Source organism: Pinus tabuliformis, chromosome 5_2, assembly GCF_031772625.1.
Source record: "Pinus tabuliformis cultivar Carrire ecotype Pingquan chromosome 5_2, CPIR1, whole genome shotgun sequence".
Classification (NCBI taxonomy): Eukaryota; Viridiplantae; Streptophyta; class Pinopsida; order Pinales; family Pinaceae; genus Pinus; species Pinus tabuliformis.
This window is the reverse complement of record NC_142306.1, coordinates 233112026-233184114: the sequence shown is the minus strand read 5'-3', so window position 1 is coordinate 233184114 and position 72089 is coordinate 233112026. Positions and strand designations below refer to the sequence as shown.

The window sequence follows — 72089 nt, the reverse complement described above, 5'->3', positions numbered from 1 at the left end:
CGTTGCATTTTTGTCGCTTTTTTTGTTTTACTTTGTGTAATCATTTTCTTCTTGATTTCAATGAGTGCTTCTGTTGTTTAAATGTATGTTAGCTTGTAGAAGCATCTTTTCATTTTTCATTTGCATCTCACTATTGTCGCATGCATGAAATTGTTTTGCACCGACAGTCGCTGTTGCGGCAACCCGCTTCACACACATGCATGTTTTCCAATTCTATGAATCCTACACTTACTATTTTCATGCATGATCATTCACTCTTGTTTACACTCAGTATCACCATGCATTCATATTTATCATGTTTCCGGCCACCCATCGGCGGGTCTAGGCTGCCTTAGCCCGGACCTTGCCTTATCCAGCTAGCATTGCGCATTTCTGGAAGTGAAGGGTCTGCCTTCCCTCCAAAAATTATGCAATTCTAGCCTAGCACTGACCTCCAGGCTTGTATTGTGTAATTCTAGGAGGCATTGCCTTGCTGGCCCCAGAAACTGTGCAATACAGTTTTTTAGTTTGCATGTCACTGCTGACTGAAATTGCGCATTGCGTAGTTTCAATCCTTAGAAGACCACACTGGACTGTGAATTACACAGTTCTAGTATTCATTCAACCTCCTGGCAGCCCAAGCTGTGCCTTACGTAGTTCTGGCAGTCAGTCTCCTAGCCTCCTGTGAAAACTGTGCAATCTTCACAGACAGTCACACAGGTATGTTGCATGTCATTCCTCCAATTTGTTTTGGTTTTCAACTGACAGATTGCTTGCCATGAGTGTGGCTATGTCTCCAAGTATCACAGGTGTTCGTCTACCTCTCAGCAACAAAGGTATAATGGCTTCCAGGAGAGCAGAGTCAAAGACACCATTTAGAGCGCAACTGGGGATGGAGTTGATCAAGTGTCTATGAACTTGCCTGTCTATGAAGACATCAAGTTGTTCATGGACAAGGATATCAAGATGAAATGGCAGTGGCATCACAACGAGCAGCGCCATCAGTAGCAGTAGAAGGTAGCACACCTACGTGTGATAAATGCAAGAGGAAGTTTGTCGACAATGCAGAGGCAGAACAAGGTTGCAAGTTCAAGCAGATCCACTCGTGATGAAAGCAGTTTTGGAGAGTGAGGCTATGAGGTGACAGCGCGACAAGAGGATCGCATGGAGGTAGAGAGAGAAACAGAGAAGAAGTTGGAGGTGATAAAGCAGCAACTCAAGGAAGAACAGGAGTTGCATAGATGAGAGAAAGAGTTGCAGCAGGGAAAGGTACAGCAAGAGGTGCAACATGCACAGACTGATGAAACTGCGCCCATACAGATTATAGACCTAGCCCAGTAGCTGACATGGAGAAGATAGGGTGAGTAATGTTTTCAATCGCATGCAAGGGTGTTCATGAGCTTGGATGTCATTATGCACATGCATGCGATCCCACCCATTGTCACACTCACCGAGGCGAAGACGGGAAGCAAATCCGACTAGAGCTGAACATATATTTCAACAAGTTGATGCACATGGTCACCAGCACAAACTTGGAGATTAGCACAAACACTATTCATCAATATGTTGTTGGTCCAGCTACACTGCAGAGAATGATGTGCATGTTAATCAGACGAGTTGGACAAAGGATCCATATCAATGTACCTAGATGCAACGGAGGCAAGAGTTTGCTTTCAGCAGGATGTCACCATTGAGCACGCGGACACCATCACAAATGACCAAGCTTGGCATCAGTTCGCCACCGTCGATCATCGCAAGGATGTCGAAGAGTTGGTCTTCCCACAACTGTCTGAGTCTTAGTGATGTCTTGCATGGCTTGCTCAAGCCTATTTTGTCTCACATGGGTACATGTGTAGATTGTATGTAACATCTTGTAAAGTGAAAGTCCAAGTGTCGATAGTTGAATGTAACATTCATGTAGTAGTTAAAGAGTCATGAGGGTAGGTAAAGAGTCACAAAGGGGAATGTCAAGGGTCACCCCACCCTTTACTATTTAGAACCTCATAACTAATTGTAAGGACTTTTGGGTAGCCAAGCTTCGAATAGGAGTATCTTAGAGAAATATTGGAGTGTATTGTAATGAGCCTTGACTTCTCCACAGTGCAGAGCTAGTACATCTCTTTGGAGGAGCGGGCAAAAGTGACTGTAACGTTCTGTTATCAGGACTAGTGGTTGGTCATGGTTGTACTGTATGATTGGAACTTTCACTTCTCAATATAACAGAGCCAGTGCGTTTCATGCATATGTTGTTATTGTATTTCAGTTATCTTGGTTACTCTAATGATATATGTATTTGTTTGCTTATGCATGTATGTATAGATTCTTTATGTATATGTATGTGTGAAACTTACTGAGATGTGATGTTGGTTTAACCATCACTTTGGATTGTTGGTTCACCTACCTTCCAGTTTGTGATGCATCTTTTCTTGTGTGTTCCCTTCCAAGCCACATGTTCCCATAGGTTTCCAAGGGGCGCACTCACCCCACTTTTCGTATGTTAGAACCATTCATGCACTTTCCTTGGCTTGCTATGCATGTCACACCCTTAATACCAACAAGGACATCTTAATTACCTATGCGTGCAACCGTGGTCAAGGTGATATTGTACGACCAACAACTGGGACTCCTACACCAATAAGTCTGAGGTCTAGTTGGGACTTCTTACCCAAGATATCCCCTGACATGTTGGCAAGTTCAGAATTGTCAACAGTTTGTTTTTCAGCTGGAGCAGCGTGTATTTATTTTTGAACTGACATTTGTTGCATATTTAGAAATTTGTTTCCAAGATTACGAATAGTTTCAATTTTAGTGTCTCCACAAGATATGAAATTTTCTCGAATTTGTTTCAATGCAGTTGTCATGGAGCAATCCATTTTTTTCATATAAGAGCTGCAATATGCTACTACAGCATAGCCATCTAAAATAAAGTGAGCACATGTGTTTGTTTTCCACAATGAAGGGATTTTTTTTGCAAATGAATTTATCCACACACTGCAAGGATTTATTTTGAGCAGTACAATTAGATGAGTAATACAAAATCATAAGAGCATGAATTCCAAGATGCGCTAAAAACTGGGAAAATATTATGTTCTTTGAATAGGATTTGTCTTGTAAAAGAAATGAAAGTTTCTTTTGCATTATTTTCATATCATTGTTTTCATTGCACAAAGGATGCAAGATACAAGTTTCATCAATTGGTGGGATAGGGAAACCAAATATACAACTAGACTTTTTATATTTTTTGCAAGTTTTTGTGTGGTGATGAGTTTGAAATTGAATCATTTGATTCGAAAAAATTATTGAATCACAAGTCAAATACTGATCAATGAAAACCTATGAAATCTACATCAAGGGATTGTCGATATATTACCATATTTTGAATCCAAAGTAATATATGGTCATGCTTTGTTCATCTACTATGGAATTTTGTAATAAAAAACTAATCTTGCACTTAACCATATGGAAGATTATATCCCTATAATATCGACTACATATGCCTAGTTGACATTTGATCAATGTGTCAATGCATTCATCATCGAAGTTCTTTGCCTGATTTGTTATGGAGTCAGTACTTTGTATTTTTAATGCATTTATCAATGGTTCCCAAAGATGCTCAACACTAGTGAATGTCACAAAGAAAGTCAGTGGACCAAGTTGTCGTATCATTGCAAATATATCTTTTTGTAAATGTTCAAAATAGTCAGGTGATGTGTGAATGCTTCTTAAACATTGATATGCAATTGGTGACTTTAATAATTTCTAAAGATTTCTTTTATTTTTAATGTCTTTAGCAACTAGTTTTTGTCCTTTTAGCTCTCCTTTGCAAATAGAAATCCAAGCTGAGTTAGAAACCTGGTTTATCAAAATACAAATTTCTTTAAAAAATATGTTTGTAATATGTGTTGAAAAGTCACCAGACATGTGCAACAGTTCCCATTGTGCAATTTTTTTATATGAAAAGCGATTGATAACATCAATAGGGCAACTTGATCCAAAAGAACAATGTCAAGAAGTTCACTTCTTTAGAGAATCTGTCTTGAAAAATTCCTAGTGGAAGAAACCCTTCAAAAAGTGTAATATGTATTATTCTTGTATCAAGATCATGGATAAGGTGGGCCTATGAATAACCATGTACAAGTGTTTCAGTTTCTCTCTCTAGATCATTATCTGCATTTGGTGAGTCTAGTTCCTTCATTTTTGGACTATCGTTCTGATGATCTTGTCTACTTTGATCAAAATGTTTTTTCCATTCATAGTTGATTACTATTTGTTCACTCTTGTATATAGATGTGTTGCACAAGTCATGTAATGCACACATCACTTTCTTGGGTCGAATATTTCCAGACAAATAGGCATTCTTGTATTCCAATTTTCTTTTTAACATTATTCCATTATCATATTGTCATCAATATCTCTAGGCAATGCTCTCTGAATTCTATCTAGACTAGAAGGAACATTTATGATTATTCCTATTAATCCAATTTGTGATCTTTTGTATCCAAGTTGTCTTATTTGTGCAAAATCCATCCTTGGTGCCACCAACCTCTCTTCCAAATATGTAAATTGTGCAACGGAGATCAATTTTTCATTTCGTTGAATATAAAGAAGCAATGAAAATGTAGGGAATTTTTCATTGAGTATTGCATTATTACAACATTTTCATATTTGTCCATTGAGTTTAATGGCTTTGAAGTCTGAAGCGACATCGGAGAGCAAATAGTACATAATATGTCTTTGTTAATCAATTGCATGTCCTTTCCAAAGGACAATCTATCACAAATGAAACATGCATATGTAGGTGTGTCTTAGATTGATTGCAAATATGTCTCAATTGCTTTATTTGACTTTAAATGTTGCTATTATGTTTCTTTTATTATATAACCTTGTGCTCATATTGCAGATTTCAATTGATGTAAGTGAGTGTACTGCTTACTATAAGCATTGGAAAAAGAAGTAGATTTCTTTTTTATTTTGTATCTCCATTGAAAAAGGATTATTGTCATCATTTGATGATGTGGAATCCTTTGATACTATGATGCAAGTGCATTAGGCCGAGCACATAAAAATGATAAGTTATTAAAGTCAGACCAAGAGCCTAGCAATGTGATAGATTAATCACATGACAAGGCTAGAACATTTTAAATTTTATTTGTGAAAAGTTTTTGATATTCGGTTAAGATTAGTTGGTAATATCTAGTTAAAAGAAATGATTTTATAACTAGTAGGTAATTAGGGCTAAGGGAAATTGGTTCACATTCGTGAACTCATTTCTTGGACAGTTGCTTTTAGTTTTTTAAGGAGGGGGAACATTTGCTGGAATTTTTTTGGTGTGGAAGAGAGGTACGTTGTTCTGTTCTCTGTGTGAGGTTGAAGTTAATGGAGATAGAAATTAATACATCCATGAGAAAAATCTGTGGGAATTGATCCTCAATCTGTGTGAATCTATGTGAACTGGATGTAGCATGTGGAGTTATTTGTTAACTGAACAACATTTCTTAGACCAATGGTTTTTTTATCAGCAACTCAAATTTGTAAGTGTGTGTGAGATAGTTATTTTCATATGCATTTGTGAGGTTTGTGAACTGAAATATTAATATCTGAAGATTGTAATTGATTTGGTCTTTAAATTACTGTGTTGAATGAGGAGTTCATGCATTCCATTCTCTCTATTATTTACATTGGGATGAGACAAAAATATAGACATAAAGAACCATATTATAGTCAATATTTTACTCGAAGTTTTCGTCAAATCTTGTGTATTGGAAGGAATCATTTACGTTACAAGTTAGAGAATACAGAGCACTATGTGTCAAGCCAACAAAAGAAGGGAAATTCGTAAGGGAAAGTCATCATCAAACTTGAGATTCAATTTCTAATCAAAGGAAGACGAATTTTGAAATTTTGCCATCTGGGTTTTGTGCAGAGCAGGGTCTATTTGGTAACTTGTGATTGATTTGCCAAAAATATCATTGGTTGGGGAATTTCATAGTGATCTTTAAACTGTGTTTTCACAGAATGAGTGACTCAGAAAAATGACTTGTTGTTCCCTTGCACCAACACCTGTGTTTGCAGAAATTGAAGCTGAAAAAGACAACTTGTTGTTCCCTTGCATGAACGCATGTGGTTTGCAGAGATAGCAGCCATCAATTTGTGGTATCAAAGCCGTAACACAATATAGAGAGATAAGGAGACTACAAGTTCAGTTAGAAGCCATGGAAGTAGGGAGACAACAAAATCCTGAAGGTGGAGATGTTAGTGAGGCCGAAGAAGAACTTGAAGAGGAAATAATAGCACATGTTGAAGAATTTGCTGAGATTAAGTTGTTGAGAGCATTATTGGGCTCAAGTTTAAGGCCAAATCCTAAAATCTCTATTTACGATGGCAGTTTGAAAGATGAGAATCTAATAGATTGGATCAGTGAAATGGACAAGTGTTTTGAGTACGAGGAAATTGACGAGGATAAGAGAGTCAAGTTTGTTGTGACAAGGTTGAAAGGTCATGATGCACTATGGTGGGACAATGTATAGGTTGAAAGAAGGAAGAAGGACAAACCATTGATCAAGAGCTGGGATGGAATGGTGGAAAAAATAAAGAGTGATTTCTTGCCAAAGGATTACCATCTAACTCTTTACAAACAGATGCAAAATCTTAAACAAATGATGATGACAATGAGGGACTACACAGAACAGTTTTACAAGGTGAATTTGAGAGAACGCTATGTAGAATATACCCCAAAGAAGACAGCAAGGTATATCAACGGTTTGAGGTTATATATCCAAGATGAAATCAACATACTTTCTCCAAGGACAATAGAGGAAGCATACCAGTGCGCCTTGAAGGCAGAAGAAAAGATAGCTAGGAAGCAAAGCTCTGGCAGAGGACATGGTTTTTCCAAAGGGAAAGGACAGAAAAATGGAAGAGGAAAGTTTCCTGCACAAAAGACTAATGAAGGCATCTCAAATCAACAAGGGCCGTTAGATAAAGAAGGTGGCAGCAGAGGAGGAAGACCTTACCAGAGAGGTAGAGGTAGAGGAAGAGGTAAAGAGACTGTCTACCAGTGTTACAGATGTAACAAATTGGGTCACCAATCTTTTGAATGTCCTAAGAATGACAATACAGGACAACGAGGTGCATACATAGCTCAAACCAAAGTAGTACAGGCACAAGTGCCTGAGGTATAGAATGTGCCAGAGACTGGAGAGGTGTTGATGATGCACAAACTCCTGTTAAAACTAGAAAAAAAGAGACTGTTGAATGAGTCCAAAGGAAATCCTTATTCAAGACAATGTGTAAGGCAAAAGGCAAATGCTGCAAATTGGTGATTAACAGCGGAAGTACGGACAATCTAGTCTCCCAAGAAATGGTGGAAAAATTAGGATTGAAAAAGGTTAAGCACCCCACACCTTATAAGGTATCGTGGTTGAAAAAAGGACACCAATTGTTGGTGCATGAACAAAGCCAAGTTGAGTTTCAGATAGGCAGGTATAAAGACAAGGTGCTCAGTGACATAATGCTAATGGATGCTTGTCACATTCTTTTGGGTCACCCATGGTAGTTTGATATGAAGGTGACATATGATGGAGAGAGAAATTGTTATAAGTTCAAAAAGGATGGCATCAAGCACACTCTTGTACCATTGAAAGAGGAAGGTACAATTGAAATAAGTAGCCCAAAAGCATTGTTGCTTGGTGGAAAGGAATTTTTACAACAGATGTAAGAAGAAGAGGTAAGCTATGCAGTGGTTTGCAAGCCAAACGTAGTACTTCTACACACTAAAATTCCATATTTACCTACTGAAGTTCAGGAGTTGTTGCATGAGTTTCATGATATTGTAGTTGATGAATTGCCAAGTGGGTTTCCACCCAAAAGCAGCATCATTCATCACATAGACTTGATATCGGGAGCAAGTCTTCCTAACAAAGTTGCATATCGAATGACACCCAAAGAGAATGAGGAAGTGAGGAAGAAAGTTCAAGAATTGTTGGACAAAGCACTAATAAGAGAAAGTTTGAGTCTGTGTACTGTACCTATAGTACTAAGTCCAAAGAAGGGTGGAGAATGGAGAATGTGCATTGACTCTAGATAAGTTAACAAGATCACCATTCGTTACAGGTTTCCATTGCCACGAATGGATGATATGATGGATTGTTTGGTTGGGGCAACTTACTTCTCAAAGATTGACCTAAAAAGTGGTTATCATCAAATTCGACTCAGAGAAGGATATGAGTGGAAGACAACTTTCAAGACCAATGAAGGCTTGTACAAGTGGATGGTCATGCCATTTGGCTTGTCAAATGCACCCAGTACCTTTATGCAAATGATGAATGAAGTCTTGAAGGAGTTCATTGGTAACTTTGTCATTGTTTACATGGATGACATTTTAATTTTCATTCAAACTAAAGAAGAGCACTTGAGACATTTGAAGTATGTTTTAGAGAGATTGCAGCAAGAAAAGATATTCATTAACATGAAGAAGTGTTATTTTATTAAAAATTAGCTTGTATACTTGGGCTTTTTCATTTCTAAGGATGGCTTGAAAATGGATCCAAAGAAGATAGAAGCATCTGTAAATTGGCCCTCACCTAAGAACATTTTTTAGGTGAGAAGTTTTCATGGCTTAACCAAATTCTACAGAAATTTTATCAGGAATTTTAGTGGCATTTTTGCACCTACCATTGACACCATCAAGAAGAATAGGCAGCCATTTTATTGGGAAGCAGCGGCTAAAAAAAAACTATTGAATAAGAAGATCACTGAGAAGCCGATGTTGAAGTTCCCAGACTTCAATCAGCCCTTTCAAGCGAGATGTGATGCTAGTGGGACAACTATTGGAGTTTTACTGAGCCAAGAAGATAAGCCCATTGCATATTTCAGCAAGAAGTTAAATGAGTCAAAACAGAAATACTCTTCCTACGACAAAGAATTTTATGTCGTGGTTCAAGCTTTGAAGCATTGGAGGCATTACTTGATGCCTAAGGAATTTGTTCTATATGCGGATCATTATGCCTTACAATACATTATGCGGCAACATAAGTTAAATCATAAACATGCAAAGTTGGTGGAGTTCCTTCAAAATTTCACTTTTGTTTTGAAGCACATTAGTGGGAAGGAAAATAAGGTTGTCGATGCCTTGAGTAGGAGATGCTTAATCATGCAAGAAAGTCAAATACAAATTTTAGGCTTTGGTTATTTGAAGGACTTGTATGACATTGATGTTGATTTTAAAGAGGCTTTTGCAACGTGTAAAAATCTAGTCAATAGGGATAGTAGTCCATGGAAAGAGTTTATGTTGTAGGATGGGCTATTGTTCAAGAACAATCAGCTATGTATTCCCAATTTCTCAATGAGGGAAAACTTGGTCCAAGAAAAGAATAATGGTGGGTTGGCTGGACACTTTGGTGTTAAGAAAACACTTGGGCAGCTGAGTCACTTCTATTTCTGGCCTAAGTTGAAGGCAAATGTAGAAAGGTACATGAGTAAGTGCAGGGTATGTCAACATGCGAATGGGAGAAGTCAAAATGTTGGACTATACATGCCATTATACATCCCAACAGACCTTGGGATTCTATGAGTATGGACTTTGTTCTGGGTTTACCAAGAACTCAACAAGGTAATGATTCAATCCTTGTAGTTGTGGATAGATTTAATAAGATGTTTCATTTCAATCTGTGTTTCAAACTAGCGATGCTACCCATGTGGCTAAATTTTTTTTTGATGATATTGTTTGGTTGCATGGTTTGCCAAAACTTATAATCTCTGACAGGGACACAAGATTCACAAGACATTTCTGGAGGATCTTGTGGAAGAAACTTGGCACTAAGCTAAACTTTAGCTCATCCTATCATCCACAGTCTGATGGGCAAACATAGGTTGTAAACAGGAGTTTGGGTAATTTGTTAAGGATTTTAGTAGGTGACCAACCAAAGAAATGGGATCATGTGCTAGTCCGAACTGATTTTGCCTATAATGACTCACCAAATAGGAGCACAGGAAAGAGTCCATTTCAGATCTTGTACAGCATGCATTCGAGGGGAATTTGTGAGCTAAGAGACTTGGGAAATATTGAACATAGAAGTGCTGAGGGAGAGGATTTTGCAACAGCCATGAGTGAGTTGCACGAGCAAGTAAAACAAAGATTACAAGATGCAAGCAACAACTACAAGAAACAAGAAAATTTACATAGGAAAGAGGTAAACTTTGAAGTGGGATATGTGGTCCTATCTCACCTAAGAAAAGAGAGGTTTCCAAGGGGATAATATAAAAAATTTAAATGAAGAAGACAGGACCTTGTAAGATCCTCCGCAAGTTTTCAGCGAATGCTTATGAGTTGGAGTTGCCTCTATGAATTGGCATTTCACCCATTTTTAAGGTAGCATATTTGTATCCCTACACAGTTGGTAATGTGTATCAAGCTTCTGGGAACCTTGAGCAGGATGAAGGAAAGGAACAGCAATGGTTGAAACAAATGCATGTGGAAAAGAGTTTAAGGCTGAACAGATTTTGGATACATGTGTTGCTAAGAAGAATATAAGGAAAGAATACTTGGAATATCTTGTGAAGTGGAACGACTGTCCGATGGAGGATTCTACTTGGATGGATGAAGCAGTGCTACAGAAATCAGGTCATTCTATAGAAGATCTTATGAGCAAGAGCTCATAAAAATTTTCTTTCTTGGGGAGTTTGATGCAAATGCATTAGGCCAAGCACATAAAAATGATAAGTTATTAAAGCCAGACCAAGAGCTTAGCAATGTGATAGATTGATCACATGCCAAGGCTAAAACATTTTAAATTTTATTTGTGATTTTTTTTATATTCAACTAAGATTAGTTAGGAATATCTAGTTAAAAGAAATGATTTTATAACTAGTAGGTAGTTAGGGCTAAGGGAAATTAGTTCACATCCGTGAACTCATTTCTTGGATAGTTGCTTCTAGTTTTTGAAGGAGGAGGAACATTCGCTATAAGTTTTTTGGTGTGGGAGAGAGGTACATTGTTATGTTCTCTGTGTGAGAATGAAGTTAATGGAGATAGAAATTAATACATCCATGAGATCAATCTGTGGGAATTGATCCTCAATCTGTGTGAATCTGTGTGAAATCGATGTAGCATGTGGAGTTAGTTCTTAACTAAACAACATTTCTTAGACCAGTGGTTTTTTTATCAGCAAATTTGTAGTATACCTAGGGGGGATAGTATGGGGTACAAAGGGAGGTACCCAAGGGAAATCTCCTCGCTTCGCCCAAGAAAGTGCTTTGATACCACTTGTAATAGATCTGACCTGAAAATATATAAAAATGGAAATATGCCCAAAAATAACAAGATCAATTATATAAATGCTTCTCTTTATTAATCAAAACCCTTTAGGTAGGGTAACACCATGCAATCACTCCTTAAGGAAGGAGAACACTCCACAAGCCATATACTTGCCAATACAATAATCCTTTACACTTCATAATGGGGAGTCTCTAGCCTCTATATATGATTCATACATATAATACCATGGTTCTCTCAATACCATATATATAATGCAATGGGCTTATCACATTATTGCTAACTACTTGTGATCTCTTACATGATGCGAGTTAACCACTTTATTTATTAACTATTACCCATCCCATTATTACATTATTCCCTTGGATACCTCCCTATGTACCCCATACTATCCCCCCTAGGTATACTACACTCCACCCCCCTTAAACATGTTTCATCCCCGAAACATAAGAAGAACACAAATAATAAGATCTACTCAAAAGAGTAGTCCGTTGGTACTATGCACATGCATCTAGCCATCCAAGAGAAAGGTGAACCCTCGATCTAGCTCATGTCTCGCTCGCTTGAGATGGAAGTTGATATTGGTTGTTCTTCTATTTTGATGTGCTATGGGTGGATTGTCGCACCACTTTTTCTATCATGTAGGGGTTGTTTCCCTTGTTGTTGATTCGTTTTCATCTTATTGGTTGTTTTCTTACTAGGTGATGTGGATGGTGATATGCCAACGGTGTATCTTTCTTTAATTCACCACCTAATGGAGCCCGATTGGTATCTAGTACATGTTGTGGCACCAGTAGTTGTTGCTTATCCTCCAATATTACTTCAACCATGGATTCATCATCTGATGTATCAGTACCTATAACATTTTATGCTTTAGCCTCCTTAGACTCTACCTGTTTATTGATGGAAATATCCTGTAATGTAATTTTCTTCTTTTTATACCAGAGCTTCAGGAATTTCTTCTGCACATTAATATTGATAGTACCAACAGATTTCATCCAAGGGTATACCAAAACAACATCCACATTATCCATATCTTAAGCATAAAAATCAGAATGCAATACATACTTATCCATAGAAATCTTCAAATCTTTATAAACTTGCACCTACTCATTATTAATTTGTGTGTGCTCCATTTGTTTGGTTGGTACTTGTAATGTATTTGCCAAATCAACATTAATAAAATCTTGCTTGCAACTAGGATTTATAGACACAGTGATCTTCTCCTTCTGAATACATCCATGAACATGTATTAATCAGATAACAGTAGAAAATAACCCCACATGTTTCTCATTATCTTGTTTTCTAACATGAGACCATTTGTCTAAAAAAAAAATTTCAAATTCTTCATCGGGCAAGTTTAACCACTTCTTTCTATTAAGTGATTCCCACAATGTGGTCGCCTCATCTTTAAAATAGCCACAACAAAAAATTTCCAGTGTTTCGGCCATAATGACTTTTGTCTTTCCAGGGATTCTTCAGTAGTAGGACCCTTATCGTTTCCTGTAAAAAAAATTCTTACTAGAAGCCATGAAGAGGGTTTTGGAAGAAAAAAAAATCACTTACTTGGCGAAAATTTAAAATGGACACAATTCGGTCAATATTGCTCAAAAGCCCTATTATGACCTATTTTTGGAAATGGAATGACCATTTTGCATCTTCCCATGTAATAGAAATTTTGATCTAGGCACTAGAATTTCAGATATTTGCTACAACTATCTTGTCGTCACAAACATTTCTAAAAAAAAAAGAGCTGATTTTAGATCAGCAATATTTCTCTCATCCGAACTCCGATTCAACTGATTGTTTTTTTGAAATTGCGTAATTTTTCAAGAGAATCTCATATCTGCAAATATTTTCTCAAAATTCCCCACAAAAATGACAAAAATTAACTAGAGATCCGTCATCCACAAATTTTCGTCAAAAAAAATCTACAACACAGCTGATTTTTAAATCAGCGATATCTCCCTCATTCGGACTCCAATTCGGCCAATTGTTTTTTTGAAATTGGGTATTTTTTCACAAAGAATCCTGATCTACAATTTTTTTCTCAAAATTTTCACTAGAAGTCTCATATCTAATCTGAAAACTTTACGACCCAAAAAATTCCTACCAAAAAAAAAAATCTCCTTGCTTTGCCCAAGAAAGTGCTCTGATACCACTTGTAATAGATCTGACCTGAAAATATATGAAAATAAAAATATACCCAATAACTACAATTAAACCCAAGAGCCAATACAATAGAGAAATATGCCCATAAATAACAAGATAGAATCAGATGGACTTTAAATCTTTATTAATATCAAAACCCTTCAGGTAGGGAAACACCATACAACTACTCCTTAAGGAAGGAGAACACTCCACAAGCCATATGCTTTCCAATATAATAATCCTTGACATCTCTCAATACGGTGTCTCTAGCCTCTATATAGGATTCATACATATAATACCATGGGTCGTTACCATGGTTCTCTCAATACCATATATCTAATACCATGGGTTTATCACATTATTGCTAACTACTTGTGGTCCCCTACATGGTATAGGTTAACCACTTTATTTATTATTATGGCATATCTCATTATTACATTATTCCCTTGGGTACCTCCCTCTGTACCCCATACTATCCCCCCTAAGTATACTACAAAATCGAATTTGTAAGTGTGTGTGAGATAGTTATTTGCATATGCATTTGTGAGGTTTGTGAGCCGTAATATTAATATCTGAAGATTGTAATTGATTTGGTCTTTAAATTACTGTGTTGAATGAGGAATTCATGCATTGCATTCTCTCTATTCTTTACATTTGGATGAGACAAAAATATAGACCTAGAGAACCATATTACAATTAATATTTTAATCACAATTTGCATCAAATATTGTGTATTGGAAGGAGTCATTTACGTTACAAGTTCGAGATTACAAAGCACTTTGTGTCAAGACAACAGAAGAATGGAAATTCATAAGGGAAAATCATCATCAAACTTGCGAGTCAATTTTTTATCAAAGGAAGATGAGTTTCGCAATTCCTCCATCTGGGTTTTGTGCAGAGCATGGTCTATTTGGTAACATGTGAACGATTTTCCAAAAATATCATTGGTTTGGGAGTTCTGAAGTGATCTTTAAACGGTGTTTTTACAGACTACGTGACTGGGAAAAATGACTCGTTGTTCCCTTGCACCAACGCCTGTGTTTGGAGAAATTGAAGCTGAAAAAGACGACTTGTTGTTCCCTTACACCAACGCCCGTGGTTTGCAGAGATAGTAGTCATCATGCTACAACATTTTTTATTTTTTTTATATTGTGTTGTCAATTGGCAAATGCTTTAATTGAGTAGAACATCTAGTAAACCTAGATTCTTTGCTAACAAGACATCAACAAGGTACACTTGAGATAAGCTTGCACTTATCTCTTTCTGAGATTCCTTGGATCATTTGTGGTGAATTGTCATTGTCATTAATATTCTCAACATTCTGAATTTATAGAATTTCATGGAAATGTGCATGTGATGTAAATATTAGTACATGCATAAGGTACAAGACTTTGGAGCAATTTTTTGATGAATATCTCAAGGAAATATCTTTTGTTTCTATATTCCAAATATATATGTTAACATCAAGGAGTTCACAAATCCATTGTATTGCAAAAACTTTTCTCTCTATATGTCCATGTGCATATGGCATTGATAAATTTATAATATAAGCTTTCCAATCATTGATACATTGCTCTTGTTCAATGTTTTTAGCACTCAAGTGTTGTTGTAAGCAATTGATAGCTCTATCATCATTGCAAATGAAACAATTGTAAAAAGTTTGTGCAATTTTTTTTCTTCTGATATTAGACATATCAAACCATAGTGCAAGTGTGCAAATAGACTCAAACAAAGAGTCATGACAACCATTGAAATTTTGTTGATAGATCATGAAGCCTTGTTCAAATAAGATTTGCTCAATTAACAATATGTCAAATTGTCCATGTGAGAATTGGTATGGGAAAATGTGTGGGCCAATCGTTCTATTTATTGAAGCTACATTATCTATTGTGCTATGTAACAACAGTGGTTCAAAATGTCCACATGCAATATTTTGGTTATGTAGCAAAATATTATATTGATAGCCATGAATGTCTGAATTGAACCATAGATATGCTTGGCCATTTGTAAATAGCCAAACATTGACTGGAACTGACAACCACTTGGAGAACCAAAATGCATCCCCCCCATAAGCTAATTGTAGATGGAGCACAAATAGAAGAATTTGTAGACAATCCTTTCAAATACATTTCAAGATCATTAACATGACGAAGATCCTTAAGGAATTCAAGTGTCAATTCGGTATGTAATGAATGCAAAGCAGCATCATGTCCATGAGATAAGCAATGTCAAAAGTGGTTTACAATTCCATGTCGTATTTTAGTTGAACTATAGCGAAAGTGAAGAAGAACAACAAATGAATCAAATAAACAGTCACCGAGATAATAGAATAAATTCTCTAATCTATGTAGATTGAATCTATATAACTTGTGATCAATTTCTTGCAATTTTGATCCTTTCAACGCAAAACTATTTTTCATTGCCATAAAGTATATTGAGACAAACTGACAAATTGTCCAAATGTGACAATGATTTATAGCATTAAGAGCATGGATTGCATTGAATGTTCAATCAACACATATGATACTAGAAAATTTTTAGACCTCATATATTATCTAGTCTACATTGTCTTTGTGACTATCTTCTCTCCCTATTTTTTGTTTCACAATACTCTGAAAATGAGTACCTAGCACTGTGACAAAGAAGTAGATGAAATGGCCATAAGGAACCTTGAAGATTTCATTTTTGCAATTGAAACATAATTTAAAACTAAATACATTTATGCAATTTAAAATAATAGCAACAAAAAGCATTATTATCATTTTAACAAATTTCAAAACACAATATTTAATTTGCAAAATTTCGTAAAAAAATTTTGACAATTACTGTAAATTCTTTTCAAAATGTATAAATCAAATAGAATCCAAATATTAGCTTCAAAAGCAAATTACAATACAGTTTTCTATAATAAATAACTCTAATTCAAGATAACAAGCATAAAACCACTTAAAACGATTACCATATTCATAAACTTATTGAAATAATAAACATATTCAAATGCTTATTACTATAAAGCTATCAATTGCACCATGTCTAAGTTACTAACCTATTGTTGCATTATAAAGACATTATGCTATGAAATAAAATGTAAAGTATTTAGGTTCCTAGCATAATGTAATATTTATTTTTTAAGACTTGATGAAAATCGATATAGCTCCAATTGTTTGAGCATACCTATGGTTAACACATGAACATCATAGTTTTTTGACATATCCACATCATAGCAGTTGGAGAAAGTCTCATAGCTAGTGTGTGCATATGCAGGAACAAAACCCATACATAATTGGTAGACAAAAAACAATGCATGGAGTTAATGGAAAAAGTGAAAACTAGAAAAACTAATAATTGATATTTCTATGTAGCAAGAAGCACCAAAGAAAAATTGTAAGTGTTTTGATCAATAAAACACACCACACATTGTTGTTTTTTCGACAAATACCTATGCAACTTTTTTTGCCATAAAAATTCTAGTTTTTTTTCTATATATATGATTTTAGAATTCTTCTATCTAAATTGTCTCTCTATGATTTATGACACAATAAAATTAATTACATTAGTTCTATATACTTTGTGTTCATGCATAGCCTATACATAGTTCAAATGTATTCGTGATCACACATTAATCATTAAGAGATTGACATACTTAGAATGAGACTACATGAGAATCGCCAACAATGTATGCAAGGCACAATAGTATTTATAGCACCGTAGCCATGAATTTATGCAAGCTACACAACACTTGTGTACAAAGACAAATTAACATTGCATTCAATGCTACTAGAGCAAATATATATATATATATATTCAATCTATTTTCTACAAATAACAATGACCAAAAATGGGTAATGTGATTTTGTATCATATTGTTTACTAGCCATTGAAAGCATTACCTACTATGTCATAAGCAATAAACAACATTCTAGTGACACATGACTAAAGAAAGCACAAATAAAAAATCATTGCCCAATTGTAATCATAGTACTATAACTACATTAAATTGCAAACCAAGGTGGGCAGTCTAACTTTGTATCATATTGTTTGCTAGCCATTGAAAGCATTATCTACTATGCCATAAATAAAAAATAACATTCTAGCCACACATGACTACAGAAATTGCAAATAAAAACCATCGCTCAATATTAATCATAGTTCTATAACTACATTAAATTGCATATGTACTTTAGTAAATGTGTCAATTTGAGCAAAACATATTGCACCAAAATTGTCTAGAAATGCAATAATTTAAGCTTCCGTAGCCACTCATCTTGGAATAAAGATTCCAAGTAGACATACACAACAGAAATGACTATGATATTTAGGGGTGCATTTAATATCTGTTGATTTTAGCATTACAATTTGTGAAAATTCTTTCTCACTTGAGACATAGTGAATCAACAAATTTATCATTTAAATCACACAAAAAAAAATTGTTACATGTTTGCCTTTGACAATCATTTATTGTTCTCTGGATTTGAACAAAGATATTGCACACAACAACACAAACATTTGCACCAATTAAAACTGCAACTAATCCACGTGCCACGGAAATTGCATTCAAACTGCTCATTGTTTTTCCTCTTCTCTGTTTTATTTTCAGAATGCAATTTATGATTATCAGTATCCTCTTCTTTTATAAGTTGTTGCAATGACATTGAAAATTCCACAACAACACATTCCATGAATCAAAATCATTCACAATTGCATAGAATTGTTCTATAACAGATTCCAGCCAAAGTAGTTGACATCACCTGAATCCAAGATATCATAAAGTCAAATAATGATTTAACAATGTAAATAATACTACTCTTTAAAGTCCCCGATCGGGGTGCATGCCAATTCACTGTCTGACTTGGGACTCCCATTAATAGTGATTAGATGGAAGATAATGAGGAAGTGTGGTTCCGACAATCACAGGTCATGTGTGATCGGGTTGATGCGATGGGAGGAGACGTGGGAGGAATTAAGGAATGTGTTAATTGCCATCGAGAAATAACCCTCCAGGTGGTGCGTGCTTGTGAAACATTTCATGCAGTTGAGATGTAGTATAGTGAGGTCTTGAGAGCTGCGAGGAGGCACTTAAGTTCCCTTCTAGTGGAAAGCATGGCAGGGAGGCAGCGTCTGTGGGAGGTCACCCAGGTCAACTTCATGGCACTGGTAATAGGGTATGTCTCGTTTATTTCCATTCATCCCTGCCTGCGACAAATTATTATTCTGAATGTTGACTGTAAGATTCCCCCCCCCTCTTGCGAATGGATGATTATGCGACTTGTTAATGTTTGTTTGTCTGATGAGCATGTCTGTGTGGCTCAAATTTATCTTGAAATAGTTGTTTCCAATCCGATATCAGTTTCTTATGGTATCTTACTGCTCCGAATGGGAATGTATGGTTTAATTTGGGCTCCTTGTCTGTGTGGGAAGAATTTACCGCCTGGTTGGAATGGTTGTTTCTATATTTGGTTAAAATGGCTTGTGATTATTCTATGCATGTCGTCGTTGCTAGTTTTGCAATGTGTTGATGTATTTGTATATGGGAAGTGGCTTGAGGAGCCGATGGGTAGCACTTCCATCTAGTGGAGATAGACCCTCTCTAGCTCATATCTATTTCATACGATGTATGAGCACAGGATGCTAGTAATGGGAAGAAAGAGCCAATCGAGGTTGGTTGTCACAACCTGCTCTGCTTTCACTTTGCTTGGGTTTAATATTATTTGCTTCCTGTTCTTCTTATCTGTAAATGTACCAGGTTTAATTAATTGGGGAGACTGCCCAGTATACGAGACGAGGGTCTTTGCTTGATTGGCAGTCTGGTAAGATAAGTATATTGTATCTCAGAGGAGGTTAACAGAAATGGTTAGGCTATCCATGGGCATAGGCCTGTCAGGCAATGGAGGTCGTGGGCACAGTTGTAAGAGTGAGTCCTGGGGAGGACGAGGAGCATCCTCGTCGAAGCCACCGAGGAGAAGTGGATGAAAACCGGATGCTCAGCATATCACCACCACGGCTCAAGCATATACAACAGGTACTCCTGAGCAGTTAAGACAGATGATTACGGGTTGGGAGGTCGACCTCAACCAATGGGCTGAACAGGATATTCAGATGGAGAATTGACGATTGTTGGTCCCTGATCCAGGCCACACCCATGTTCGTCTCACCCAATACAAGAAGACAATCCATATCTATTGGATGATGAAGAGCATAGTAGCTAGAGCTATTATGAATGAAACAAGTTCCATCAAAGTTGATCATGGATTTCAGGAAATTCAAAAGTAATTCCAACTTGTTCAGTTTCAAATTCAGCAACAGAATGTATGTCTGGGTTGTAGGAATTTACAGGGTAAGTTCCTCCGAAAGAACACCAAAAGGACACCGCTCACAACCAGATCACAGATCAATACACCAGTATTTTTGACGTGGTTAAAACCCTCAAAGAGGGAAACAGTCCACGGCCTGCGCCAACGTGGCTACTACAGGCAATTTATTAATCAAAGAATGAAAATTTACATAAGCTTCTCTCTTGCACGGATTACCTGAACAATGACCCTCCATGCGCTTTAAATAGAACTCATGGACCAATCGGGTGTCAAGCCACGGATCAAGTGTCGGTAATACCGATGAGAGAGTGAACCGTCAGATCACTACATATCGTGACCATCGCATTGTAAGTTACAAAATGTACAACGATAAAGAAACACACTTTACCTAACTCTACACTAGACCAAGTTGAACTTAACTATATCCTATGTGTCGGAATATCCTAACATCCCCCCTTAAGAACAACTTGGGATAGGATTGAAGGATTTACAAATATGACACAATAGGAGAAGGAAGGAGGCACTAGAGCCTATCCCCCCTTAGTGACAACTTCCTGAACTCCAAGCATATATCGAAGTTTAGTGAACTTCGCCTTTGTGAGAGCCTTTGTGAAGATGTCTGCAACCTGATCATCTGTTGAACAATATTGCACTTCAAGAACATGGTCATGAATGAGCTTTCTGATGAAGTGCATGTGTAGTTCAATGTGTTTGCTGCGCTGATGTTGGACTGGATCTTTGCATAACTGAATGGCACTTTGATTATCACACCAAAGTGTGGTTGGATGCTGCTGCTCAAAGCCAAACTCTGATAGGATCTGACGAAGCCACAAGGCTTCCTTACTAGCTTCCACGGCACCACGATACTCTGCTTCTGCTAACGAAAGAGAAATGGCAGCCTGTTTCTTACAAGCCCATGTAATAGGTCCTGAACCAAGAGTGAAGACATAACCGGCAGTAGACTTCCGATCATCAGGGTCACCGGCCCAATCAGAATCAGTGAAACCAACTAATAGAGGAGCTGCTTTGGCACTGTAATGAATCCCAAACTGTACTGTACCTCGAACATAACGAAGTATTTTTTTAGCTGCTTTCCAATGACTTTCACGGGGGTTTTGCATAAAACGAGCAACAAGGCCAACAACAAAGGAAAGGTCAGGACGAGTATGGGTTAAATACAAGAGTTTTCCTACAAGTTGACGGTATAAGGTAGCATCAACTTCAAGAGAAGTACAAGAGACTGAAAGTTTGACTCCAGACTGAAAGGGAGAAGGGGCTGGCTTACAGTCTTCCATGTGAAAATGGCGAAGAATATCACAAGCATACTTGGACTGGGAAAGGGAAATACCCTCCTTGGATTGCAAGACTTGAAGACCGAGAAAATAGTGTAAGTGTCCTAAGTCTGTCATTTCAAATTTCTTTTTAAGGCTAGACTTCACATGGTTTATAAGGTTGGGATCACTACCAGTAAGAATAAGATCATCAACATAAAGAACAAGGATGATAAGAGAGTTTCCCACTTTCTTGGTGTAGACAGTATTGTCAGAATGACACCTAGAAAAGCCAGATTCTAAAAGAAAGCTATCCATTTTGGCATACCAAGCCCGAGGAGCTTGCTTGAGACCATAAAGAGATTTCTTAAGTCGACATACAAGGCTGGAGTCTGTTTGGATGAAGCCAATGGGTTGTTCCATATAGATTTCTTCATGCAAGTCCCCATGCAAGAAGGCAGATTTAACATCCATCTTATGGACTTCCCATTTTAAAGAGGCAGCAAGGGAAAGAACAAGGCGGATAGAGTTCATTTTGGCAACAGGGGAGAAGGTTTCATTGTAGTCAATGCCTTCAACCTGTGAGAAGCCCTTAGCAACAAGACGAGCTTTATGTTTATCAACTTTCCCATCTGGTCCATACTTGGTTCTGTAAACCCATGTACATCTAACAAGTTTGCGTCCCTTGGGTAGAGGAACAAGATCCCATGTATCATTTGCCAACAATGAATGATATTCTTCATTCATAGCTGCTTCCCAATGTGGATGGCCTGAAGCTTCTGCAAAAGTGTCCGGATCATGATTTACTGGAGCTTGAGCCAGTAAAGAAGAGGCTCTTTCAAACTGAGAACGTGTACGTCGCTGATCTGTAGGATCACCGGCAAGATCACCTGCTGCATCCCGAGTAGCACGGACCCATCTTGGAAGTTGAGGATCCTAAGAAGGTGGGGGAGGATTGTCATCCTCACTTTCATCATCTGAAGAAGAAATGTTTTCAAAAGTAGAAGAGATAGGAAGAGGTGGCACATCCGCCGGACTAGGCTCGCAGGCCGATTTATTTTCATCAAATTTTACATCTTTTCTAATGATAACATTTTTGGACTTAAATGGAATAAGTTTATAACCTTTTACATCTTCAGAATATCCAACAAAAGTACATTTCTCACTCTTAGGTTCTAAAGCTTTATGCTTTTCATCTGGAATATGGGCCCATGCTTCACTTCCAAAAACACGAAAGTGACTTACATCTGGTTTAATGGAACTCCAAGCTTCTTCTGGAGTGATATTCTTTAGAACCTTAGTAGGAGTGTGATTTATTATATAATTTGCACAATTAATTGCTTCGGCCCAAAAACTAATACTGAGTCCTTTAGATTGCAGCATACAATTAGCCATTTCCTTTAAGGTGCGATTTTTCCTTTCAGCTACACCATTTTGTTGTGGAGTGTATGGAACAGTATGTTGCATTTGAATTCCATTTTCAGTGCAAAAGTTGATGAAGGTGTTTTTAACATATTCTCCACCATTATCAGTTCTTAGCTTAAGAATTTGATGTCCAGATTGTTTTTCAACAAAGGCTTTGAAGGCCAAAAAAGTGTTAAATACTTCGCTCTTGAGTTTTAAGAAGTATACCCAAGTGCGTCTGGAGAAATCATCAATGAAAGTTAAGAAATACTTGCAGCCAGAGAATGAAGCAACAGGAAGTGGACCACATAAATCACTGTGCACAAGCTGTAAAGGGGCTGAGGCGTGCCAAGAGGCACGTTTTTCAAAACTGTCCGGATGATGTTTTCCGAGTACACATCTGGAACAAACACCATCTCTGCAAGATACCATAGGAAGACCTGTCACCATGTTTTCTTTACATAGATGCTGAAGGGAGCGATAGTTTAAGTGACGAAATCGCTCATGCCAAAGTTTTCTCACTTCATCATTATGAGCAACAAATACTGAGGGAAGATTTGATGACCCAAAGTTGTGAAACTTATACAACCTTGTGGAATCATCAGCAATACCAGTAGCTAGAATCTGTTTAGGATCTCTTAGATCCTTGATTACAACATCATGAGGTGAAAATTCAACAATTTTACCTTCACCTGAATGAGTTATCTGATATACAGATAGAAGGTTGCAGGATAAGGTTGGAACACATAATACATCATTAAACTGACCATTGTCTAGATGAACAGTTCCAGTCCCTACAACATTAAGAGATCTATCATCACCAACATATATATTTTTGGTGTTACAATCATTTAAAGAAGAAAACATGGCTTTGTTTTTGGCCATGTGATAAGAGGCTCCAGAATCAATGAGCCACTCATGAGAATGAGAAGAAGAAGATACATTTAATGCATAACCAGACTAAGATGATTGACAACGACATGCAGAAAGTGCCATTCCTGAAGATGAAGTTGAAGTTGAAGAATGCTCCACATGGATGTTATGTTTCTTCATTGCGGCTTCCAAGGCTTCCATCTTCTTAAAGCATTTAGATTCTAAGTGGCCATCTCGATTACAAAAGTTACAATGTCTATCAGTCTTCTTCCATTTGTTTTTATTGGTCTTATCATTTTGCTGAAATGATCTTTCATTTTGAGGATGAGTTTGCTTAGGACCCTTGTTTGGTTTAGGACCATTCTTTTTAGGATATGACTTCTTAGGATTCTTTGAATTTGGTTGCTGCTGGGCGGCTAACGCTTTCTTGGAAGAGTTTCCAAGATTAAGAAGACCAAGGTGTAAGAGTTTTTCTTGTTCTCTTATTAAAGAATCACAAAAAGAGTCAAAGGAAGGGGCCTTGTAGTCTTTTCCTTGACAAATGAAAGCTTCCCTTGTAGAATGGAAGGTGGAAACAAATACAGAGTAGGCTGGTCCCAACTTAGTAAGCATGGAATAAATAAGGTTACTATCTTCTTTCTTAACCTTAACACCTTCCAAGAGATATCTAAGGGTCTTGAATTTGGACAAGAAATCTTCAATGCAAGAAAAATTATTAGGATCCAATGTAAGCAACTCATTTTCAAGTTGATGGGCTCTAATTTCATTTTTAATCCCAAAAACTTTAGTGAGTTGTTCCAATGCTTCATGAGGAGTCTCAAGTTCTGCAATATGGAATCTAAGATCAGGAGAAATAGACATCCCTATCAAACCACGTGCTTGATCTTGTCTATTTTCCCATTTTGCAGCCTTGTCTTCATCTTTTAGTTTCTTCTCTTGGTCTGTGGCTATTCTGTAGAGACATTTACTTCTAAGTAAATCTTCCATGTAGGCTATCCATTGGAAGTAGTTAGTGCTGTCAAGAATGACTTGGCATGGAATTTCCATTTTTTAAAGAAAAACTGAAGCTGAAGATGCTAAAAGTAAGTGTTCCAATGGATAGAACTCGAAAAATTAGGCTGTTTTAAAGAAAACAGCTCTGAAAAAGGCTTCCGGATGAAGAAGTTATGGCTTTTTGAAAAAAATTGTTAAAGTTGCCGGCAAAGTGCGCGAATGTGCGGGAATAAAAAAATCCGCCCCCACAAAATGGAGACTTGAACCCAAGACCTCTACTCTCTTAAAATAGCTTTGAACCAATTGATCTATACAAAAAATTTGAGAGAGAGAGAGAGAGGGGGGGGCCTTGGTTTGCGTGCTTGCCTTGAGAAAGCTCTTTTTCCCTACAAAACACAAAACACAAAACCCAACACGGACATGCAAAGAAAATGAACCTTATGGCTCGAAGTTAGCTTTAGCCAAAAAACTAGATATTTTCAAAAATGAACCTTGCGGCTCAAAGTTAGCTTTAGCCGAAAAACTAAATATTTTTCTCAATGTTTCTGATTTTCCGAGATCACACTAAGGTGCAGGGAAAAGAGCATACGCATGAGAAAAATCCTTCCTTTCTGTTTCTGATTTGCCCAGATCGCACAGAGTCGCAGGGCAAAGAGCATACGCAGAAATGAAAGGTATAGATCCGGTTAAAAAAAAGCTAAATAAACCGAAACCGAAATAAGCAGAGAGAAAATAACAGTAAACTGCAAATAAAGACTGTATACCTCCAGATCTTAAAAATGACGCAGCTAGGGCTACCGGAAACCTTTTCGCGTGAAACGAAAGGGGTTCCTCACTGGAACAGATGCTCCGAACACAACAGATCAGTCATCTCGGCCCGAAAGCAGTCAGAAACAGCAAATCTAGGAAACGGCAGTCGGATGCAGTTCTACCGTCTTCAGATTTGGATCACCAACGGACACGGCCCTCAAATAGCTCTGATACCATGTAGGAATTTACAAGGTTAGTTCCTCAGAAAGAACACCAAAAGGACACCGCTCACAACCAGATCACAGATCAATACACCAGTATTTTTGACGTGGTTAAAACCCTCAAAGAGGGAAACAGTCCATGGCCTGCGCCAACGTGGCTACTACAGGCAATTTATTAATCAAAGAATGAAAATTTACATAAGCTTCTCTCTTGCACGGATTACCTGAACAATGACCCTCCATGCGCTTTAAATAGAACTCATGGACCAATTGGGTGTCAAGCCACGGATCAAGTGTCGGTAATACCGAGGAGAGAGTGAACCGTCGGATCACTACATATCGTGACCGTCGGATTGTAAGTTACAAAATGTACAACGGTAAAGAAACACACTTTACCTAACTCTATACCTAACTCTACACTAGACCAAGTTGAACTTAACTATATCCTATGTGTCGGAATATCCTAACATGGGTCGAATTGAGAAGCATATTTTGTGCCTTCCTCAATCCGAATTATCAGGTTCCAATGCAAAGGACCCAGCTACGGTGGAGTCCTCACATGAATAGTTTTTAGTAATTTTCCTTTTTTGTCAAAATTTTGATTATGTATACGTCGATTAGTAGTACTTATGTTAGCATGTTAAGAGTGCATTGATTTCTAGACATTCAAACCTATAAGGCTGAGTATGACAGACTTAAGAACCTCATATTTTGGATGGATTATAATGCATTATGATGGCCAACAGACCTGGTTTCCCAATGGGAAGGTTGAGGCCATAGAATGTCTTTTATGGATGTAACCTGCTTTGAAAATGAATGAATGAAAGGTCCTACTAAGCTTACAAAAAAAGAAATACTACTCTTTAAAGGATTTTTAGTATCAACTACAATAAATAATACCAGAAAAAAGTGTTCTACAAAATAATTTCGTTAGTCGAATATGTTCAATTGTAAGCATATTAGACATTGTACTTTAAATCATACCAAACGTCAATTGGACAAAAAAGTCAAACCTAAGTATCTAAAAGTATTTGAAACCCCTTATTGTTGTGGGGAAAAATGCCTATGCAGGACGATCCTATCCACCTAAGGTGTGACAGTGCCTTAGCAACAAACAGATGCAGCTATTCTGGTTTCTTCCTTTATGAAATGTGAAAGAGGGGAGATCGATAGACTTATCGTTGTCTTCCGTTTGTCCCTCGATCTAGATCCTCTTCTCTTTGGGTGTTCACAGCTACTTGCCTCCTCACTTGCTCAAGAGAACAGCTACTTGATTCCCACGAGATCACAAGAGAACAGCTACCTGTGACAAGAGAACAGCTACTTGAGACAAGAGAAGAACACAACACAAAGGCATATATTCATATTCACAAATGATTCAGGATTAGAAGTAAATCAAATACACTAATGCAATCATACAAATACACCAGTATATAGGAGAAAACCAAGATAGCTTTATTGATTGATAACAAGGTTCAGGAAGAGATACAACCCAGAGGGCTCCAATCCAGCATCTCCTTCCCAGCAGAATGGAATTCCTTCTTCAGCTCCCTTCAAAGCATTAAGCACCCAATGTTTCCAGTCTCAAACAAACAGCAATTCTTTGCAATAACAAAATTCCAGCCTCCTAGATCTCATGGAGGAGAGATCTATATATAGTTATTTTGGAGAGAGGATGAGTCAGCTTGAGATCTGACTAGTGTCCTCTCCCTCTCTCAGTTCTTGAGTCCACTTGGAGGTTCTTGCTTCCACTTGGAGATTTGGAACCTCTTACTCATCACCAGTCGAATTCCCTGAGGCAAGTGTCATTTTGGAAGCTTCCTGAGCATTGACACATTGAGGAATGAGCCTGCCACTTGTCCAAACTCGCTCAGCGCAGGTAGCCAGTGTTGGAGTTGACATTCAACGCAGGTAGCCAGTGCAGCAGTTGACATTCAGCGCAGATGCTCAGTGGAGCAGTTGACATGACATCAGGATACATTTTAATTTCATGTTCAACGATACTCGAGTCAATGCCTGGAATTTCATCATATGACCAAGCAAAGACATCTCTGAATTCGCGAAAAAGAGCGTTATATATTTCCAGTTTTGAAGGGGAACAACCTTTTCCGACATAAATATTCTCTACAACATTTGTTTTAGTCGAGATATTTATGGCTATAGTCTCTTCAATATCGGAGAAGTTTCGCTCTGAATCCACCGTATTCACAGTATTTGATAGGAATTCAAAAACTGAAGGGTGATAAAGGTCATGTTGAGTATCTTCTTCGTATTCTGGAAGAAGGGAACGATGGTGGTGATCATTCCATGGCGCCCCCTCAATCAACATTGATTGTAAGATTCCTTCGTCAGTCCTATGCACTTTCGACCAAGGATCTAATGGGGTACCATATTCTCTAGACCTATCTACCCAAACGCTTGACGAGCGTTGATTTGGGTTCGCCTCCCATGCCCGAAACATTGATTGCTACAATATTTCTATAGGGCTTGGGGACAAAACCATTGCATGATCCATGTCGACATCGTCTTCTGCGACCTTCGTGGAAGATATCATGTTGCAGGTTGCTACTAATGCTATATTTCCTATATATATAGGAGGTGGAAGTGCGAAATTCCCATCATTGTGGGGTCTTTCAGTAGCCCTACTCCAATATCTTGAAGCGAATGGTTGCTCTCATGGATCATGGGAATGCTTCCTGTAACTTGTGAACCATTAGGGAGGAAGTTCTGTTGGTCGACGACCGTAATCCCTCCTTGAAAAGGGAAGGCGATCTTCCTAAAATAAGTCGACACTACAGCCGCCATGGCATATATCCATGGTCTTCCCAGTAGGATGTTATAGTCAAGATTCCCATCGATGACCTCAACATCAATTTCCACTGTTTTTCCTCCTAGTTCAACCTTCAAGTTATTTAGGATGCCGTACGGGGTGTATGTCCTTCCGTCGAATGCTTTTAGTGTCGTCGATGATCGCGACAAGGTTGGAGATCCGAGAGTTTTCCAACAACTCATCGACATGATACATGTAGATGCCCCCTCATCAATAATCGTTCGGTGAACAGTTTTGTTGAGGGCTTTCACTTGAATAAGGAAAGCTAGTTGAGCTGGTAACTGAGGATCGTATCCTTTGTGATCAAAGGATACAAGATTGGAATCCTTAGGATCAACCCCACCAATAGCCGATAACAAAGCCTGCCTTTGGGATGGGCAATTTTGTAGTACTTCAAGAGTCGACATAGCAGATGGCGATTGGGCCAAATCTTCCACTATGTTATAATGCTGCGCCGCTCTAGCGCGAGGATTAAATGTCGACTTGTGTACTACTCCCTTTTGCGGTTTTATTGTTAATTCAGGAATGATGGGCGGTACAACTTCTGTCGAAGTTGTTGTCGAACTACTTGGTTGATCTTTACCTTTGTCATTCGACAGCGGAGGATTCCCGTAATCTTTGTTCCTTGTCGAAATCAAAGCATCATTTTGTTGCTTGGAGATCGATAACATTAGCACTTGCGACGGGGAAGCATTTCCACTATCAACCAGATTTTGACCTGGGTTGGGAAATGGATCAATTAACACAGCTGAGGTTTGTGAACTTTTAAAGAACTTCTTCAACTCAGCTTTGTATGGACAATTCTTTGTCCAGTGATCCTCCTCGTCACATATTTGACATGGATAATTTGGTTTCCCTTTCCCAGGAGGGTTTGAAGAAGTTTTTTGAGGGGAGTCACTAATTTGTTGTGGGGAAAAATGCCTATGCAGGACGATCCTATCCACCTAAGGTGTGACAGTGCCTTAGCAACAAACAGATGCAGCTATTCTAGTTTCTTCCTTTATGAAATGTGAAAGAGGGGAGATCGATAGACTTACCGTTGTCTTCCGTTTGTCCCCTGGTTGTTTGGTTTCTTTGCCCTTATCTGTTGATACGGCATTTATTTCCGAAGCAAGAATTTCCTCTTTTGCATTTTGATCTGAATCCTTACGGGCTTTCTTAGACGAAGCCTTTGTCGATTTCGCGTTTGCCGTGCCAATCACGCCATCGCCGGCATGAGAGTCACTATTTGATTTAGGAGGAGGAGGAATTGAAAATTCCGGTCTAGGGGCGTTAGGTATTTTGTCGTAGAGCGTGCCAGACTGAGTATAAACTAAGTCTAAATATTGTGCACGAGCAATAACTTGCTCCTCTGTTACGACTCCCCCCTTTGCCACATCTTCTGTTATAGCAGGAAGTAACGACTTTATAAACCATTCAGCTAACAGCTGATCGGGAACGTATGTTTTCACCATCCTACGACGACGACGCCACTCATGTATATGATCAGATATATGAGTGGCAGTTGTCTGCTTGAAGTTGGTTAAGATTTCGGTTCTCGTTTCATACCTTATCGGTAATTGAAAATGGGTTAAGAAAGTCGTGGCTAGGGAGCTAAAATTGTCGAATGAGGCTCTAGGTAATTCAATATACCATTTTGCCGCTGGACCCGTTAACGTCCTCTGGAAAAGGCGAAGCCTTATCGAATCATCGTTTAGGGTATTTGATGAACACCACAGATGAAAAGTCATCACGTGATTCGATGGGTCTTCACCTGGATTTCCATTGAATTTAGGAATGTCAGAAGGAAGTTTGTGAGGAATCGCTGGCCACCAAGGGGCGTAAGCAATTGGATCGTTGGTTAACCGGTGTAAATCGGGTAACTCTAAAGTTGCCACGAATGGTAACTGTTGATTCAGGTTAGGTGAAGCATAATCGGGGTATGATGGAATCGCTTGAGCAGTGGGCCTTTGCATACCAGCATAATGTAATTGATGTTGGTATGACTGATACGGTTGGTGGACTTGACCACTGTAAAGCGGTTGGTTTTGACCGTTTTGAATATACGGTTGTCCACTGTTCGCAAAGATCTGCTGCTCAGAACCTTGGTACACTTGCTGGAATTGTGGTTGTTGGTATTGCACTAGCCACGGTTGAGAAGCCATGTTCTGTTGCGCTATGCTAACTGTTGGACCAAGGTGCGGGGTAATTGTACCCGTTTGGACCTGTGTCGCCCCACCAGTTGGCGATTGTGGTTGTGACCCAGGGTCAAGGGGCTGTTGCATTACAACCTGAGAAATCTGAGGTTGACATACAACAGGCATCGCTTGAACTTGTGACACTGTTACAATAGCCGGTGTGGTCAGGATGTTCGACATAGGTACACACTGTTGCATAGAATATACAACCCTTGGTTGTTGAGGTAGCATAGGTACCCAACCACTTGATGTAATTCCAGTATAACCCGAATACTGTTGTGAACTCTCGTATGGATACCCTCCCAGAGGGGGTAATGAAAGGGCATACTGCCCCCCATACGGTAGCAATCCGGAACTCAAGGGGATTGTTTGTCCTTGCGGACTGGATTGCCCAAATTGACCTCCAAATGGATCAATCTGGCGAGTTTCAACATAAGAGTTGCCGGATGTTATTCCGGATGAACAAACTGGAACGGACCACACTGTCGAAATAGTCCCTTGGTGGACTCCTTCTAGCAGTTGTGAGCTAGTCGGGACAGATGGTATGCCGGAAAACATTGTCGGAGTGACAGCAGGGAGTTCTGCTGTCGCTGTGTCATTCGACACAGTCCTAGATGTTGACGGTTGCTCAGACATTTTGAGTCTATCCAATAAATTGCCTAACGATTCTACAGGAACTTCCACTGGTGATGGACTAACTTCTGATGTAGAAGGAAAAAGAGTGACCCCTACTCCAAAATGGGTTGGAGTACTTGCTTGCAGATCCTCTACAATTTCCTCTATCGCAATCAAACCAGGTGGAAGAGGAAGACCGTCAGGTCCGTAAAATATTTCTGGTGCCGAAGAAGGGGTTGTTTCGACAGCGACAGTTGTTTGAGGAACAAGACTCTCTGGACCGGTTACAGATGGAACTGGTTCAGTAACACAAGTATTTGTTCTCAGACTAGGATCAGTATTACTGTCCCTCTGTGGCTGTTGAACTTCTTCAATAGAGGCAGGGTTTCCAGAAATGTTTGGAGTAACCGGAATCTCAGATGTTGTCGGAACACTTGTTCTAACTTTGATAGGAGATTTCGAACCGGTTAAGCGAGTTCGCTTTGTCCGTACTGTTTTCGATTCCGGAGACAAAGACGGTTGACTCGCAAGCCTCCGCGAACGACGGGGTTTCAATTGACTTTCTTCCATGATTGCGGATTACTCGATCAACTAAAATACAAAAAGGGGAAAGTGTGTTTCCGAATTGAATGAATTTTATTAGACGCTTTAGACACAACTTGCTTTTTCACTTTTAAAGAGTCGAGAAAAGCTAAAGATGACTCTAGTCTCCTTCGATGTTTTAACGAGCCCAAAGTGACAAATGCTCCGATGGACTTTTTCTGTTATAGAGTCTGAAAAAGGCCAAAAGGAACTGCTCTGGAGTTCTAGGCAGAGGGTGTGCCAAACTTTTCGCAAAACCGCAGAATACTTTTTAGGGTATGGGCGGTCGATCTTCGTGAATGTTGTGTTCACTGCATTGCGATCAGTATGGCGGCCGACACGGCTTCCTAAGGATGAAGGATATATGCCTATAGGGGTCTCCCAATATATACGCGACGGTACGTGGGAGCACAATCCGTACTAGCGCTATCGTCCCTCAGGAGGAATCACCCACCTTCTACGAGATCGACAGTCGCTAGGCTTAACGACGCCGGAACACGTCTCTAGCCTAGACCTCTATGTTGTGCGTTATGTTACAAAGCGTTGTTAGGTTCATTCAGTTTATTTTAGGTTGATCTTTTTAAAGTTTGCCTTTCAAGGTTCACCAAGAGATGTATGATACAAATTCCTAAATGCAGTCTAAAGATGATAAGCAAGCTTTATTATCTTTTCAACTTTGAAAATCCTAGCTACTAAGGGAAAAGAAAGATACCATCTTTTCTCAAAGAGCAATCAGCACACTCTAATGCACTTTTCCTAAATCCAACATGCAAACTATCAAATGCAAAATGCACAATGCAGGTGTTTGTTTTCCGCTTTCTTAGTATTAATGCCTACAAAGAAAGCTTTTTGTACAACTTTGAATTTGCTTTTAAAATGATCAATACAAACAAGTTCACTTTTTCGAAATCAGAGAAGATAGAAGAGATTACAACACTTAACGATTTTCGAAATAAAGACTTGTTTTGACACTTAAAAGAGACAAATTCAAACCAATAAGCAAAAGTAAATCTATAATCAATCTGCAAACAACCAATGAACTCTCTTCTAAGATCACAATCAATCAGATCTGAATCAAAGGCTACAGGACGACTACTTTACTCATGCAAAGGAAAACTGTAAATGACGCCACAAACACATAAAAACATTCACAGTCTTTTTGTACAAAAGGAGGCGGAATCTAAGCAAAGAAAAGGAGTTATCAGACTGGTACCTATGCTGGTTAAAGGTTGCAAAAAACAGAGATCAAAACAGGGCAACAGACAGCAGAGAACCCCAGCTGCACAAGGCTAAACTGGTTCAGCGCAAGTCCAACACTGTGGGTTTGACATTCAGTGCAGGTAGCCTTCACGGGACCTGCGTTGAAATGCAAACTGCCTTCACAGTGTCTGCGCTGAAGGAGAAACTCTCGTTTCCCCTGGGTTCTGGGTCACAAAATGCTCAAAAATCAACTGTTTCAGGCCAAATCAGAAACACAAGCAAGGTATAATCAGAGGAATGCTTTGAGAGGGTACTAAAGACTATCACAAAGGATCATCAAGTCATTTGTGAGTCCATTGTTCAGATCATAGACAAAATCCAGTGAAGGATCAAGGCAGCAACAGTCTACTTTGCAAAAGCAGTTCGATTGTTGCTGTTGAGTCTATGAAGCAAACAATGATGTAAACACAAATAAAATGACTAAAGCAATTTCCCCAGTGGAGTCGCCAATTTGTTGTGGGGAAAAATGGCTATGCAGGACGATCCTATCCACCTAAGGTGTGACAGTGCCTTAGCAACAAACAGATGCAGCTATTCTGGTTTCTTCCTTTATGAAATGTGAAAGAGGGGAGATCGATAGACTTACAGTTGTCTTCCGTTTGTCCCTCGATCTAGATCCTCTTCTCTTTGGGTGTTCACAGTTACTTGCCTCCTCGCTTGCTCAAGAGAACAGCTACTTGATTCCCACGAGATCACAAGAGAACAGCTACATGTGACAAGAGAACAGCTACTTGCGACAAGAGAAGAACACAACACAAAGGCATATATATATATTCACAAATGATTCAGGATTAGAAGTAAATCAAATACACTAATGCAATCATACAAATACACCAGTATATAGGAGAAAATCAAGATAGATTTATTGATTGATAACAAGGTTCAGGAAGAGATACAACCCAGAGGGCTCCAATCCAGCATCTCCTTCCCAGCAGAATGGAATTCCTTCTTCAGCTCCCTTCAAAGCATTAAGCACCCAATGTTTCCAGTCTCAAACCAACAGTAATTCTTTGCAATAACAAAATTCCAGCCTCCTAGATCTCATGGAGGAGAGATCTATATATAGTTATTTTGGAGAGAGGATGAGTCAGCTTGAGATCTGACTAGTGTCCTCTCCCTCTCTCAGTTCTTTAGTCCACTTGGAGGTTCTTGCTTCCACTTGGAGATTTGGAACCTCTTACTCATCACCAGTCGAATTCCCTGAGGCAAGTGTCATTTTGGAAGCTTCCTGAGCATTGACACATTGAGGAATGAGCCTGCCACTTGTCCAAACTCGCTCAGCGCAGGTAGCCAGTGTTGGAGTTGACATTCAACGCAGGTAGCCAGTGCAGCAGTTGACATTCAGCGCAGATGCTCAGTGGAGCAGTTGACATGATCCTGAATTGACTTGTTTTTGAGTGGTTTCAGGTGGAGAACTTCTGTGAATTGCTGTGGTTAGTTAGCCTTGTTCCTCTAGGGGTAGGAACAACATGTTTAGGGACTTTGGATCCCTTAGATTATGGACATTTCATGCTCAATGCTGTAAGGCACAAAAATGTCTATAACACTTATAATTGTCTTTAAGTGTTTAGACATCAAATACTATTAAACACCGCAATTGCAAATAACAAAGGTTGTAAGGTTTTTTAATTCCTTTTAGTTCTCATTTGTATTTTTATTGCTTTCCACTTGTTTTGGAAAAAAAACACATAATTGCTACACAAAAACATTAATATTATTCCATAATTCAAAAATTATTTAAAAGTTTAGCTTCCCACTTAGACATAAAGAACGTGTAATTTAACCCCAAATAAATGGACAACAATGAAGCTCATTTAAAATTTCTAAAAAATTTGTCAAGTTTTGGATATTGCCTTGTCTAGATAAAAGTATTTAGCACTTTAAAATTTAGATCAAATTCAAAATTGCACAAATGTCTAGAACATCCTAATCATTACAATCCTGTACCTATAAAATAGAAAGCACATGCAAAATCAAATATTTCTCAGCTAATATGGTAATTACTTTATCGAATTCTAAAAATATATATTTTATGAAGGCATTAAACCAATGCATGGCATATTTACATAAAACACCTAGAAAGAATCATTTATATTAGCAATTTGTATCCATGAATCTACAATTTAATTGCTCAAATCAATCTTTTCTTTTTTTACCAATAACATTTGTTCATTAAATATCAAGGAATGCATCATGATTTATAAAAACCACTAATAAAAAAATATCATGTTTCTAACTATACATCACTATATATATATATATATATATATATATATATATATATATATATATATATATATATATTTGTTTGTTTGTTTGTTTGTTTGTTTATACTACTAACAAGTGGTGGTCGGAGGTGAGATATGGTGAATGCAACAACGGCCTCGACTGTTCTGAGGAGAGATCGCAACTTTCTGGCTCCATTAAATGCCGCTCTTCGACATCCAGATGATGCAGAAAGATGCGTAGGCGAGCATCATTCCACCCTGCGGGACGATGCTCTCATACAATCGCTCTCCATGCCTTACAGGGTATCGCTGGAAACGTTGGGAAAGAGTAGTGTATCCTAGAAAATGGGATTTCCTTTGCAAAGTTGCAACCCAAGCTATACGGTGACCCTAGATGCAGAACTAATTCACCTTTTTGCAGATCTAGACTCATCAATGGTAGATTGGCATCCTCTTTTATCAGATCTGGAGTTATCCTTGTTGATTTGTGGAGCCCTACATAGATCACTCTACCATCTCCCAGATCTAGTGTTTCAAGTTGAAGATCGGCCTTTGATTTGGTCAGATCCGATTTCTCCCTTCTATTTTGAGTGGTTCCACAACGATATGTCTTCTCTTATGACAAACACAATGGGGGTCTTTCCTTAATGGACTATGCAGCGAGGGTCTCTGATATTTGTCCTGTTTTTTATCTAGTTGATGTTCTGTGTGATTATCATGAATGGGAGGCAGATATGAGAACCAAGACATCTTTTCAAAATTTTATTAAAACCCTAGATGGAAAATCAGTTTTATTCTGGGTTCGGGCCTCAGAGAGCGTCAATCAACTGAAGCAAAATATCCTGCATATTCTGGGTATTCTGGTACCCCTACATAGCCTAATTTGTGGATTCAAGTCCATGCAGGATGAACTGAGATTACAAGAATAAAACATTCTTCGGTAATCCAACATAATATTAAATATGAGTCTTCGGGGAGGCTCTCCTAGACCAAGCTATCAAAAGGGAGCAGGGGGAGTATCCAGATCTAGTCTTCCCAAAGGAAAATAATCGAATCAAGGACCAATAAATGGAGGAATTTCTTTCAAATACATCCTCAAAGGAAAATCTGGAGCATCAGCAATACTAGATCAGACACACAATATACCCAGCCCCTATATCATGGAACAGTTGAATCAAATACCAAAAATGACTGTAGATCTATCAAAAATATATTATCTATGCACAACTTATGCAGATTCAATGGTTTCTGGCCAAAACCAATGGAACTTTTCCACTGGATCTTCACAACTTGGACAATAAATTGTGAGATTCACCCCTGCTCCAAGGGATTTTTCATCATCAGAGGAAGGTGAATATATATTATGAGATGGCATGTGGTTCTACAGGACTTTTTTTCACCCCATGGTTCCTAGATTTCGATGCCAATACTATGGTAGTATCAAGAATGTTGGTTTGGGTTAGATTGCACAATCTCCCCATACATTTTTGGCACCATAAAGTGCTTGAAGACATTGGGAACCTCTTAGGGAGATACATAAAGATAGACACACAAAGAGTTGAAGAACGCATCTACACTTTTTCCAAAATTTGTGTGGAGGTGGATCTCAGTAAAGGATTGTCGAATCGTATCCTCTTGACACATAACAAACAGTGTTGGAAACAGTTTTTAGATTTTGATAACATGGCTTTCAGATGTTGAATTTGCCGACATATCAGACATATACAAAATTCATGGGCCTAATACTAAGAAAGCGCCTTGAAGAAAGAAGAAATCAGGGAAGCGACCCAAGGGATGATAATTCCCTCATCAGATGTCTGAAGAAGAAGAGCATGATGAAGAATTGGAGCCCCTACCACTTAAGAAACCCAAAATCCTTAAGATAGTGTCGAAAAGGAAGGAATTAATCATGAGGTTTCAGGAATCCCAACACGCGCATCGCGGCAGGAGATCATCCTTGAAGCAAAGGAACCAGGGGGCTCTAAACATCATCATGTATCTGAAAGTTCAGATTCAGATAAGGAAAATCCAAGAATGAAAGAAGGGTCACAACTAGCACTTGTCACGACCACTCCATCACAAGGAGAATGGCGAAAGGTAGAAAAGAAGAAATGGAGAAAAGGGTGATTTTTTTTTTCCATTTCGAAGAATTTTTTTTGTCTATGTGAACACCAGTTTCGACTGGCATGATTGAATGCATTGTAAGCATCTACAACATGTAATTTTGTTTTCATTAATAAAATTACGATTTTTCCTTGGGGGGGGGGGGCGCAATATAAACTACTATAATATAATACAAGACAATGTATTTATTAACTATAAAATTATTGCAATTTTCATGTTTATTTACATTTCCTTAAATCCAATATAAATGACACAACATCACAATGATGTCCAAAATACTAGTTGAATAACAAATTTTAATATGCATGGAAATTAAAATAAGCAAATATAAAACAACTTATATATATATATATATATATAGAGAGAGAGAGAGAGATAATTTGATAATAAAGCATTTTAGCATTATGTAAACAATTAAAAGAATACAACATTATTGAAATTTTAATATATGTTTTTTATATGAAAAAAAAAAATTATATATATATGAAAAATATCATAAATATAATTATTTTTAAATGTAATTAATTATTTAATATTCCAAATACTTAATTTACAAAAGATATGAATAAAATTAAGTTGAAATTGAAATAAAATTTAAATTCACATTCACATTCACGTGACTTTAAACTAAATATCTTTTACTTTTATAAAGTTTAGTCAAAATAATTAAAACACTGATTGAAAAATTATTTCTTAACAATTTAGTCACTTGCCACAATTTAAAATAATTAGGACCCAAAAAACAAAAAACAAAATAAAGAAGAACATGGTCAACAACTAGAGTAAAAAAATATCTTCGTATAAAATATACTATAAACCAAAAGTTAAATACACTACAAAGTTGTATTTTAAATATAAATTGAAAATGTAATCAAATCTTTCCGAATCTTGCCCTAGAAGCTGTTGCGCGCGCGCGAACCTGAGATCGACCTCGGCCTGGGATCGCTTGTTCGAACTCCAGCATGGACCCTCTAGATCCGCCCGGTGGGGATCTGGAGCTGCAAAGAGCCTTCTCCAATCTGGTAAAGTCTCTACCTCCGCAAAGACCTAGACCAACAGCAACAAAGTTTGTGAAGAAGCTTGATGTATTACAAGAAGTTCAGCTGCCTCCTACGATTCCGCGCATGGCAGCCATTTCCTTAGCAGAGAAAGGGTTAATCCGGCAATTTACAGGATTGTGGCCATCACCTAGAACAGTGCAAAGATGGGTCGAGAGAAACTGGTCGGACAAGATCCAGGGTAAAATATCCATCAGATTCTGTGGCAGAGGATATTATACTTTTCATTTTGAAACCAAAGAGGATAAAGATCTAATATTCAGAAATGGGCCTTACTTTATGGACTCCAAAGGCCTTTATCTCAATAAATGGACTCCGGATTTTGATCCAGAACTTGATATACCAAATGCAGTCCCAGTTTGGGTTAGATTGCCTCACCTTCCCCTTCACTGCTGGGGGGACGACTCGGTTAAAGCAATAGGAAATGTGGTCAGGAAATATATAGATCGCAGTGAACCCAAAGACAACATGCAGGCGTGTGCGCGGATCTGTGTAGAAGTTGATCTGGGACGAGGACTGCCGGAAGCGATCAAACTGAAAGTTGATGACTGGTGCCATATTTAGCAGTTGGACTACGAGCAGATTCCCTTCAAATGCAAGGTATGCCACGAATATGGACACTTTGCAAATAGATGCACTAAAATATTTAATGTAGAATCTGATGAGCAGGATGGGCAATGGGAAACTGTAAAAATGAAAAAATCTTCTCCACCCCTCAAATCCTCGGAACCTGAGGCCCCTGGTCCTTCCCATCAGCATCATTCCCGCCAGCAACCTTCCATTCAGCAACCCTCCTCCTCCCAGCAACCTCCCCTTCAGAACCCTCCCTCATCTCCTCGGCTATCCGAACCCCCTATCCCTCCATCCTCTAATCCCTTCGTGATCCTCTCCGAGGCTGATTCTGGGCCTGATTTCCTTTCCACTGATCCTCCTCTCCACCCTTCCTCTCCCCACACCTCTCAGCCCTCTCTTGATCCTCCTTCTTCTAGGATTACCAGGAGCTCCTCAAAGGAGCATGGAGCATCCAGTGATGTGCCTAAAAAGCATGGACCTGGCAGGAAATCGGCTAAGCAGCAGAGGGAAGAAAATGCAGAGAAAGACATAGCCATGGGTTCCCAGACTCCAATAGAGTCATTCATTCTTGGACGCTTGGAAAAGGAAAATAGTAACAAAGGCAATGAGAGGCGAGCACCTCTCCATGTAACCAGTAAATCATGATGAAAATACTATCTTGGAATAGTAGGGGATTAGGGCACCCCTCCAAGATAGCTGCCCTTAAGGACCTAATACACAGTGAAAGTCCTGAAATCGTTCTTATCCAAGAAACAAAGCAAGACCAGTCTGAAATTAGCAGAGTAATAAGCCAGGAAAAGCATTTCAATGGATGTGCAAGCGAAGCAAGAGGAGCCTCAGGCGGCATACTAACTATGTGGGATAGTAATAAATGGATCTATGATTCCACCAGGGTCCATCAGAACTGGATTCGAGTCACATTGGAAAACAAAACTGGCGGACCAAAAGTAACAGTTTACAACATATATGCGTTGAATCAGTACAGAGAGAAAGAAGTGTGTTGGAACACATTCGAAGAAAGTATAGAAGAGGAGCAGAATAATAATCTCATTATAGCTGGAGACTTAAATCTGGTGATGCACGCCAACGAAAAAAGAGGAGGGAACTTCACCCCTGATCCTTTCAGAAGACAACTTGAGACTATCATGCAGGAGCAAGAACTTGTTGATATCAGACCCAAAAACCGTAGGTACACCTGGAGTAACAGAAGAATTGGCGCCGGCAATATCATGGAACGTCTTGATAGGTTCCTTATAAGTATAGCATTCTTGTCCACCTTCACTACAAGCCATTCAAACATTCTCAATGTTTCAGCCTCTGACCATTACCCAATAACGCTTACTCTTCATAATCAATGTCAGTTAGGACCCATACCTTTCAAATACTGCTCAGCATGGAATCGCTCCCCAGCAGCAAAAGATGTGGTGCGGCAGGCTTGGATTCAACATGTGGAAGGATCGCCAACATATATTTGGGAGACAAAACTGAAGAGAGTAAGACAGGCTCTAAAAAATTGGGCAAAGAACAATTATCAAGAGCCTGAGGTGAACAAAAAGAAAATTAAGCAAGAGCTAGAGGAAGTGCAACAAAGAATTGAAGCTCTTGGGCTATCCCAGCAAACTAAAGAGCAAGAAACTAGATTATATTCTCAGCTGAGTCAAACTATAAGGGACGAAGAAACAAAATGGAGACTGAAGTCCAGGCAACTCTGGTTGCAAGAGGGGGATAAAAACACAGCGTATTTCCACAAGCAGGCCACGGTTCGAAAGGCCAAAAATACAGTCAGTACAATAAAGGATAATGAGGGGAACAGTTACAACACTCAGGAATCTATAAAGGAAGCAGCATCCAAACATTTTAATAGTCTTCTAACTGAGGACAAAGGTGAGGAGGATTATTCAAGCATGCTGCAACATCTGTCCAAAGGAGTCACTCAAGAAATGAACAGCAGTCTCAGAAAAGAAGTAGAAGAAGAAGAAATCCAAGCAGCAATTTGGAGCTTACACCCAGATAAAGCTCCAGGACCTGATGGGTTTCCAATCAGCTTTTACAGAGAATATTGGCAGATGATCAAAAAAGATCTCTCAAAGATGATTCGTTGGGTTCTTAAAAAAGGCAAAATGGGGGGATTTACAAACTCCACCTATCTAGCCTTAATCCCCAAAGAGAACAGACCTTCCACCTTTTCAAGATTTCGACCAATATCTCTATGCAACTCAGCATATAAAATAGTCTCAAAAATTCTTGCATCCAGGCTCAAGCCATATCTCCCATCTCTGATCTCAGAAAACCAAGGGGGCTTTCTCCCTAATAGGCACATCACTGATTCTATCCTTCTTGTGCAGGAGGCCATCCATTCAAGTTTAAGTAGAAAAGAGAAAGGGTTTGTTCTTAAGTTGGATCTCGCCAATGCTTTTGATAGGGTAAGGCATTCCTTCCTGTATGTTGTACTTCATAAAATGGGATTCGACCCCTCCTTTATCACAATGATCAAAGCTTGTATAACGGATCCCTGGATCTCCCCCTTAATTAATGGGAGGCCGTGTGCTGCATTCCAATCTTCTCGTGGCCTTAGACAAGGCTGCCCCCTATCTCCTTACTTGTTTATCCTTATGGCTGAATCATTCAGTCAAACCTTGGATCACAACCGGAGAATAGGACTAATCACTGGCATCAAGATCGAACATGGAACAAAGAACATCAATCACTCTCAATTTGCAGACGATGCTCTCTTAATAGGGGGAGCTTCCACCACCATTGCAAGGCGCTTTAAGAAGATTTTAGACCAATTCATGGATTACTCAGGTGGGAAGGTCAATCAGATAAAAAGTTGTATATATGGTTGGAACGCACCAAATCATACCATCCATAACATTGCAAGTATATTTGGAGTCTCCTGCAAACTAGTCTGGAACCATTTCTCCTATCTAGGGATGCCTGTAAGTATGGGACCGCTGAAAGCTGATACCTGGAATGAAATTCTTGACAAGATAAAGAGAAAAATCCAGCAATGGGGCACCATGTGGCTGAATCCAGCAGGGTGTCTAGTTCTTCTAAAATCAGGTATAGCTTCTCTTCCCATATATCGGTTCTCCTTATATCAAGCTCCTGTTGTTTTCCATCAGAAAATGGAAAGAGAGCTCAGGCATTTCCTTTGGCAAGGAGGGAAAACCGAAAAAAAAGAAATTCAATCTTGTAAGCTGGAAGAACATCATCCAATCTCAGGAAAAAGGAGGATTAGGCATCCGTTCACCGAAATTGCTAAATTTAGCACTTGGAGCAAAAATAGTTTGGAGGTTGATCACTGGGCCTGCAGCGTGGTGGAAGAAGGTTTTAGAAGAAAAATACCTGACCTGCACAAGGCACCAACTCTTGGAGACTAATATACCTAGCAGGGACAGTACAAAAATTTGGCAACTCTGCAAGAAGGCCACTACCTTTATGTCTCAGAATATATCAAAGGTCCCAGGAGGGGGGAGTAGCATCAACTTCTCCACAGACAGAATTTTAGGGCAGCATCCCATTGGAACAAACTTGGAGGCAATCCCTGCCATAAACTGGCTCAATGGCAAAGGAATAATGCACTTGGCCCAAATATCTCAATGGGACAATCACTCTCAAGCATGGACTGGTTGGAACTTCCTGGATCATCCCAGGGAGCTAGACACTAGCCTCACTATCCTAAAGAACCTTCTTCACAGCAAAGCTCCGATCCAAAAAGACAAGCACGATGGATATCGTTGGGACCCAACTGGAACTCAATACACGGTTAAAGATGGACACCAATTTCTTTGTGAGAGCAACTTCCAACAGAAAGTATGGAACCAATGGAAACTTGTTTGGAGAGCAGAAGCACCCCCCAAAATCAAAGTTTTCATTTGGTTGCTCTTGAAGGGAAAAATATTAACAGCAGAAAACTTAAAGAAAAGAGGCATAATGGGGCCATCCAGATGCCCAAACTGCTGTAGATCAGAGGAAACAATCCAGCACCTGTTTGTAGAATGTCCGGTGGCTGATGAATGTTGGAGAAAGATGGCCTCAATAGGGGGAGCTTCCTGGGAGCCTCAGGCAACTATAGCAGAAACGATACACAAGTGGAGAAAGAACTGTCCATGGAAAGAGAAAAGGAGCAAATTGGTGCAAAGGGTATGGAACACCATTCCCCTAACACTTTTATGGCGCATTTGGTTGGCGAGAAATGGAAAGGTTTTCCAGGAGAAAGGTTGCTGTACCAGGATAATTTGTCATAAGGCAAAAATGCTAGTGAAGGAGACAATCACAAATCACACCAAAGGCAAGATAGAGGCAACTAAATATAGCATAGAAGAGAGAAACCTGATCAGCTATGTCTTAGAGAATACTGCAAGCGCTCAGGAAACAAATCAAGCACGAACACAACTGAAAGAAACAAGTAGCCCATGGAAACTGAGGCTAAAGGACGAGGAATTTTCGAACTGGCTGAGAAATTGTAACAGGTTCTATTTATTTTTCGATGGAGCTTCTAAATCGAACCCGGGCCAAGCTGGCGCTGGGGGTCTAATTTGCAATGCAAATGGAGAGAGCATGCTTCATTTCGAATGGGGGCTAGGAGAAATCTCCAACAACAGGGCAGAGGGATTAGCATTATACCAGGGCCTCACGCAGCTGCTAAAGCTAGGGATACGAAAAGCAGTGGTCTTTGGGGACTCAGCTATTATTATCAGGCTTATGGCGCAGAGACAGAGCACGCCGAATATCCTCCTCCAGCAGATAAACCACCGGAATCAGATTCTCCATACTTCAATGGAAGAGATCGAATACTACCACATATTACGGGGCTTGAACAAGGAGGCTGATAAGTATGCCAACAGGGCATGCGCGCGTTCCAAGGGCAGCCTGAGTTGTAATAACATTGTCTCTTTGCAGCCATTACCATGATTCTACAACGGTTAGTCAACAGCAGGTGTACCATAACCGACAGTAGTAATGACATCGGTCAAGAAGTTAGAGCTGATGACGGAGCAGGTAAGGTAGGCAGGATTTGGATCAGCATTGAAATCAGAACATCAATTCATCACATGGAAACCAAGAGAAATCCAGCAGAGAATCGTCCTTGCAGTAGGATCTCATTTGCGGTTCATGATACGCATTTGACCAACCTGTGGACTACTTCGAGACATAGCCGGACATTTTCCCGCCCACACAGCAAGCAAATCGTTCCTATTTATACCTCAGATGGCAGAAATACCCAATACAGTAAGAAAATCAGCTTCTCCAGGCATCAGAGCATTATTGTTCCCGTTCAGTTACAATCAGCCCGAGGGAGTTGTTATTACGACCAGCAGAAGCATAACAACCCTGTGAGAGTCGTGACCGCAGTCTGCAGTAAGCTAAGAGCTCAGAGGACCCGCACCAAAGAAGCCAGCAACGCAGACAGGGAATTTTCAGAGACAATGGCCCGTTCAGAAGATTGCTTCCACTGCAGAGACCTCCAGGCAGAGTTCGAGGAGCTGAGAGCGCAGCAACGTGCACTGGAGGATCAAGTCCGAAGCCTGGAAACGCGAATGGAAGACCAGTTCAGAGTACTCAATGAGAAGTATCGGGCAGAGATCAATTTTTTCCTACACAGAGTCAATTCTCTACATGAACAGTTCAGCAACTTGTCCAATCGGTGCAGCCATGCAGAAGAATCAATAGTAGTTCTCAAGTTCATGATGGACAAAAAGTTCAAGGAAACCCCTTCTTCCTCCAGTGCAAAACAGAATGAGCCGGATTCACACCCAGAAGAGTCCACAGCAAGGAAGATCAGCCATATAGAAATATACTAGTTATGTTTTGTAGTTGTAAATTTTGGTGCTTGCAATATGTAAGGATTTACAGTAGTATAAGAAGCCTTAGAGGCAGGAAAATCAGAACAAGGAGCAAGGAATGGACCTTTTTTGTAATTCCTTGGATCCATGAAGTTCAGGAAATACTGTATGTATGGCCAACAGCCTCTTCTTTTTTCAGATTATAATACAGCAACCGAAATTTGTCTAAAAAAAATATATAAATTGATAAAATAGTTAAAAACTATAAAAGAGTTTAATTATTTTATATAATTCTAAACTAATTTGGTGGACGTTAATCATCATCATCATCATCATAATTATAATATTTTTAAGTATCTAAATCCACTTAATATTTTAGAATCCATTGTCTAAAATTGTAATTTAAATAAATAAATTTCAAATTTAAAACAAGATTGATTTAGGAAAGGAAAAAAAAAACTCAAACATAAAAACTGCTTGCTTGCCTATTTATATTAAAAAAAAAAAACCATTTTATATTATAACAACTAATTTTACTAGATATTTAACTTTCAATTCATAACATACCAACTAATGATATACTGATCATAGACCTCATTTAAGTTGTTTATAAATAATAATAATAATAATAGAAAACAAAACCGAAAAATTATATTTTCAATCTGTATTGAATAAAAAAATGCATTACAAGCCAAATATGTATCAGAACATAAATAAAACATGCACGATGGAATAAGTTACAATTTGCAGGTAATAAATAGTATCATTACTCTGGAATCTCAACGATAATAACCATGAAGCAAGATAATTTGACCATTACTGCTCATTTCCTCGTAAAACAACAGAGCACTTTAATCTCACCTAATATCAACATTAATGTATATGTGAATAATTTTGATTAAAATAATATTTAAATATAACGCATATCGCAACCTCTGTTCAATTTGTCAGCGCTCGCACCAGCTTCCATGTAGTATTATAGTTGGAGTTGATTTGGTCAAGGGCTATCAATAGTCTGGAGTGTCTAGAGAGACCATTCAAACGACAAGGCCGACTTCCGACCTCATAGTTCTTTCGATTTGCTTTTAGTAGTGACCACAAAAAAAATATGTGCATATTGTTGGGCATGTTTACAAGGAGCCCAATTGGTTGTGGAATGTCATAGCATCGTACAAAAGACAATGCCAACCTCTAACTGCCTAGCCAGCCCGACCACCCTTCTCACAGGGCCCACAAAAGAAACATATATGTATAATTGGTCTTTATGTAATTTATTATTTTGTTTTTTAATACAACATATTATTTGATAGAAATAATTTAAAATATTTTATTTTTTATCAAAAAAACAAATTGAATAAATTATTCTTAAAAATGTTTAAAAAATGGGAACTCGTTATCCCTTCTTTAAAGAAAAAAATGAAGTATTGAAGTTGGAGCTGAATTGGTCGGAAAGTGTCAGTAGGAGTGTCTAGAGAGACCATTCAAACGATAATGCCAACCTTCGATCTCATAGTGGAGGCCAACCTCCGACTTGCTTTTAGTAGGAGCCACAAAAGAAACATGTGGGTATAGCTATTGTGTGTTTACAACGGCCACCTTCGACCTCATAGTTAGCCTGACCTCTGACTTGCTTCTACGCAGGCCCACAAAACAAACATATGTGTCTATAATTTACTATTTTATTTTTTCACATAACATATTATTTAATAAATGTAATTTAAAATACTTTATTCTTTTATCAATAAATAAATAAATTCAACAAAATATTTTTATAAGACATTTAATTTATAACATACCAACTCATGATAAACCATAGACCTCATCTAAGTAGTTTATAAGAAATAATAATAACAACAACATCCAACCTAGATTCTAGGAAAAAAACGCAAAAAAAATATATTTTCAATTTATATTGAATTAAAAAAAAAAAAAAAAAAGTTACAACAAAATACTTTAATCTTACCTAATATCAACATTAATGTATACGGCAATAGTTTTGATTAAAATAATATTTAAATAAAACAGATAGCGCAACCTTTGTTGATTTTTTCTGACCTCGCACCAACTCACATGGAGTATTGAAGCTAGAGTCGAATTGGCCGGGGAGTGTCTAGAGAGACCATTCAAAGGCCAATGTCGACCTTCGATCTCATAGTGGGGACCAACCTCCGACTTGCTTTCAGTAGGAGCCACAAAAGAAATATGTGTGTATAGTTATGCATGTTTACAACGGCCACCTCTGACCTCATAGTCAGCGTGACCTCCGACTTGCTTCTATAAAAGCCCACAAAACAAACATATGTATCTATAATTTATTATTTTGTTTTTTCACATAACATATTATTTAATAAATGTAATTTAAAATACTTTATTATTTTATCAATAAAGAAATAAATTCAACAAATTATTTTTATAAGACATTTATTTAAAGAAAATTTATAGAAAGATTATTATTTTTTCTATCTAAAAGTTTAAGATAACAAATCCAAAAGCTACATACAAATTAAAACAAAATTAGGATTAAAATGTTTAAAAGATATGAACATGTTACCCCTCGTCTAAAGAAAAAGCAATGTGAATATGGTTCATAGATTACAAAAGTCGAAAACAACTAACTTTAACGTCAGTTGCAACTTCAAGAGCACTTGAAAATCAACCTTTGCCAAGATGGGTCGGAGCTTAGCCTTTTTCATATGATTCTTCTCCACAGACACACCGAATGCCTGACCACGAAGTAGGTCCCAACCTCAACTACGAGTTTCCTCTGACTCCAAAGAAACCCAAAAAATTGAAATGGAGAGAGATGCCCTTATTCTAAATTTGATTTTTTTTAAATGTACTCTCACAACCGTGGCTTAAGCATGTGCTCTATGCATAAAATTTAGGAAGAATGTACATTAGAAAATCCCACCATTGGAAACTCATAAAACTGGTAATATTGGTCTCAAAAGTTCTCCAATATTGTTGAAACTTGAATTTTTCCGTCAATTCTTTTATGTTTTTATTTTTCTAGTTGGCAACTATATGAGACTGTAATCTCTTGTCGCTTAAACTATAACTTTTATTCCAATAAATTTAGTGTTTTGAAAAACAAATTAATAAAAGCAATGTGTCCTATGACAATGGACTGAACGTAAAAGGCATGAGAAAACTCGCATACACGAGTGTGCTAAAACAGAAACATGCGTCAACTTCTGACATCACAAATTTTAGAAACTTAATAATTAACACACCCTTGTGTCTATGCATCACGCCCGACTGAGGTCAGAGTTATTTTCTTCCTGAGCTAGATGTTTATGTCAATAGAACTCTGACCCCCCGACTATCTAAAACAACATGATATGTAGTCGGAGCTGCCACCTTTCTCACGAGCCTTCTGAAAATGCAAAGATCCCTATACTCCCGACTTCGCAAGTTTCAGAGTAAATTCTGGGAAATCTTTGTCGTAACCACTACATAAAATCATGGAATCGGGGTCGACAAACAATTTAAAACCAGAACATATGGAATCGGGGTTGGCACCTTGCTCACAGGACTTCCACAAATGCAAAGATGGGTTGACCTCCGACCTAGTTGTGGTCAGTCAATACTAGTTTATTCCTACAACATTGCATCCAAACCATCAAAACTCGAGTCTGCAATGTATTTAACACTTCTGACCCATTAAACCAGAGTTTGCTCAAAAAGATAAATCAAAAACTTACCAGGTTTCCATCACTAGAATCCAACAATCTGCTTACCCGAACAATTGTTATGCTCTAAATTCTAAAGTCTCACTTGCAAATTCTATGAAACAATGAACCATTAGAACTCCAAATTATGCACCATGACGATTAAACCAAAAAATAATGTTCATACATTTACCTGTCAAATCGTCATCGAGGAGGTTGGCAAACTTGCGTCTTGCCACATAACCAAACAACTTCGGCGTTCCACACAAAAATTTTACTACTCGCATTCGTCGAAGTAAAAAAAAATAACCTCACTTGGTAACAACAAAAACCTGACGGGGACGGCGATGGCGATAAAGCAAAGGGTTTCAGGAAATGGTTTCTTTGCCGCCGACGCTCTGCAATCCAAGGAGGGGAGGTTCTTGGATCCAGAACGAGGTCTTCACGCAGGAGGGCGAGCCGATCTCAACCCACGGCTAGAGCTACGGTCCGGACTTGGTATAAGAAATGGCATCTTTAACGCGGACCTTTTTTTCCACAGGATCGGCGTGGTCAGGGTTCTCATTTTTTTGCCATTCCAAGATCTCAAAATTGTGAACAAAATAGAACTTGTTTACAACAGAGCAGGGTTCGAGGAGGGCCGAAGATGGCCATAACCCAGTACAAATACCCAGAGATTGGGAAATGGGCGGTGAAAAATAAAACTGAGCCCAGGACGGAAGGGATCTGGACCCAAGGCCTATTCTGCAGATCTACGGCTGTTTTGTCCTACTCGGATTTGGCCGAGGGGAAAGATGCAGAAATGACTAAGAAGCATCTACTATGGGATAAAGGGACAGCCATCGTAGATCTGGTGAGGCCTGGTTCCGTGGCGGCAACTTTACCAGATCCAGTCGAAGAATCATTCGAAGTGGGGAAAAACTCTTGGACGTTTCCTCGGCCCCTCAGACGCACAAGAGGCCCTGGTACTATGTCTAGGCACTTCTTTGACTCCTTTCAGATCCAAATTTCTCAACCTACAGGCAGAACCATCCTGCAATGGGTCAGTTCTTCAGATCCAGTGTTGGATCTCAAACTGGATTTAGAACGGCGGATTGGGATCCCTTCAGGCCTTCAGAGACTTCTCTTTCAAGGTAAACAACTCGAAGACCTTCTTCCCCTCTCTTCTTATAGCATTACCAGTAACAGCTCTCTGGTGTTAACCCTTCGTTTGAGAGGAGGTGCAGTGGGACAGTCATCCTCAACTCCTCCTTTCTCCTACAAAGATGCAGTACACTCTGAGAACCCCTCATCCCAGGCAGCCCTTAAACCTAAGCCTTTTTTGGTTGACAAGATAGAGGAAGTTCCCTCTGTTGAAATCACCCATGATGGTCCTGCAATCCAACTTCAAGATTTTGCAGAAAGAGCCATCGTTTTCAGATTCAACGAACTGTGGCCGCATTCTCAGGATCTCTATGCATGGATCCATGCAAACTGGACTCATCATTGTAAGGTCAATTTCTGTTCAAAAGGATACTTCATTGTTCTTTTTGAGGACAGTAAGCATTATGAAAAGGCTTTAAAAGAAGGCCCTTGGTTCATGGGAACTGCAGGGCTCTTCTTGACTCCTTGGTTCCTAGATTTTGATCCAGCAACTACAGTCATTACCAGGACACCTGTATGGATCAGGCTTCCAAACTTACCGACCCACTTATGGCATGATGCAGTATATAAAGCTATAGGCAACACCTTGGGCAATTTCATTATGGGAGATTACTGGCGGGATATTAAAGGTCTCTACACATATGCCAGAATATGTGCGGAGTTAGATTTGAGCAAAGGACTTCCAGACCAAATCAATCTCAAGATAAACGACTTTGTCTGGACCCAGACACTGGATTACGAAAACACTGCATTCTGTTGCCGCCACTGCCACCAATCGGGGCATTTGCAGAACACCTGCCCATCTCTCCCGGCAAAAAAGAATAAGGATAACCTCTCCAAGCCCAAGTCCAAACGATGGGCTCCTTGCTCTCCACCTCCAGTCGTGGATTCTGATTCCTCCAGCTCTGAAGATGAAGGTAGCGATGCAGAAATGGATCCTACCCCTCATTCAGTGGTCCCTCCCACCGATGGTCCAGCGCAGTCCTCCGATTCAGCGACTGCCCAGAAACGCGTCCATATGACCTCCTCCTCTGATTCAGAAAAGGAGGGCCCCCCTGTGGAGTACCCCAATCTTCAAGTTGTTATTGCTCATTCACCCCAGGATGGTTGGGTCAAAGTTAAAAATCGGAAAGGGAAAAAGCTTCGTGTTGAGGCTTCTGCCCATTCTGGGTAGAAGTCAGTCTTGTTGCTTCCAGTCACATGTTGTAGCTTCTTGCTTGTTTCTTTCCTTCTCTGGAACCGAGGTTGATAGTCCTATCATTTCCAGTTGCCGGTTCTCTGTCTCTCTTGTTTGTATCATCTTGTACCATATTTTTTCTTAATAGAATTAGTCCAATTTAGAAAAAAAAAAAAAACAAAAAACAAAAAAACAAAAAAAAACCTGACAACAAGGAGTTATGTCGCACATAAAACACAGGCATAGAAATAGGAAATCCAACCTAATGAGTTCCACAACACCAAGAAAAAAATTAAACAGCCACTTTGAACATCGAAAACAACTAAATATGCTTCTCGATAATCCATTAGCCATAATAATAAAGTCTCCACCAACACTCTTAAAATGAAATTTACACCACTAGAGGTCAAAGCAACCCAAGTCAACTCCTAGTTGTACTCATGATTGCTCTTTCTTGTACCTACATTGTACAATTGGATCAACTCAGTTTACCGCGCATGGCAGGATGATGTGGACCCTTGAAATCTGGAGTCGAGGATATAGCGATGGGCTAATGTCACGCAAAAATTTCAACAAAAAGCTTAATGTTAACTATAGAAAAATGAAAAATTGCACCATTACATACAAACTAATAACCTGGAACCGATCATAGATGTCATTGTGTAAGCAGTGACATAATAATAGAAGTGACAAACTATAAATTGACAATAGAGATTAAAAACCTTCTTACATCCATTTACAAGTATATAAAGTAATGACATCATAGTATATAGAAGGAATGGATGGAAACAAGAGTAGTCATTAGGTTTATGGGAGATATTATGATCTCCTGTCTCTTATGAATTTTTTTAGAAAGTAGTATTTGATTTGATTTAGGAAAATTAAGATTTGTATTTATTGTATAATGTCAAAGTTTGGTAAATCTTACTCATTTTCAAAATGTCAACTATAAAATGTTTAGTGATATTATGTAAAAACATTCAAAGTTTTAAGTAATTTATATAGTTTTAGAAAAAAATAACGAGTTATTTTTAAACGAAAATAATTTTATCTTATAAAATTTTAGGAAATCATTTGAAAAAAAAATGAAAATTGACAAATCATTTTCATTTTTTTTAAACGTGAAATTTGAATTGGTTATTTTTTATACCACATTCCATATGATTTGTAGTTGTATAAGGTACAAAAGCCTAAAGAAACCATAGGTATGCACATGCTTACACTTCAATAAACCTTTGTTTCAATAAAGCTCCTTGGACCTTACAAAAATAAACAACCACATCAGTATATCCCTTTACACAGCAGATTTAAATGTTGTAATCCACCATTTGAAATGTCACAAAACACAACACTTCATTGTTATTGTGGACCTAGATGGAATACCTAGATGATTCCAACTAAAACATTATTATTTTCATTTCTTAAAAAGATAATGAGCAATAGCCTCCTTTTACACAAATTTAAATGTTGTAATCCACCCTTTGAAATATCACAAAACACTTCACTTCATTATAGAATACCTAGATGATTCCCTATTATTTTCATTTCTTAGAAAGATAATGAGTAATGGCTCCCTTTACACAACAGATTTGCACAAGAAGTTTAAATATTACAATCCACCATTTGAAATATCACAAAACACTTCACTTTATTATTATTGTGCACCCAAATAAAATACCTAAATGATTCCAACTGAAACATTATTATTTTCATTTCTTAGAAAAATAATGAGCAATGGCCTCATGAGACTACTCCATCAGTGATTGATTAGTAAATACATCTAGGAAACATGTTATTGCACTTCATCCTCTTAGTTAACACATCGAGAATATATTCATTCCAAAATTGTTGAGTCGTGTAATAATGATACTATAACGTCCTGAAATAAAAAATAAAATTAAAGTTGTTGTGGGAGCCATGAGTCGTACTATAAGGGGAATTGAAAGGGGCATACTTTTATTATGTGTATGCATTTGCAATATATTTGCCAAAATTGTTGGGTCGTGTAATAATGATACTATAACGTCTTGTAATAAAATTAAAGTTGTTGTGGGTACTATAAGGGGAATTGAAAGGGGCATACATAATACGTGATAGAATTAAAGTTGTTGTGGGTACTATAAGGGGAATTGGAAGGGGCATACTTTTATTATGTGTATGCATTTGCAATATATTTGTTTGTATTTTTTAAGATGGAATCTTAACTAAAAATATATATAATAATGTTTTTTTATATAAATACATTATAATATTGTGAAAAGTATTTTTTTTACGTCTAACTAATTTTAAATATAATAAATTTTAATTCTAAATATTTATAATAAAAATTAAGTTATAATGATCATTTATAAGTAAATGAATTAAATAATATATTTATAATATAAAAATGTTTATTAAAAAGCAGATGTATTTATGAATTAAACAATATAAATATAAAATTGTTTATTGGAAAGTAGATGTCATTGAGGGTTATCGTAGGCTTTTAGGAAAGATAGATTTTCATATATTCTAAAAAATTAAAGTGTGATTGCTCTATGATATAGAATATTATTGTTTATAGTATATTTTAATATTTAAAAGTAAATGGTACATAAGATATAAAATAGTTAGTGATATGATTTTTTTTAAATTTTTAAAATAAAATTATTTATTCAAAATTTTGTGTTTGGAAAAAATTAGTCAAGTTAATTTTAAATAATTATTTAAATTATAAACAAATTAATTATTTAAATAATATTTACTTAAATTATTTTTTATTTTTATTTTTTAATAAATATTTATAAAAAAATATTTTATAATTAATTTATATTTTATATATATATATATATATATATATATATAATTAATTTTTACTAAATATTTTTAGGAAACAAATGATCTAAAAAATAAACCAATAATCAACTTATTTATATGTTGTTACCCATTGACTTATTCAAATGGTACTTACTACTTCACCCATAACATAGATGGAAATTGCTGGTCAAATTGCTAGGCATGGGTAATTTGCTCAGGAAATAAAATAAAAATTGTTTTTTATATTTTTTTTAAATGATGAAAAACATTCAAGCACTTTGGTTTTTTAGCAGTTTTTTTTAAATATCTGACCAGATATTTACACTCACAAATTAATCTTATCAATGTAAAATGATCAAATTTCAAGCTGTATTTAACAGGTAAATCACCTAATGACTGGCAATTTACCCCCTCAAATTCCATCCCTACTCCCAAATTAGTTAATCTGTTTTTCGTTAAAATGATCAAAACAGTCCTATTTCTTAGAAGGTTTGACGCTCTTTAGAAATATTTAGCCAGATATTTACACACCCAAATTAATCTGTTTTTGCACCATCATGGTATCAATGTAAATTTTGCACGGGATTACCCAAAAAAATCAAAACACTCACGGTTAAAATTCAGAGTTGCAAAAACCGTGGATTGTTTCTGAAATTCCTACCCTTTGACCCACCAATGGATCTACCATGCTTACTATGTGCCCTAATGAAACTGGATTGTTTCTGAAATTCCTACCCTTTGACCCACCAATGGATCTAATATGCCCTAATGAAACTAGCATAGAATCTTGAATTTACCCTTTATTTTTCCTAATGGATATGAAGCACGGAATCTTCGTATTTACATTAGAGTTGCTTATTGGGGTATTTCTATGACGAGTTCTCGCAGAAACAGAGACAGTCGCCAATTGAATATGCGTATGGGGTTATCGTGTAATGGATGGTAAGCAGCCTCTCTCGTTCTTGCAAACATCAACTGGATATCTTGTTTTAATAGAGGATGAATTGGGCATTTCAGGTAGGCACTTGGTGAGCAGAAAAAGCAGAGTAGCGTTATTCAGAAGCAAGCTCTCAATGGGATTGTGGAAGTATTCACTACGAGAAGAGCCTCTCCTTGTTCAGGATTCCAGTCCATCTACACTCAGATGGACTCTGCACCCTTCCAAGCTGTTCTGCGGGATATATACCGCCTTTCTGCTTGCTGCAGCCATTCTCGTCCCCTTCAGTGCACAAATACTTCAAGCACTTATCAAGGTCAACCCCACCATCAGCGCCGAGGACTATCACAGACTGTTCTTGAAGATGGGATGCAACGACACCATAGCTCAACATCTGAAGGTCTTCACGCAAGAACCCCATGTGGCCGGCACCCCTGAAAATTTTGCCACAGCAGACTATGTTCTCTCCACTTTTCAGAATTCTGGTCTGGATGCTCATTACACAGATTATCAAGTTCTGCTGACGTATCCTCTGTCAAGGTCTTTATCCCTCACATTACCCCAGGGGGAGGTCGTCCAGCTAAAATTGAAGGAGCAGGAAATAGAAAGCGACCCTTCCACCAAAAACGCCAAAGCCATTCCCACCTTTCATGCTTACTCTCCATCCGCAGACATTTCTGCAGAAGTGGTGTTTGTCAACTATGGCAGAGAAGAGGACTACTCCACTCTCAGAGACATGGGATTGGACGCTAAAGGTGCCATCGTTATCGCAAAATATGGCAAAATTTTCAGAGGAGATATTGTAGAGATTGCTGCCGGAGCTGGAGCAGTTGGAGTGATTGTATATTCTGATCCTCAAGACTTTGGAGGGAACAGAACACAAGGATACTATCCAGATTCTAAATGGTTGTCTCCATCTGGAGTTCAACGAGGTTCTATTTATCAAGGAATTGGGGATCCTCTAACGCCCGGTTGGCCTAGTGTGCCTGATTCAGAACGCTTATCAGTAGATGATCCCACGACTCAACTGCCTACGATTCCATCGATTCCAATATCAGCAGAGGATGCCACAACCATAATGAAGTCGCTCGATGGCCCGGTTGCTCCTGCAGAGTGGCATGGTGCTCTGGACTTGCCTGCATATCGCCTTGGTCGGGGACCAAGCATTCTCAATCTTCACTACAAGGTAATTATGCCCATCTTTAATCAATCTAACCCTGCTCTCTAATCAATCTAACCCCGCATCCCTTCTGTATCCCCAAAATCATACATCTTAGTCATCTACAATAAGGATTTTACCGAGCTTCTTGCTTCAAACCCCCTAAAAAGCTAAGAACTGAATTCGGTTGAATCTAAAGACGTGATTTACTCTCTAAAAGTTAAAATTTTAGGGTTTAACTAGATAATCATTAAAAAAAATTGGAGTCATATTACGAAATATTTATAATTGCCATTTTCAAGAATATTAAAATTTGTGTATCTTTCAAATTTTACATAATTTCCGAGACTTTTTTCTCAAAACTTCTAACCTTCTGGAGGAGCCTATTTGAATCTAATACCAGGTTGAAAAGTGGATAAACTAAGAATTAAACATAGGATTTGCTCTTACTCTATCACTGACCTATATGCCCCTTTCGCCATTAACTTTAACAGTTCATCTAATTTAAAGGTGTGGATAGCTAGCGTCCTGTAACTCTGAAAGCACAATATCAGGCTATTGCTTCATCAAGGAGCTTCCTATTTTTCTAAAACATGGTGTGGATAGTTAGCTTTCTGTTGCACCGAAAGCATAATATTAGGCTATGGTTTTGTAGAAGGGCTACCTATTTTTCTGAAAAGTATCTTCTGAGAAAGATTTCGGAGTAGCTAGGCTGCGAAAGACGTCACTGTGCCCATGTGATGATGCAAAAAACCTGCTCACGGCCAGCAAAAATTGGCCAAAATAAGAGAAAAAACTGTGAGGTTATCAGCATCTCCGAAGTAAGAGGAGAACAAAATTTTCAAGAGCTATAAATTCCATTTACTCATGAAAGGCTCAGTTATTTGCCTCCATGAGACTGCCTTCTCCAGACAAGATTTGAAGGTTAGGCCTTCTCAGCGGAACCATTACTTTAGGACATATCTAGTGATATATGCATATTTCATGTCCAGTCCAATTAGACGCATGGCGTTCTTACCATACATTTTCTATTTTCTATTTGGCTGAGAAGCTATAAAATCTACTTATTCTTTTAATGGAAATTTTACATTTGAATGATTGAGTAGAGAGGCTCAAAGTTTATTCTACAGCTCAGTATGTTATATAAAAATGTCTGTCAATTATACAAAATATTAAAAAATATTAGTTCATAAAAAAATTACACTTGAAAATTTTAAACCTTTCTAAACTCACATTATATCTGTATTTAAAATAAATCTATGCTAATTTTAAATCAAATTCACACTCTACAACAGCTGTTTTTCCTCTCATGTAAAATTTGTTACCATTAATCTGAATATTGTTTGTAGTTCTCATAAAAGGCAGAGATCCTTACATATTGATGTTTGATTGCAATTACAGTCAAATCATACCATTACCACGATTCGAGATGTATTTGGACTCATAAAAGGTTCGGAGGAACCTAACAGGTATAAATCACCTTCTGGGACTTTGACTTCATGAGTGGATCAATTCATGTCCATTCATGGGGCATATTTTAATGCTGAAGCAACGGTTAATATCATCCTAACTACTGATTATTTGGTGCAAGTCTTCACTAAATAAATGTAGCTATTGATATAAGAAAAAAATATATTGGGTGATAAGCAGGTATGTTTTGCTGGGTAACCACCGCGATGCATGGACCTTTGGTGCCGGTGACCCAAATAGCGGAACTGCAACCCTTCTGGAAGTCTGAATCATTGCGAACTTAATCCCCTTGTTTTCTAACCTATTTCTATTCGTAAATATATCAAAGTTAACCACTCTCTGTCTTGTTCAGATATCTCAGAGACTAGGGAAGTTGCTAAAACAAGGTTGGCAGCCAAAGAGAAGTATACTACTGTGTAACTGGGATGCAGAGGAATACGCATTGGTAAGAACTTGTATTTACTTTATGAGTGGAGGAATATGATGTTCTGCCAATTAGTATTTCATCGCCAGAACAAGTAATTCATCTCCAGAACAAGTAATTCATCCCCAGTATGTTCTGGGGTATCGTTTTTATAGTTATTTGATCTAATTGTTGAGCTATTTTTTTGTGAAAATTAAAATTAAATGGGGAGATTTTTTTGCTGAAGGGTTTCAAGCTTTCTAGTATAGTTCATTATCAGGACACTATAAAGGTTCAGATGGTGGCATCAGAATAAATAGCAGAGATGAATGTAGAGAACATTAATATCTTTAAGGGTTATTATAACAGCTAATTAATTATTGTTAAAGATATTAATGTTCTCTACATTGATCTAGCTATTTATTGTGACGCCATGATCTGAATTTCCATCTTATGAATCATACTAGAAAGTTCCCAATGCTTTAGCTAAAAATCTCCCATATGATTTTCACCTAAAAATAGCTTAACAATTAAAATATAAATCACAAAAATCTAAATTCAAAAATTATTTAATCTATAAATAAATATGGTAATTTAAGTTAAAATAAAAAAAATATGTATCAAACATATACATTCAGAGTCCAAAACTATAATTATAGTTACTCAAGTCCCATTGTACCAAGAGAAAAGTCTACATCAATAGGTAAGTTTAACCAGTCTCTAGTATTAATAATATTATTATTACTGAATATTTGTTTAATTATGTATTAGCTGCAGGTGTCCTGTTTCCTTTACTCTTTTAAATTCCCACAAAGTTACACTTTGAAAAAAATATAAATATCCAGCTTAATCCAAAAAAGTTCTGAAAAAATTACTACTTATCTCTTTCCATGTTTAATAAATGTGATTAACACAAAACTTAGAATCATTGAGGAGATATATCCTATTTATCAACCTACAAAAATTGCAGATTGGATCGACAGAATGGGTGGAGCAGAACTATGATTTACTGTTCTCATCCGCGGTGGCATATCTCAATGTTGATGTGGCTGTCAGGGGCCCAGGGTTTTCGCTTCAATCAACGCCCCAACTTGACGATTGTATTCAGGATATAGCTAAAGAGGTCAGTTGGATATTTTATTCAAGTGGGTCTATTCCACTTTTCACTGGCTGTTCTGACTGTTGTACTTTGAATTGATTATTATACTCTGATTTGCAAAGGTGGAAGATCCAGATAATCCTGGAAAGACAATCTACGAATCATGGGCTTCTTCCAGCCAAGATTCCCGTCCTCCTGTAAGTGTTCATGTTTTGTTTCATTATCTTATTCTTCAATTAATGATAGGATAAGTAAAATTTATATCTCACTGGTTTTAAATTAATATGATTAATCTGATTTTGAAATTAATATGATTAATCTGATTTTGATTAGAAAGAGATCTAACAAATATTATTTATTATATAATAAGCTAATAATTAGTTTATTATCTTTTCGTCTGGTCAAATTGAATATCACATTATTCTTATCCAATAGATTTACCATATACTGCTTAATATTTGCCCAAAAATAATTGGGGAAGGCTGTAAAGAGCTTATTAAATTTCCATCTCAGATTAACAGGTTAGGTGGAAAGGGATCCGATTTTGCCCCTTTTGTACAGCATGCCGGAATTCCAGGCGCTGACTTCGCCTTTGGAACTGGTAAGGAAATCAGTCACAGAATACAGGAAATTGAAATTAAATGCAAATAGAGAGATCAACAAGTTACTGTACTGTACTAATTTCTACAATTTATTGATGATAGACTTTCCGGTATATCATTCTCTGTATGACGATTACATGTGGATGGAAAAATATGGCGACCCGCTTTTCCATAGGCATGTTGCAAGTAAGTACACTGTCAACGTTCCATACATTGTCCTCTGGCAAGGAATATCAGCCATGCACAAGTTGTGTGGATCGAACTTCTTACAGGTTGCACCAACATGAACAATCTTACATTCCATAGCACAACTTGTAAAATCTGGCCAATATTAAGCACTCGGCTTTTTCATTTTCTCTATTAGATGTCACTTTTTTTCAAGTACTCTGTATTGGCTTTTTTTTCTCTATTGGATATCATTTTCTTTTCTGTTTTTTTAATCCAGAGAACAAAATAAAAAAGCATTAAATCAATTAGTGACTCAGTGTGTGCATGGAACTTAATATTTGCATTGGCTTTTTCTTTTTCTCTATTGGATATCATTTTCTCCCCTTTTTTTAATCTAAAAACAAAATGAAAAAGCACTAAATCGGTTAGCGACTCAGTGCCTGCATGGAACTTAATATTTGCATTGGTTTTTTCAGTTTCTCCTTTTTTTAATCTAGAAGACAAAATGAAAAAGCACTAAATCAATTAGTGACTCAGTGCCTGCATGGAACTTAATATATTTCTTAAAATTTTGCCATCTGTACAATTTGTGCAGGGGAGACATCCCTGGCCCCTAGAGTCAAATTTAATGATTATAATCAAACATCTGATTTTCTACCTATTGTCCAGTGGGAGCAATATGGGGTCTAACAGCGCTCAAGCTAGCGGATGCAAAGGTTCTCCCTTTCAACTATGCAACATATGCCGATAATCTCCAGGTGGGAAAGATGTTGGATTAGTTTAAATGAACGTTAGTAAGAGGCTTTGTCTTTTATTAAAGTAAATATTTTGAAAAACGAGCATACATTCATGTGTTGTTTTTAATTTTGAATAAATAAGTTCGAATCTAGCATAAATTCATCTGCAGTTCATCACCTAAATGGCAGCAAAGTGTTTGTTCAGTCTAATTGCAATTGATACCATATGCTATAAATCAACTGCTTTTAGTTGCAAATTACTATTAGAAGATCCAATTTTTTAAAATCCATTGAAAATTCTTAACATGTTTGATTTGTAATTGGGACAGTTGTATGTGGATACATTGGAATCACAGTTAAGGTCTGCCGTTGCACCTTCCTTTGTGTCTACAAATCCATTGCATAAGTCCATTGCTGAGCTCAGAAAAGCTGCGTTGCAGATTAAGAAAAAAGCACAGGTTTCCTTTCTTCACCAAAACTTGTGCAAGAAATATACAAACTTCATATTTCTGGACGGTACTTGATTAGGTACACTTCATAATGCTGTGAATTCAGGAACTGGAGGCTCTTGAGGATGAAAGTGCAGATCTGAGGAGCTTGAATGACCATCTTGTAATGGCAGAGCGTGCATTTACAGACGCAGATGGGCTACCTGGGTCGCCTTGGTATAAGCACTTGGTAAAGGACATATGCTCAAAATATATGATTGATGTGTTTGCGATGTTTCTTAAATGCAAAGCTTATTAAAACAGAGTTGCACATATGTTTGGCGCGGATGCAGGTATATGGGCCATCTAAAATCAACAAGTATGGGACAACAGCGTTTCCTGGTATAAGTGACTTGCTTGCGCTTGTAGCAGGGGATGAGGCCAATCACAGTGGTGATGAGTGGGCTGGTGTACAGCACCAAATATGGAGGGTGTCAAGAGTAATCAGCCGTGCAGCTCTGGTCATTCATGGGGAGCTCAGTTGATTTGGTCATTTTCAAGCTGTTATGAGTTGACTCTCTATTCAAAATGTTACCGGAGGGTCAACAAAGGCAATGGCACATGAGATGCTATAAGGCCGCTGCGATTGATAGCATAAGGCCCATCATCATGAAGAGTAAAACTACGTATCTCTGATGTTCCATAAGATCGTCAGGCTAGATGGGGCACTGGGCAAAACAAAATGAAGTATAAAACTATTATGTCTGTTTTCTTTAATGAAGTATAAAACTATAAAACTATTTTAAATTTTTGTGATTTATATTAACAATAAAATTGTTAGCCTAATCAGATTATTAAAATTTGGTTGACATTTCTCACCCATTAATATAATAAATTAATTCATTCTCCAAAAAAACTTATCATATCTATCAAACAAAATAAAATATATATAACCTATTGAAATGATCATCCGCAGACTATAAATTACAATCAAGCTAACGACCTAGAGGTTAATATCCGAGCATGGTCATCATAAATATATTGCCTTCTTTTGCCAACAATAACACAATATTTATCTATGATGGAGAGAGATCTTTATATATGCAAGACATTGTTTTTGAATTATTATTGGTGCAAGTAAATTATTTATTACAAAATAATTTAATAATTCTTTTTGTTTTCTTTATATTTTTGTGAATGCTTTAAACAGCCTTCCTCTCATAAAGCATTTTTTTTATATTTGTTTAATAATTATTTATCAATTTATGAAAGAAAAATCATTTATAAGCTAGATGATCTATACACATTTAAGAATGGAAATTCAATTATAGGTTAAAATGATTTTATATTTTAAGCATCTTTCTTCTCACAAGGCATTTTCAAAATTTGTTTAGTAATTATGTATCTATTTAAGAAAGAAAAATTATTTATAAGTTAGATGTTCTATACACATTTAAAATGGAAATTCAATTATAGGTTAGGATGATTTTATATTAGTATTTTTCCTCTCATAAAGCATTTTCTATATTTGTTTAGTAATTATTTATCTATATAAGAAAGAAAAATTATTTATAAGTTAGATGATTTATACACTTTTAAGAATGGAAATTCAATTATAAGTTAGGATGATTTTAATTTGAGTAATGTAAAGTATTATTGCTATATGGGTATTATTATTATTGCGTCAAGAGGCTTATTCTACAATCTAGTATAGTATGAGGGACGTGTAAGTATGTCATTGTCCTCAAAAAATAATAAAAATAATTTTGGCTAATGTCAACCAAAACAAAAAACAAAATTAAATAACCATATAAATAAATAATTAAAAATCGTCCTAGAATCCAGTATAAGGGACGTGTTAGGATGTGACATCCTCAAAAAATAATAAAACTAATTTTAGCTAATGTCAACCAAAACGAAACAAAACAAAAAACAAAACATAAATAATCATATAAATCTACAAGAGGCTTATTTTACAATTCAGTATTTCACTTTCATTCGACTTGGTTCTTTGATATTTCACTTTCACTCTTCAGGTAATAAATAAAATATTTCACCCGGATGCGAGTGAAACTCAAGGTTATTAATGGTGTTAAGGAGGAGTGATGGCGCTCGGCGGAGTGACGGCGCTCGGCCCAGCCAACTACTGGCCAACGCTCTTTTCCATGCTCAATTATGGCACCTGCAGACTCACCTAAGGCGAGAGTAGGTCCTCCTGTAGGACATCTTTGGTTGCTCTGGCCGAGATAAGGATGTTGTTCGTTTAAACATGGCGCCCATCAACCCCTCTATCTGCCCTCCCTCCTTCAGCATTTGCCAGTTCCAAGCAGGAAACCCCTGCAGTAGCACTGTTACAAGAAATCGTTGTTGGCTTCTTCACTGTCTTGACTTTGGAAATGGGTTTCATTTCTCCCATTCCCAGCTCTGCCCTTTGAACCCTATTCAAGAGGCCTCTGCGCATTCTCTGCTTCCCATCCAGGCACCCAATTCTCCTGAGCTTCTCTTCTGCCACATTACCATGGTTCGTCACCGCATGAGGAGCTGCCAAGGAGGTAACCGAGGTGGTAGCGCTCGCTCTCAGGCAGCGCAAAGCATTGATCAGCCACCACCACCTGCCTCTCTGCCTCCGTCTCAAGCCAATTCTCCCCCTCCTAGCCCGCCCCGCAGACACTATCCTCACAATGCCTTCCAGTCAACTCATTTCAGGTTCCAGAGCAACCTGAACCGGCCCATTATCACTGCTAATATAACCATCATTTTCTTTAAAGAAGAAGAACAGCACAGTGCTCCGGCGCGAAACACTGCAGAGCAACCTCAGGACATTCGCAGAATAGTTGGTAGTCATGGCTTTGAGCAGCTCCCGGCGGAAGAAGGAAGAGCAGCAAGGCGTGGCGGACAGCATGAGGAAGGTGATACCGCAGGCGACACTCGACAACCAGGTGGCAGCTCTCATGGAGCCACAATTTCGATGGCTATTGCTGGCAGCTCGAGCGGCACCCTTCAGGTGACGGAACCTCCAGGTGGCAGGGCGGATGGCGACGTGGTGAAGGAAGGCGAGATTTTGTATGGGAACGCTTTCCCCGTCGTCGAGGAGTCTCCGGACGTCCCAATGTGATGCCACGTGGACTCCCAAGTGCCATCTCAGAGTTTTGTTGCTGACTGGTTAGGTTCTGTCGTTTGTGGTTTTGTTTCTCATATACATGTTTAGCATTTCTGTCGTGTTTCTCAACTGCTTCAAATGGTGTTGTCTCAAGTCTTCATTCTGGTTTTGACGTTGTATTCCCGATCTTCTGCATGGTTTTTTGCAAAGTTTAACTGGTTTTCCCAAATATGGGACAGTTTTGATAACCAGAAGGAACTCAGGTGTTAGCTTCATTGTAATTATATTTTTCTTTCCTTTTAATAGAATTAGTTTTACAGAGAAAAAAATAAACAAAATATTTCCATATCTATCTTAAATGATATAATTTTATACAACTTTATAGTGATAAAGTGATTAAAAATAATATGTATTTCTCTTATAAATATCTCAATATAAAACTTAAATAAATTGTTTGAATATCCATATTAACTAATATATTTCAGTATGAACTCTCTCTCTATTATGTGTGTATTAATGTTTACCTAGGTAAAATATTCCAATGCTTGAAAGGAAAAACAATTGAAAATAAAATAATGTAGTTACTTCTTAATAAGAGGAAAATGTGTAACTCATTCAATTTTTAATATAAAATATTAATCATGATAAAATATTCAAAAATACAATAGAAACAATGAAAAATTACAGCTATAGATCTATCTTAATAACGTATTTACTAAGCACTAGAAGGGATTAAATATCTTGATGTGTAAATCTTTTTATCAAATTTGAAATTTGATCCCTAATGGATCTATATTGGTTCTACAATCCAGGTTGAGGGACGTGTGTAAGTATGTCAGATCCGTGGTTAAAATGGATCTATATTAGTTCGACAATCCAGTTTGAGGGATGTGTGTAAGTATGTTAGATCCGTGGTTAAAATGGATCTATATTGGTTCGACAATCCAATTTGAGTTTGAGGGATGTGTGTAAGTATGTCAAATCCGTGGTTAAAATGGATCTATATTGGTTTTACAATCCAGTTTGAGGGACGTGTGTGTAAGTATGTCACGTCCTCAAAAAATAGTAAAAATAATTTTGGCTAATGTCAATCAAAACAAACAAAAAAAAAAATTTAAATAACCATATAAATAATTAATTAAAAATCGTGGAGAGGCTCATTTTACAATCCAGTGTTTCACTTTCATTCCACTGGGCTCTTTGATATTTCACTTTCACTCATCAAGTAATAAATTTCTTTTATAAATATCTCAATATAGAACTTAAATAAATTTTTTGAATATCCACATTAACTAATATATGTCAGTATGAGCTCTCTCTCTCTATTATGTGTGTATTAATGTTTACCTTGGTAAAAAGTAATTAAAGATAAAATAATGTAGTTACTTCTTAATAAGAGGAAAATATGTAACTCAATCAATTTTTAATATAAAATATTAATAATGAGAAAATATTCTTACCACTATAGCTGTATTTTTTTCACATATTTACCAAGCACTAGAAGGGATTAAATTTCTTGAGGTGTAAATCTTTTTTCAAATTTGAAATTTGATCCCTCTCGGCTCTTGATAGATCGGTGGTTAAAATGGATCTACACTCGTTCTACAATCCAGTTTGATGGACATGTGTAAGTATGTCACGTCCTCAAAAAATAATAAAAATAATTTTGGCTAATGTCAACCAAAACAAAAAACAAAAATTAAATAACCATATAAATAATTAATTAAAAATCGTGGAGAGGCCTATTCTACAATCTAGTATAAAGGACAAGTGTAAGGATGTCACGTCCTCAAAAAAATAATAAAAATAATTTTAGCTAATGTCAACCAAAACAATTAAACAATTAAAAAATCTATGAGAGACTAATTTTACAATCGAGACAAAAAACAAAAATTAAATAACCATATAAATAATTAATTAAAAATCATGGAGAGGCCTATTCTACAATCTAGTATAAAGGGCAAGTGTAAGGATGTTACGTCTTCAAAAAAATAATAAAAATGAATTGAGCTAATATCAACCAAAACAAAAATTGAATAATCATATAAATAAACAATTAAGAAATCTACGAGAGACTAATTTTACAATCGAGTATTTCACTTTCATTCTACTTGGTTCTTTGATATTTCACTTTCACTCTTCAAGTAATAAATAAAATATTTCCATATCTATCTTAAATAATATAATTTTATACAACTTTATAGTGATAAAGTAATTAAAATATATGTATAGCTTAAATAAATTGTTTGAATATCCATATTAACTAATATATTTCAATATGAACTCTCTTTGTCTCTATTATGTGTGTATTAATGCTTACCTCAGTAAAATATTTCAATGCTCGAAAGGAAAAAGTAATTAAAAATAAAATAATGTAATTACTTCTTAATAAGAGGAAAATATGTAACTCATTCCATTTTTAATATAAAATATTAATAATGATAAAATATTCTTACTACTATAGATCTATTTTAATCACATATTTACCAAGCACTAGAAGGGCATAAATCTCTTGATGTGTAAATCTTTTTTCAAATTTGAAATTCGATCTCTCTCTGCCTGTGGTTAAAATGGATCTACACTGGTTGTCAAATGAATGTTCTACAATCTAGTTTGAGGGACGTGTGTAAGTATGTCACGTCCTCAAAAAATAATGAAAATATTTTTTGCTAATGTCAACCAAAACAAAAAACAAAAATTAAATAACCATATAAATAAATAATTAAAAATCGTGGAGAGGCCCATGTCAAATGAATGTTCTACAATCTAGTTTGAGGGACGTGTGTAAGTATGTCCCGTCCTCAAAAAATAATAAAAATATTTTTTGCTAATGTCAACCAAAACAAAAAACAAAAATTAAATAACCATATAAATAAATAATTAAAAATCGTGGAGAGGCCCATGTCAAATGAATGTTCTACAATCTAGTTTGAGGGACGTGTGTAAGTATGTCACGTCCTCAAAAAATAATAAAAATATTTTTTGCTAATGTCAACCAAAACAAAAAACAATAATTAAATAACCATATAAATAAATAATTAAAAATCGTGGAGAGGCCCATTCTACAATCCAGTATAAGGGACATGTGTAAGGATTTAATGTATTCAAAAAATAATAAAACTAGTTTTAACTAGTGTCAACCAAAAAAAAATCAAATAATCATATAAATCTATGAGAGGCTCATTTGGGATGCATTTCAAGAGCAGATCCTAACCAAGTTCATTTGGGATGCATTTCAAGAGCAGTTCCTAACCAAGTTTGGAGATGAGCGCTGAACAACCACTCTTCTCAATGACCTCTCCAACTTAAAAGATGAACCTAGAGAACCAATTAAGGACTTCAATTCACATTTTAATAAGTTATTGAACAAAATCCCAACGACATCCAAACCCAGTGATGAAGTTCAAAATGAATGGTACATTTCTTCTCTTCCCTTGAATGCAGCTATTTTTGTCGATAGGGCTGCCAAACCAACTTTAGCAGAAAACATGAAAGAAGCCATAGCTGTAGAAAAAAATATTTTAGCTTTAGATAAGAAGAATGCATTAGAAGAAATAAAATCCAAGAAGGTCACTTTTAGGGACAAATCCAAGAAGAAAGCATCTACAGAGCCTTTTGATTTTGAAGGTCTGCAAAAGGTCCTTAAAACATGTCCAATGAAATGATCGACATTAAAAAAAAGTAGTTGAGACTTCTTCAAGGAAAGTTTTTAGACCTTACAAAAGAAATCCTTCCTCTAATCCTAAACCTCCAAATACAGTGTCAAATGTTGAATCAGATGTGGAGGAAGAATAAGTGTAAACAGCTGAAGAACACACTGATGACGAAGAGATAGCTGAATTACAACGAATGTGGGATTTCATTCTTCCTTTGTCAGATAATGAAGAATCACAAGAAGCATTACCTATTGCAACTAGAAGCAAGAGCATTGTTGATTTGCCACAAACAAATAAAAAATAGAAATCATCAACTCTACCTCTCAAAGATAAAGCAATAGGTAAGAAATCTTCTCCCAAATCCACTCAAACGACTCCTCCTCAATCAAACTCGTCACCTTCAGTCAAAACCTTGCTAGTATATGATGAAATGGAATACATGGAACCAGATGGTAATGTAAAATACCATGATCCTGCTGATCCTTGTAAAGTATAAGGGAATAATCTTACAATTGCATCTTCTTCTACAATTGCATTCAGATTTATGGACAACATGAATTTATTTATGTGTTCTTTAGCAGGGAGACCATCATCAGGGTTGAATTTTGTTAACCATTTTTCTGGATGCGCAGGTAGTGGATGTAATGGTCCTGCCATTTGAACAGATCCTAGATTTGCACATGGTCTTTGAGCCATTATAGGTATCTGTGTAGAGGAGATGTTCCAGTGGTTGAAGGTGATTGGGTAGAGGAGGATTGTGCTCTTGTACCAGTGTAAATCACAATCTGGAGTGGTGAGGTAGATGGTTGAGTCTGTGATGAAGATGATGGAATGAATGAAGATGTTTCTGGTGATGATGAGAGAATTTCACTATGAGTTTCAGGTTCTGTTTTCTTAGTTTTCCTTCGAGGGTGAGGTAGAGGAAATTCAAATGGGGGGATCCCAAATTTTTCACTCTGTGATCTAGTTAACCTTTGAGAGGAAGGAAAATGAGAAGAAACACTGGCTTGAGATAATTCAAATTCTTCTTGAGACAGAGAAATCCCTTGCAATTTATGAATTAAAGACTAAACTTCGGGAGTTTTTGTAGAAGAAGGTTGATCTGATTTCCTTGGAAAAACACTAGTGGATTGTAAAGATTTCTTCGCAACTTCACGTCTAGGATTTGGGGATTTGGAATGTGACCAAGAAGTCGGAGGTGATGGTGAGGGAGTTTTACTCTTAGAATGGCTTTCTGATTTAGATTTGCTTGTCATTCATAGTCAGGCCCTCCTTCTAGCGCCAAAATGTTGAAGCCTCGAAATTCATTGCGACAACATGGGGGATAACCACCCGGTCCGGACCTTGAAAGCAGCTCCTTTTCCGTTTGGTATAGTGGCTCCGACTAGGGATAATGGGACCAATTTCCCAGAGAGGATTGATAATGTTGATGGGATGATATATGAAGTAACGGGGAATGATTCAACTAAGTATAATTTGATCTAAATAATAAACACATCCATATATCTTAATCTAACATTATATAACTATAAATATACCCCAAGAATAAACTAAGATATGTGATCTACAAAGATGTCTCAAAGCAATTGATAATCAAGATCATTCAAATGCCAAAAGAAATGAAATTGTTTAATGATAATTGTTTTGGATAAATAGTTAGACAAAACAATTGAGAAAACTATATCGCATATGGAAATTGTTCATGTATTCAAAACAGAATTAGAGCTAAAACATCATACAAAAGTGCAATAATGCAGAACTATAATTCAGACTTTCATACATAAAACAAGAAAGAGAAAAAGTATTGCTAATACATAAATAAAACACAATCATACGATAAAAGTACCATATATGATAGGTCCTGCTCATGTGCTTAGCAATATTGATCCAATTTCATCCAATCCAATACACTCTAAGAGTACAAAAGTGTAATTTTAGTAGAGCATGCTAGATATTCAAAGAAAAATAGATCTTGTTCCATTAATTTCATCAAAACCTTCCCAAAAATACAGAAGTGTAATGTCTTGAAAAGTGTTTTTGATAAAATTATGGACCCCTCTCTAAATGCATGAGAGGGGTTTAAATACTAAAATACATGCCTCAAAAATAGATTATTACAAAAATAGCTGAGGAGGTTTCAAAAAACCTTCCTCGGAGTGGGCAAAAATAAAACTAAAAATAGAATTAAACTAATGACTAACTCCTTTGAACTTGAACTAACTTAATCAGCTAACTTGATCTCTAAGATTGCAAATGTCGATCATTGGTTTGAGCTGAGGCGGCTAGCTGATTGTGGATTTTAACTGCCCAGCAAATATGGCATCTGACAAAGCTGGCACCATCTTTTGTGTAGAGGTTGTTAAACACCGCAGAGTCATCCACTGGTTGTGTGGTTTTACTAGAAACTGCCAATATGTCTCCCAATCCAGTCTGGTTAGCTATTTAATTGCTTCTTCCTTGTCCTGTGTTGTTTGTTTCCACTATTTCTCTAGTTGTTTGACATTTGGTAGAAACCCTGGTATGCACTCTTTGACAAGGTTAGCACTATGGAGGTTTTCATTAACGGCTTCTATTATACTGCTTATTGCTCCTGCTGCTATCGTTGTCGCCCTTTCTGCATGTTTCAACTGTGAATCCCAATCTGTAAATAGAATATCTTTGTGGAATTCCTCTACTTTTGGTAGGTCAGCTTTTCTTCCCTCCTCAAATTCTTGCCAGGTGATAAATTCAAAAATCTTTTTATGGATCTCTTAGTATTCAAACCTCATATCAATTACTTGGTTTGTTAATTTATCACTGGTTTCACAGTAAGGATTAATCTACGAGATTTTCTGGCAGAACATTTCTTCTTGTTGAATTAATAGGGAATTGAGCTTGATTGCTTCTTTGATGAATTCGTCAGTTTGCGGGTTATCTTTGAATTTATCCACCATGGCTTGCATTTGACGAATCTGTGAATCCTTTTCTGATAAGTTGGCCTGGTGCTGTAACCTCATCTACTTGAATTCCCTCTGAAGCTGAGCTACCTGTTGTTCTGCTTATTGATTAGTTTTTTCTTGTTCTAATTGTTGTTAAAGCCGCATAATTTTTTTGTTCCTTCTCCTTTCGCAACATTCCAACTTCTGTTGCCTTATCGATGGTTGTTGTGGCATAAGCTCCCGTGAACTATGACAACTTCATGAGATTCTCAGATGGGTCAACAGGAGTGTCCTTCCACACAAAATCCATTAGTTCATTCTCCAGAGTTGCAACAGCGTGGTGTCTAGTTTTCTCTTCTTCCTTTGTCTTTTAATTATAGCCTTATGAGTAGGACTGTAGAATATATCTAATGGAGGTATTTCTTCAATTCTCAAGACAATTTTGGAAGTAGTAAAAGCAGAAATAACTTCAACATCCTGAGTACCTGTAGCCCCTTGCTCTTTTGTTTCTGGATTTGCTTTGTGCTGGGTCTGTTTGGGGGTATGAAAATCAAATGTTTCCTCAAGATTTGTGCTTGTTTGGAGCTTCTTATTGAATTTCTCCCATTCCTTGTCAAGGTCAATGACTAGCACCTTCCTTGATTAAACTGAAGTGGAAGCAACCTCTACCCGCTTATTTGCCAAGGCCTGTTCAGCCATTTCCTCAGTACTTCCAGTTGTATCTTTCTTAGAATCTTTATTTGTGTTTCCTCCTCCATTCTGAGATTGTTTCTCTAAGTGCCCTAACTCATGAGTCAACTTCTCTTGGGTTTCTTCTTCAAAAATTTCTTTTGAACTTCCCTCCAAGATTACGCTAGGAGTTGGTTATCTTATTGGTTCAATCTGTAATAGGTCCAATGGGACCTTTAATAGTCTCCTATTCCTATATACATGAAAAGAATTAATATCTTCCGGGCTTAACTGTAATGATGCCGAATGTAGGACCTGTGCAAATGTTTTTGCTTCTTGAAAGAGGTCATCAAAGGCATCTTCTTCATGAGTGAACTATTTGACTCTAACCATAGTGATAAATTCTTTAGCAACATGATATGGGTCATACTGTCTCCCGGAAATGTGGCCAATTTCAGAGACATAATAATATCTCCTTCTTTTACTGCATGCCCATAGTTGTGTAGTGCGAAAGCACCACATTGTGATGGGAAGGCTCCCCAAATAGCTTTCCTCTGTTCCTTCAAGCCTTTGGTTAAACCACCCTCCCCTGCTGTCTGGTAAGCTATTTCTCTAGCCAATAGCTTGTCTGGGACATAATATGGGAGGACATGCGGAGAAGCAATGCTCCCAAAAACTCTAATGTAAGTGAATGTCTCTTCACCGAACCATCTAGCAATTGGCAAGATGTCTACTTTGGCCTCTTCAGAAAACCTAGGGGTTGTTCTATCAAAAATGGTTTTATGAATAGGCAGCATAATACCTTGGCAGATTTTGTAAAAATGGGGATGGAATTGAGATTCCCACAAAATTTTATGGTATACATGGATGGGGAGCAGGTTCTGTACAGTCCACTTTCATCCTATGTTTGGAAATTGAGAACAAAAACAAATGGTGTCCATAACATAAGCACTCATAAAGAAAGGGGGGGAAATCTTGAAGAAACACTTCTCTTCTATCTATATTCCATTATGGTATTATCTAAATTGTCTGATAAAATTTGACTTCAGTTCATAATTGTTGCATTAACTGCTGCATCAATTAATAGGAGCCACTCCATAGAAAATTTGGTGCTATCGGCTTTACCGAATAACCTACACATCATCGTTGCTATGAAATTATGAGGGGTAGAGAGGGATGCTATCGGGTACATACCAGATTTATCCCGTTTTAATTTTTCTCCACCTGAACTCCAGGTCTGTGTAAAGTCCAACGGGTCCTCGTTCTCTTTAGCGAAATTCTCAAGGAACTCTTTGTTATAGAGCTTTTGAGGCTCTGATAGCTGGTACATCTGTCGTAGATTGTCAGGTGTGAAAGTACCCATGAACTCTTGTCTTTTATTCCTGAAAATCTTGTCTGAGACATCTACATCATCAATTACCCACTTTAGCATATCTATGTATGGTAATATCTTTGATCTCGCAACTATTCGGTGCAAAAATGAACACGCTGCTTCAAA

General features: G+C 37.3%; 1 protein-coding gene across 1 annotated transcript; it reads left to right on the top strand.

Annotated features, from left to right (window-relative positions):
• Window positions 1–53772: 53772 nt before the first annotated feature.
• Window positions 53773–61059, top strand: LOC149158391 (putative glutamate carboxypeptidase LAMP1). The gene is made up of 12 exons (XM_089436200.1): window positions 53773–55368; window positions 56743–56810; window positions 56992–57073; window positions 57164–57256; window positions 58185–58337; window positions 58436–58510; window positions 58827–58914; window positions 59018–59101; window positions 59753–59841; window positions 60150–60278; window positions 60376–60498; window positions 60602–61059. Exons 1-12 carry the CDS (start codon window positions 54181–54183, stop codon window positions 60791–60793), a joined length of 2364 nt encoding a protein of 787 aa, XP_089292326.1. The 5' UTR covers window positions 53773–54180; the 3' UTR covers window positions 60794–61059.
• Window positions 61060–72089: the final 11030 nt, after the last annotated feature.

What these genes read in the sequence shown, in the direction of transcription:
- LOC149158391 (XM_089436200.1), top strand. Translation starts at nt 54,181, where the DNA reads ATGGATGGTAAGCAGCCTCTCTCGTTCTTGCAAACATCAACTGGATAT. An exon ending in GCCAAGATTCCCGTCCTCCT is followed by an intron (nt 58,511 to 58,826) that starts GTAAGTGTTCAT and finishes TTTCCATCTCAG; the next exon opens with ATTAACAGGTTAGGTGGAAA. An exon ending in TGACTTCGCCTTTGGAACTG is followed by an intron (nt 58,915 to 59,017) that starts GTAAGGAAATCA and finishes TATTGATGATAG; the next exon opens with ACTTTCCGGTATATCATTCT.